Raw genomic sequence first — 60,948 nt, forward strand, 5'->3', positions numbered from 1 at the left:
CGAAGTTACTTCAAACTCAGCCATGAAGGCGGATGAAGGCTGCAACATATCTTATCAGCTCCAATCGTTTTGGGTTCCATGCCATGGGAATCAGTTGGTTGATTTGTGAAGTATCATGTGTTTTTTGTAGTGCAACATCAAGCACACATTAAACAAATACACGCACAGGTGTCTTTGCTCTGTGGGCTACTAAGAAAATGGAAAGAGGCAGCAACAACCAAAGCCTAATGTGCCATCTGGAACTACCTGTCCTGAATGCGGAAGAACTTTCAGAGCCAAGATTGGACTCATAAGCCACTTGAGAGCCCATAAATAGATCAATGGAATGAAGACCGTCATCCTCTACCTCGAGGGATAGCCACGACGATGACTGTGGTAGAGGACGGGGGTGGGGGGGGAGCTAGTGCCTGATTACCAACCTAACAACAACCCCATTAACTCCAAAGACAGAAGCTTGTCATTGTACAAGGTAAAGAGAACTGTGCACAGTTCATGTAGCACTCAAGCTTGATGGATTACACAGCACATACATGAAGCTTTACACTGCAAAAGGCTTACCTCACTATACACAGCACATGTAGGGTAGAGATAAAGGGGGGAAAAGAGTAGACAAATAGTATAAGGATAATGGGAACCTTGGATTGGGGATCATGGAATGAATGCACGACTCCCCTGTTGATCTCAGCTTGTAATAACACTCTTTATAAAGGCAAACCCTGGACTCTGAATTCCGTCCATCTACACTACTGGAATCTCCGCATACTTCAACTCCATCTTAACCCTACCCCCCCACATCTGGGACACCTTGAATGCTCTCCACCACGAATAACTTTCAATTCCCTAGCCCTCACTGCCTCATTCCACCATGGATGCCCAGTCCCCATACACCACCTTCCCCCATCAGGAAGGTCTTAGGGACTATTTCTTTCCTGAACAGACCCAACTGTCATGGTTCTGAGTGCTGTTCTCGATTCTGCCCCTTATCCCCATTGATGGTGCCTTCTCGTGCAGCACATGGTTTCCATGCACTACTATTTGCCTAATGACACACACCTGAGTTCCATCAGGAGACTAGTACAAGAACCCTGGTTTCACAAACACTGGTTGCCAGATTATTGGTCTCTGGGTATACTTCATCTTCTGGCCGCTTAGAGCCGTTAACTCTAGAGCAGTCCTGGTTGTGCAGTTTCTCCTAGAAAATCCTGTTTCTGTGTCAGGACTCAGTCTCAGAGTCCCGAGGCAAGATTCCTTATGTTCACTGTTCTGCATTCCGTACCAAGGAAGCATCCAGTCTCGTTCCGGTGTTCCGCATTTGGGTTCTCCTCGATCTCGCTCTGTGTGTGACATTTTGACAGAATAATCTGGCCACCACGAACCCAGCAGACATGAATCCCCTGCAAGAAGCCCTCACCAGCCAGGGTTCACTCTTGGGCCGACATGACCAGCAGCTCTGGGAGGTTATGGAAAACTTCTGTACCCTAGCAGTGAATGTTGGGCATATCAGTGAACAGGTCAGCTGAGTCTCCACCTCTTCTGCTCTGAGAACTCTGTCTGACCAGCCCGGATAATCCATGATAGCAACATCCTACAGTTCGATGACCTGACCGCCCAAGGAACTGCACGTACCTGACCCAGAACCCTACACTGGAGATCTGGGAAAGTGCCAGTCCTTCCTGCCACAATGCTCAGTGTTTGAGCAGCAGCCCTCCATGTACACCACCGATAGATCCAGGATAGCATTTATCATGGGGCTGTTGTGAGGAAGTGCATTAGAATGGGCCACCTCCATCTGGGAGAATCAGCCAGAGACCTGCTCTTCATTTCACACATTCATTGCAGAAATGAGAAAGGTCTTTGACCATCCCATCAGGGGTAAAGAGGCAGCCAAGCAACTACTCAACCACCGTCAGGGTTCCCGCAGTGTCGTGGAATACTCCGTGGATTTCCAGATGTTAGCAGCCAACTCGGGATGGAATGATGAGGCTCTCCAGGGGGATTTTCAGCAAGGTCTCGGTGACAGGATAAAGTACGAGTTGGCGGCAAGGGATGAGACAACCAACCTGGATGTTTTGATCTCCCTAGCCACCAGGTTGGACAACCGACTCTGGAAATGGCAGAGAGAGAGAGAGAGAGAGAGAGAAAAAAAAAAAAGAGGACGGTCCATCCAACATCCCTCCTTCCTAGCCCAAGCCTCTCTGCTCCTAGAGGCGCTCCTGACCTGGCCGATTAGTTGCTCCTCTGGGGTGGTGCAATGCAGCTGGGACGGAACATCCTTTCTCCCACTGAACAATGGAGGTTAAGAGCTGGGAATTGCATCTATTGTGGACAGCATGGCCACTTTCTTGCCACTTTTTCCCTTTGGCCAAAAGGAGGGCTCACCAGTAGAGTGGGGGGTCCTGGTGAGCCAGGCAACTTTCCCTTTTGTCCCCCAGAACTGGATGCTGATCCCAGCTACCATAAGGCACCTCCAACAGTCCCTGTCCCTTTCTGCCGTGGACTCTGGTGCCGAGGGAAATCTGTTGGACAAAGACGTAGCTTCCCAGGCCGGGATTCCTCAGGAGCCACTGAGTACCCCTCTAGAAGTTCGGGCATTAGATAGAAGACTGTTGACCTGAGTCACGCACCATACACCTCCGCTGTCTTTGCTTATCTCTGGAAGCCATTGGGAACAGGTCCAATTTCACCAAATAGCCCCTCCGCAGACTCATGATCCTTGGGTACTCCTGGTTGAGCCACCACAATCCCCACATCGATTGGTCCATGGGCGGGAACTTCACTTGTCTCCAGTTGGCCCTTTCCCCAGTAAAGGCTACTGCTAGTTTGGCAGCCTCCGAAACCCCAGACTTGTCCAGGATCCCAGCAGAGTATCATGACCTGGGGCAAGTAGTTAGCAAGCAACAGGCCCTTTCCTTGCCTCCATACTGGCCATATGATTGCATGATCGACATTCTCCCCAGAGCTCTGCTACCTACCATTCGGTTATAACTTGTCCCGACAGAGGGGGAAACAATGGAGTATATCAATGAATCTCTCTCAGTAGGCATTATTCATCCCTCATCCTCCCTGGTGGGTGCAGGGTTCTTCTTTGTGGGGAAGTAGGACAGTTCACTGCATCCATGCATGACTACCAGAGCCTAAATAACATAACAGTCAAGAATACCCACTGCCTCTCGACATTTCCGCTTTGAACTACTTCACAGGGCCACCAGATTCTCTAAATTGGATCTATGAAGCACTTACCACCTCGTCAGAATAAGGGAGGGAGACATGGAAAACAGCATTTAAAACCTCTCGGCCACTTCAAATACCTGGTAATGCCATTCGGCCTCACCAGCGCTCCCGCCGTTTTCCAAGCTCTGCGGTCTCATTCTGCGTGACATTGTGACACCAACTAATTTCCTCTGAAAACCCTCGTGTTTGGCAGACCCTTGTGCGGACCCTGAACTACTTCTGACTCTGCCCACTTTCTCCAAACCAAAGGTGTAGCCATAGGCACTCACATGGGCCCCAACTACACCTGCCTTTTCATTGGCTATGTGGAGCAGTCCGTGTTCCAAACCTACCCAGGCACTGCTCCCCAACTCTTTCTCTGCTGCATTGATGACTGCATTGCTGCTGCTTCCTGCATCCATGCAGAACTCCTCAATTTCATTAACTTTGCTACCAACTTCCACCCCACCCCTCCAAATTCACTTGGTCCATTTCCAACACCTCTCCCCCTCTCTTGATCAGGTGTTACCAGCAACAACAGAAACACAACGAGCCAAGTGTTAGAAACTATCCACTGGCAAACCCATCAAATCCAACAGCTACCTAGATTACACCTCCTCTCATCTGCAAGGATGCCATTCCTTTTTCCTCAGTCTCCACCACATCAGTTTGAGACAAAGACCTCCCAACTCCAGGGCATCCGAGAGTCCTCCTTTCAGAAAATGGGTTCCCCTCACTTATCTGCAGGGTCCTCACTCCACCTCTCCCCAGAGAGGGGGAGCTCTGGTCTTTGCCTCTGACCCCACCAGCACACGATTCTTCGACATTTCTGCCAGCTACAACATGACCCCACTACTGTCACATCTTCCCCTCACCACTCATTTCTGCAGGGACCCCTGACTGCCTGGTTCACTCCTCCCTGAAACTCTAGGTACACCTGCCCCCGCACCTCCTCCCTTACCACCACCCAGGGAGATAGAAGAGGCGGAGGTTCACATGCACCTCCTCCACTGCATTCGGTGCTCTTGAAGTAGCTTCCTCTACATCAGTGAGACCAAGCACAGACTGGGTGACACTTTCCTGAGCACCTACACTGGCCAACTCTAGCCCTTGGTTGCTTGCCATTTTAATTCCCCTTCCAATTCCCACACAGACCCATCTAACCTCAGCCCCCTCCACTGCCAGAGCGAGGAATGGCTAAACACAGACATGAACAGCTCTTATTTCACCAGGGTAGTCTACAACCCAACAGCATGAACATTGAGTTTTCCCAATTTCAGGTAAGCTTCTCCCCCTCTCTCATTCTAACTCAGGTCTCCTCTTCCATTCTCCCCTCCCCATTACCTAGTTTCTTTCCCTTTTCCCTCACCTATTCTATCTGCCCATCATCCACACACCACTTTCACTTGTCTCCTACCCTCAATCCACTGTTCCCACCAACACATTGGTGCCTGGTTACACCCTTCACCTCCAGATTCCATCTCCTCACCAGCTCCAACTGCCAATCAATCCCTCACCTGGATCCACCCACTCACTAGCACGTTGTCCTTCTCTCTCCCTCCCCACCCCAATACTGGTCATCTCCCCTCAGTCCAGAAGGATCTCAACCAAAATGTCAACTGTCCATTTCCTCTCCATAGATGCCACTTTACCTACCGAGTTCCTCCAGCAACTTGTTTTCTGGTTCAGAAGGGTGTTGCAATAGGATGACATTCCAAAGGTAAAGGCTGGGGAATTCCTGTGCCCTGTGAAACGTCAGTGTGTAGGAAGCATCTCCAGATGACAAGCTCAGTACGTCCCAGTTAGAAGGACAGCGTTCGGGCGGCTGAGCACTTGCTGGATCGGACAGTCTACTTCATGATCACCTTCAGCCAGAGTGGTGAATCGTTATGGGGTGCAAATGGTAACTAGTCAGCTTAGAGACCATTGAGCTGAGAAAACTTTAGTTACAAAAGAACCCAAACAGGCAAGACAGGGAAGATGTTGATGTTTCCACTAGTGGGAGAGGGTCAAATGGAGGGGAACAGTCACTTCAAAATAACGTGTAGAAATTTTGTCATGCAGAGGACAGCAAGTCTCTGGAATTGTCTGCCCCAGAGAGCTGTGGAAGATCATTACAGTTATTTAAAAGAGATAGATAAATTTTTTTGGAAGATCAGGGAATTGAGGGCTGTGGGGAACTGGCAAGGGACAGACAGGGCTCTTGGAAAAGAGAAAGGGAATAGGACTGACTGGATTGGTCTGGAAGGAGCTGGCATGGCTCCTGTGTCATACAACTCCAGGATTAAACTCAAGTGCCACGATATGTAATTAGTTGTAGTTAATGACAAGCAGATCTACAAATATCAAGGAGACTATTACTGGAGTATGAGAGAAGGCTCTTCAAGAGGGTATGGTTAAAGCTTAGAAATAAAAAGGGTGCAATCACCTCACTGGGAATATACTCCAGACCTCCCAACAATGAGACATTGGTTATACCGAGAGATTTCAACTTTCCCAATACTAACTGGGAATCACCTTAATGTGAAAGGATTGGACAGGGTGGATTTTATAAAGTGCATCCAGGAAAGCTGTGTGTCAGTCTGTTGACAGACCTACTGCATGGACAAAGCACTAAACCTGATCCTAGGGAATGAAGCCAGGCAAGGGAATGTGTCAGTGGGGGAGCACTTTGGGAAAAGCGATCACAACTTGGGTTTCAAAGCAGTTACAGTAAAGGATAAAGGATAGTCCAGAAATTATCTGAATGGGGGAGGTTAAGACAGATTCCAATATTAAACAGGACCTGGCAAATAGACTGAGCAGCTATTCACAGGTAAACTCTACAAGTGGGAAGTCTTGAAAGTGAATTCTGGATCAACCACTTGATTGTCGTAAAGTCCCATCTGGTTCACTAAAGCCTTGTACAATAGGGCATCTGCCATCCTTACCTGGTCTGGCCTATACGTGACTCCAGACCCACAACCATGTGGTTGACACTTAACTACCCTCTGAATTGGCCCAGCAATCCATTCAATTGTAATAAACTGCTAGAAAGCCACAAAAGAAACAAAACTTGTCATCACCCAGAATCAACCTGGACACCAGAAAATACAAAGGTAAAAACGGCTCTGTTGGCCCTGTGAAGTCCCCTTTACCAACATCGGGAGCTTGTGGCAAAACTGTGAGAGCCACCTCACAAGCAGTCAAGCAACAGCCTGATACCATCACTCATGGAATCAGGCCTTACATTCAATATCTTCAACACCATTTCCATCTCTAGGAGGTCCTGTCCCACCAGCAATGCAAACCCCCTGGTACAGAGTCAGAGGGAACTGCCCTGGATGTCTTTGACACAGACACTATATCCCATAGAATCTCACAGCAGCACATTAAACTTGGACAAGCAAACCTACCAATTACCATCTACTATCCCTGCTCAGCTGATGAAATCATTACTCCACATGGAACACCACTTGGGAGGAAGCACACAGTGGCACAGGGAGAGTGTGCTCTGGATGGGGATTTCAATGGACATCACCAAGAAAGCCCCAATACCACCACTAATGACAAAGGGCTAAGGGCTAAGGGACATCACTGCTAGATTGCGTCTGTGGCAGGTGGTGAGGGAACAGAGGGGAAACACACTTGATCTGGTCCTCAATCTACTCACCACAGATACATCTGTTCACAACAGTATCAGGAGTGACCACCAGTCCTTGTGGAGAGACAATCCCATCTTCAGGGAAAATACACTGCCATGTTGTGTGGCACTCTGTGCTTCATGGGGCAGACTGCAAACAGATGTAGCAACTCAGGAGTGGGCAACCACAGTCCACAACCTCATGGCCCGACATATCCCCTGCACTGCCATCACTAAACCAAGGGTTCAACCTGGGTTCACTGAAGAACACAGGTGGGCTTACTAGGAGCAACAGCAGGCATACCTCAGATACATCAGGATGGTGCCAGTGTTAAAGGTGAACTGTGCTGTAATAAAGCAGCTAACAGCAGAACCAAGGAGCATACAATAAGTTCTTTATTGTTTAATGCTAGTGGGAGTCAGGGTACATGGAGGAGCAAACAGTCAGTGCTACTCTTCCCTGCACATGGCTTGACTCAAGAAATATAGGGTGCTAACTTAAATACATTGTTCTCCAGTGGGTGTCCACCTACTGCACAGGCATACCCATATTTGGGTATGCTTGACCAGCTCACGCGACCATTGGTCAAGTCGAGGGTGCTGTGCGCAGCCTTACATCTTCAGACGAGCCTTACCCTGTTTCCTTGTGGCCTTGAAATTTCAAAGCTCAGTAACTCCTTCTCACACCAAGCAGAGACTACATGAGCAGATGGTTCAAGCTGTTTACCAGTCGAGAGAGTTACCCTTTGTTCACCAGAGCTCCCTCCCCATTGTCTTAGGTAATGAGAAGTTACAACCATTCAATGGAACTATTCAAGTAATTTTGATTTCCCTTCCACACAGCAGTGAGCAATTAAAAGGAAAAAGAGCCTGCTCGGGTAAGCAAGATGACAAGCTTGTTTAAAGGTGCAAAATCTGAGTGAAACCTTGAATACGGCTGACAGAAATGGAAAACCTGAAGACGGTACAGATGTCAACCAAAAAGGAAATAAATTTTTAGAACCTGCATTAAAAAAAGCAACAATCCTCTACCTCGCATTCAGTATTGGAGGAATCAGGCCAGAACTGAGTCCCATGACCACTCCAACTACACCAGGATGTGGTGAATCTTTGCAATCTGTCCTCAATAGAGAGTGGAGAACCACCTGACCCTGGGGAGGCATTTTTTTCCTCTCCCCATTTGCTTGGAGCTTCTTTATTCCCTCAGCAGAAGCCAGTGTGCAGACGCAGAAAGCGAATGGAAAGTCACCTGACCCAGTGAGTTTTCTCCCTCCCCTTGCTCAGGATTTAACCACTAAAGAGGTAGAGTCTAGCAGGGTGGCCATCATTGGAGCGTGCTAGAGTGGGAAATTAGAGGCTTTGACTCAAGAAACTTCGATGAGAAGAGGCCGAGGCAAAAAGGACACTTTTATTATTGCTGCTTTGGTCTTAGATTCTATTGGTACAGTATAGGCAGGATGGCAGATACGGCAATGGAATGCTGCTCCTGTGGGATGTGGGAATTCATGGAACTTGGTCTCCCTGATGAATACACCTGCGGGAAGTGCAGCCAACTTCAGCTCCTGAAAGACTGGATTAAGGACCTGGAGTTGGATGAACTAAGGATCATCTGGGACGCTGAGCGAATCAGACAGGACATTTGAGCAGGTGGTTACACCCAGAGGGCAGGATTCAGGTCGTGGATGGGTGAGCAGAGAGGTAGGGGGAAAATGTCAGTGCAGGGCCCCCCCGTGGCCATTACTCTCAGCAACAAGTATATCCCTTTGGTTACCGCTGAGGGGGTGACCAATCTGGGCAAGGCAGCAGCAGCCAGGCCAGTAGCACTGTGGTCGGATGCGAGGCTCAGAAGGGAAGGGTGAAGTCAGGCAGAGCAATGGTCACAGGGGACTCTATAGTTGGGGGACAGACAGGAGATTCTGTGACTGCAGGATAGATGCCAGGATGGTGTGTTGCCACCCAGGTCCTAGGGTCCTCCATGTCTTGGAGCAGTTACAGAATATTCTTGGGGGGGGGGGGGGGGGGGGGGGGGGGGGAGGGTGAGCAGCCAGAGGTCATGGTGCATATTGGTACCAATGACATAGGCAGGAGGGGGATTGAGGTCCTGTGGAATGAGCATAGGGAGGCTGAAGAGCAGGACCTCTAAAGGTAGTAATCTCTGGATTACTCCTGGGGTGCCACAGGCTAGTGAAGGAAAGAACAGGATGAGAGCACAGACAAATGAGTGGCTGGGGAGATTGCGGAGGGGGCAGGGTTTCAAGTTTTTGGATCATTGGACCTTTTCTGGGGAAGGGGTGACCTGTACAAGAGGGATGGGTTGTACCTGAACTGGAGGGGAACCAATATCCTGGCAGGGAGGCTTGCTAAATGCTACTGGGGAAGATTTAAACTAGCTTTGCAGGGGGACAGGACCTGAGCAACAGGTCATTAAGTGAGGGAACGGGTAGGAGGGCTGATATCAGGGAATGTAGTATTAGGCAGATCCCTAACAGACGATTCCTCATCCAGGTCGTTTTATAAACGACCTGGATGAGGAAGTGCAGGGGTGGGTTCGTAAATTTGCGGATGACACAAAGGTTGGGGGTGTTGTGGATAGTTTGGAGGGCTGTCAGAGGTTACAGCGGGACATAGATAGGATGCAAAGTTGAGCTGAGAAGTGGCAGATGCAGTTCAACCCAGATAAGTGTGAAGTGGTTCATTTTGGTAGGTCAAATATGATGGCAGAATATAGTCTTAATGGTAGGACTCTTGGCAGTGTGGAGGATCAGAGGGATCTTGGGGTCAGAGTCCATAGGACACTCAAAGCGGCTGTGCAGGTCGACTCTGGTTAAGGCAGCATATGGCATATTGTCCTTCAATCAGGGAATTGAATTTAGGAGCCGAGAGGTATTGTTGCAGCTATATAGGTCCCTGGTCAGACCCCACTTGGAGTACTGTGCTCAGTTCTGGTCGCCTCACTACAGGAAGGATGCGGAAGCCACAGAAAGGATGCAGAGGAGATTTACTAGGATGCTGCCTGGAAATGTGGAGCAGACCTTATGAAAGTAGGTTGAGGAAACTCGGCCTTTTCCCCTTGGGAGTGATGGAGGATGAGGGGGGACCTGTTAGAGGTATTCAAGATGAGAGGTATTGATTGGGTAGATAGTCAGAGGCTTTTCCCCCAGGGCTGAAATGGTGGCCACGAGAGGACACAGGTTTAAGGTGCTGGGGAGTAGGTATAGGGGAGATGTCAGGGGTAAGTTTTTTTTAAACTCAGAGTGGTGAGTGTGTGGAATGGGCTGCCGGCAACAGTAGTGGAGGCAGATACGATAGGGCCTTTCAAGAGACTGTTAGATAGGTACATGGAGCTGAGAAAAATAGAGGGCTATGGGTAAGCCTAGTAATTTCTAGTGTAGGGACATGTTCAGCACAGCTTTGTGGGCCAAAGGGCCTGAATTGTGCTGTAGTTTTTCCTGTGATGGTTTGAAGTGTTTGTACTTTAAGGCTCAGAGTATTATGGGCAAGAGTAGTGAACTTAGTTCCATGTACTGATCTATGCTCTATGTTGTGGCCATTACAAAAACTTGGTTGAGGGAGGGACAGGAATGGGTGATCGATGTACCAGGATTTCAACGTTTTAGGAAGAATGGGGGGGGGGGGTAAAAGAGGGGGAGGAGTTGCAATGCTCATTAGAGATAATATATCAGCTGCACTGGGGAGACACAGTGGAGGGCTTGGATACAGAGTCAGAGAGAGTAGAATTCAAGCATAGGAAGGGTGCAATTACTCTTGAGGGTGTACTATAGACCTCCCAATAGCCACCATAAACTGAGGAATGAATATGCAAACAGATTAGGGAAATGTGTAAATGACAGAGGAAGACCACAATGATTGGGACTCTACATTGTGTCAATCACTAGACAGGGGATTCTAGTCTAGTAATCCCCTAGAACTACTGCATTCCTCCCTGCCCCTGGTGCTGTGGCCCAGAGAGCAAGGAGGAATGCAGTAGTTCTAGGAGATTCCATGAGAGGAACAGAAGAGATCCTGAGAGCCTGATAAGGATACCCAGATGGTGTGTTGCCTCCCTGGTGCCAGGGTACAGGATGTCTCAGATCAGGTCAAGTATTCTGAGGGGAGAGGGCAAGCAGCCAGAAGTCCTGGTACACATTGGTACCAATGACATAGGTAGAAAAAGGGAGGTGGTCCTGATGGAAAATTACACAAGAACAAGAAACCTTTCTGGAAGATGGCACCAGAGCACAGTGACTCATTGCAAATGGCTCTCTATAGATCTACTCATTACCCTCACTGTAATTGTTCTACACTTAAATTTAAACCATCACTATCACTAATAATGTTCTTTTAAATCTTCTTATAGGGCTGGCGATCTTCCAACCTCCAGGAATGACCACAAAGTGGACCCGACTCCCAGACCCAGAGGGGAACGACTAGAGCAGCCTCAGACAGGCCATCCAGGTGGAAGCCTCTGCATGGTGAGAAGATGTCCCCAGGGACCCCCCATCACCGAGACCCGACTCCTGGACCCCAACAGAGCGCCTGACGCCGAGAACCGACCTGTCAACTCAACTCCAGGATTAAACCCAAATGCCATGATATGTAATTAGTTGTAATCATCAAGTACAAACCTGACAAGAAGTTCTACAAACAAATTCAAGGAAACAATGACTGCAGTATGAGAGAGAAGACTCTTGAAGAGGGTATGGGTAAAGCTTAGAAATAAGAAGGGTGCAATCACCTCACTGGGAATATACTCCAGACCTCCCAACAATGGGAGACATTGGTTATACCAAGAGATTAACTTTTCCAATACTAACTGGGAGTCACCTTAATGTGAAAGGATTAGATAGGGTGGATTTTATAAAGTGCATCCAGGAAAGCTGTGTGTCAGTCTGTAGACAGACCTACTGCATGGACAAAGCACTAAACCCAATCCTAGGGAATGAAGCCAGGCAAGGGAATGAAGTGTCAGTGGGGAGCACTTTGGGAAAAATGATCACAACTTGGGTTTCAAAGCAGTTTTGGTAAAGGATGAGGATCGTCTAGAAATTAAGTATCTGAATGGGAGAGGTGAAGGCAGATTCATTGTTATCAGCTACGACAGTAGGTGGTACTCAGTGTAGGCACAGGGAATTGTCTCGTCTTTGCTGGTGTCCTACATTTTCAAGGTAGGTGCTGTGTTTGGGGAATGTGTAATGAAGACTCGTGAATATGCCAAGTACAAACCAGCAAATGTGTGAAAATGAACAAATTGGGAATAAAGTGCCACTTGGAAATGTGTCAATGAAATACACTGGGTAATGTGTTAAAGAACAGGGAAATGTGTCAATAACACTTATGGACTGTTCATAAGAAACAAACTAGGAATTGTTTCAAAGAACTGCTGGGAAACGTGTAATGAAGTACTGTTTGGGATTGTGTAGTAGATGGTCAAATGTGCAAATGAACACTGATCAACTGGGGAAGCTCGTCATAAAAACCTTCAGTTCAGGGAATGTGTAAACATTAATACTGCTGTTTGTGGAACGTGATAGAAAAGCCCAACGTCTGGAGAATGGTAAGGTGCACAAGTTAGGCAAGGTTAGAAAAGTAGGCAGTGGTCCTGATGGTTAGTAAATGGAAAAAATCAATAGTAAGAAGGGATATAGGGTCAGGAGAGGTAGAATCCTTATGGTTTAAGAAATGGCAAGGGTAAAAGGACCCTAATAGCAGTTATATACAGGCCCCCTAACAGCAGCCGGGATATGGACTACAAGTTACAGTTGGAAATAGGAAAAGTGTGTCAGAGAGACAAATTCAAGATAATTATGGGGGATTTTAACATGAAAGTGGACTGGGAAAGCTAGGAAGGTACTGGATCTCAGGAGAGAGTGTTTCTGGAATGCCGACAGGACGGCTTTTTAGAGCAGCTCGATGAGCCCACGAGGGGATGGGCTGTTTTGGATTGGGTGCTGTGTTATGAACCTGAGATGAGTAGGGAACTAAATGTAAAGGAACACTTAGGAAGCAGTGATCACAGTATGACTGAGTTCAGTTTCGACAAGGAGAAGCTGATATCAGGTGTCAATATTTCAGTGGAACAAAGGAAATCACACTGGCATGAGAGGGGAACTGACCCAAATTGATTAAAAAGTAAGCTAGATGGAGGGACAGTAGAGCAGAAATGGATGAAATTTCTACAAGAGATGAGCAAAGTGCAGGATAGATGTATTCCAAGAAGAAAATTATGAATGGAAAAAATGCACAAATGTGGCTAATAAGAGGTTAAGGCTAAAATAAAAGCTAGAGGGAGGGTATACAAGCAAGCAAAAATTAGTGGGAAAACAGAAGACTGGGAAGCTTTTAAAAACTTACAGAAAGAAACTAAGAAAGTCATTAGGAAGAAAAAGATGAATCATAGAAGGAAGTTGGCAGATAACATACAAGAGGATACTAAGTGTTTTTTTTTAAAGATATGAAGAGTAAAAGAGACATAGGTAGATATAGGACCGATTGAAAATGATGCTGGAGAAGTTATAATGGGTAACAGAGATGGCAGAGGAATTAAATGAGTATTTTGCATCAGTCTTCACTGTGGAAGACATCAGCACCACACCTGATAGTCAGGGGTCTCGGGATAGAATTGAGTTCAGTCAAGATTACTAGAGAGAAGGTGCTCAGGAAGCTAAATGGACTAAGGACAGACAAGTCTCCCAGACCAGATGAAGTTCTGAAGGCAGCTTTAGAGACTGAAGGCATTGGAAATGATTTTCCAGGAATCAAGAGACTCTGGCATGGTTCTGGAGGACTGGAAGGTTGCCAATGTAGTTCTGCTGTTTAAGAAAGGAGGGAGGCAGCAAAAGGGAAATTACAGGCCTATTAGTCTGACATCAGTGGTTGGAAAGTTATTGGAGTCAATCCTCCAGGACGAGGTTATGGAATACCTGGAGGTGCATGACAAGATAGGTCCAAGTCAGCACGGTTTCCTTAAAGAATGATCCTGCCTGACCAACCTATTGGAATTTTGAGGTAATCTGAAGTAGGAGGACAAGGGAGAAGCTGTGGATGTTGTATATTTGGATATTCAAAAGGCCTTTGACAAGGTGCCGCGCAAGAGGCTGCTTAATAAAATGAGAGCCCATGGAATTACAGGAAAGGTATTAGAATGGGTGGAGCATTGACTGACAGGCAGAAAGCAAAGGGTGGGAATAAAGGGATCCTGTTCTGGTTGGCTGCCGGTTACCAGTGGTCTTCCACAAGGGTCGGCGTTGGGGCCGCTTCTTTTTACACTTTTATCGATGATTTAGATTATGGAATGGCTCTATGGGACACTAGTGAGACCTCATTTGGAGTACTGTGCAGTTTTGGGCCCCTTATCTTCAAAAGGATGTACTGATGTCGGAGAGGGTTCAGAGAAGATTTATTAAGATCATTCCCAAAATGAAAGGGCTTACATACGAGGAGCGTTTGTCGGCTCTTGGACTGTATTCATTGGAGTACAGAAGAATAAGAGGGGACCTCAAACATTGAATGTTGAAAGGACTGGACAGTAGATGTGGCTAAGTTGTTTCCCATGGTGGGTGAGTCCAGGACTAGAGGGCACAGTCTTAGAATTAGAGGGTACTCATTTAGAACAGATGTGGAAAAATTTCTTTAGCCAGAGGGTGGCGGATTTAGGGAATTTGCTGCCACATACAGTGACGGAAGCCCGATCATTGGGGGTGTTTAAGGCAGAGATTGATAGGTATCTAATTAGACAGGGTATCAAGGGATATGGGAAAAAAGACCAGGAATTGGGGCTAGATGGGGGAATAGTCTAGCTCATGAAGTGGCAGAGCAGCATCGATGGGCTGAATGGCCTACTTCTGCTCCTTTGTCTTGTGATCTTGTGAGTGGACAGTGTTAGAGTGGGGAGCTGAGGCTTTGGCTCAAGAGGCTTCAGTGAGAAGAGGCAAAGCTAACTCCAGTAAGTTTCTCTCTTTTCATTTGGTGTTCCCTGTAGTGCAAAGTAGTGAGAATGGCTCCAGGGTCAATGGCGTGTTCAGCTTGTGAGATGTGGGAGTTCTGGTAGACATCCAGTCTCCCTGATAACTACATCTGCATTGGCACAGTGGCATTCCAGGCACTCACCACTCCAAAAATACTTGTACCACACATTCATGTACTTACCACCACCACCCCTTAAATATGTGCCCTCTAGCATTAGAAGCTAGGGGCACGAGTACATAGTTCTGAAAGTGGCAACACAGGTAGACCAAGTGGAGAAGGCATGTGGCTTGCTTACTATCATCATTCAAAATATCAGACAGGAGTTGGGACATCATATTACAACTGTACAAGATGCCAATGAGATCACTCTTGAAGTACTGCGTGCAGTTCTGGTCGCCTAACTGTTCAAAGGACATTAAGTCAGAAAAGGGCAGAGAAAAAGATTTGCAAGGATGTTGCTGGGATTGGATGGCTTGAGTTACAAGGAGAGACTGGGGCCATTTTCAAAAGGCAGCAAAAGCACTGTCAGTAATTGGAGTACATCATGGGGAACATTGCTCACTTTAAATTATGAAACAGATTTAAGTGGATGAAGACTGCAGATCAAAAAGGGATTTGCAGTGCTTGTATATGAAACAAAACTAGCACAGGTACAGCAGTAAAATTCATGAAATGCCTTCCTTCCAAGAGGGCTGGAGGCTCAAAGTAGGAATGTCTTACTGCAACTGTGCAAGGTTTCATCTGAAGTACAGAGCAAGATGGCACCAGAGCATGGCAACTCATTGCAAGCTGCTCTCTATAGTAAGGGTAATGAGTAGATCTGTAATGGTTCTACACTACTAAATTTCAACTGTCACTAACTATCACTATTAATATTCTTTTAAATCTTCTTACAGGGCTGGCGATCTTCCGACCTCCAGGAATGACTACGAAGTGGACCCAACTCCCGGACACAGAGGGAAACAATCAGCACGGGCCATCCACGTGGAAGCCTCCGCAGGGTGAAATGTCCCTACGGAGCACCTGGGGCTGAGTCCCGACACAGAGGCCCTCCTAGACGACCCCACTTACCTGCTGAGGCAGTTCACTCCTCTTCAGGAAACAAACCTGCGTGGAAGCAACAACTTACCTCAAGACAGCAGCATCCACTCCATTTGGTTCAGTGTGTACAGGAAGGATTCCTGACACAATGTGGACAGGCCAACTGGAGGAGAGGCCATACTGGACTTGGTACTAGGCAATGAGCCTGATCAGGTTTCAGATCTCTCAGTGGGAGAGCATTATGGTCACTAACTCCCTGACCTTTACCTTGGAGATGGATAGAGTACTAATGGGGGGGGGGTGGTGAAGAGGGGGAATTATGCTGCTATTAGGCAAGAACTTGGGTGTAAGTTGGGAACAGATGTTCTTGGAAGTGCACAGCAGAAATGTGGAGGTTGTTTAAAGAACACTTGCTTAGGGCTCTGGATAGGTTTGTCCCGATAAGGCAGGAGAAGGATGGTAGAGCGAAGGAACTGTGGTTGACACGGAGATATCAAAAGGAAGAAAGAGGTTTACTTGATGTTTAGAAAGCATGGATCAGACAGGGCTCTGGAGAGTTACACGGTAGCCAGGATGGAGCTTATGAAGTGGATTTGGGAGATCTAGAAGGGGGTATGAGAAGTCCTTGGCGAGTAGGATTAAGGAAAACCCCCAAGGCATTCTACTCATATGTGAAGAATACAAGGATGACTAGAGGGTAGGACCAATTAGGGATAAGAGGAAACATGTGCCTGGAGTCTAAAGAGGTAGCAGGAGGTCCTTAATGAATAATTTGCTTCAGTATTCACCAGAGTGAGAGACCTTGATGTTTGAGAGAGTGGCATACATCAGACTGATATGCAAGGGCATAGTGACGTGAGGAAAGCAGATGTGCTGGAACTATTTGAAAACGTTAGGATAGATAAGTCACCAGGGCCAGACAGGATATATCCAAGGTTATTACGGGAAGCGAGGGAAGAGATTGCTGCACCTTTAGTGATGATCTTTGCATCCTCACTGGCCACAGGAGTAGTGCCAGATGATTGGAGGGTGGCAAATGTTGTTTAAGGGAGTAGGGATAACCCTGGGAATTACAGACCAGTGAGTCTTACTTCAGTGGTGGGCAAATTACTGGAGAAGATTCTTAGAGACAGGATTTATGGGCATTTGGAGAAGCATAGGCTGATTAGGGACAGTCAGCATAGCTTTGTGAGGGGCAGGTCGTGCCTCACGAGCCTGATTGAATTCTTTGAGGATGTGACAAAGCACATTGATGAAGGTAGAGCAGTGGATGTGGTGTACATGGATTTTTGTAAGGCATTTGATAAGGTTCCTCATGGAAGGCTCATTCAGAAAGTCAGGAGACATGGGATCCAGGGAAACTTGGCTGTGTGGATTCAGAACTGGCTCACCCATAGAAGACAGAGGGTGGTGGTAGATAGAGTGTATTCTGCCTGGAGGTCGGTGACCAGTAGTGTTCTGCAGGGATCTGTTCTGGGACCCCCACTGATTTTTATAAATGACTTGGATGAGGATGTTGGAAGGGTGGGTTAGTAAGTTTACTGATGATACAAAGGTTGTGGATAGTGTAGAAGGTTGCTGTAGATTACAACAGGATATTGATAGAATGCAGAGCTGGGCTGAGAAGTGGCAGATGGAGTTCAACCCTGAAAAGTATGAAGTGATACACTATGGGAGATTTTGAATTCAAAAGGCAAAAGGTTAATGGCAGGACTCTTAACAGTGTGGAGGAACAAAGGGATCTTGGGGTCCACGTCCATAGATCCCTCAAGGTTGCCACACAGGTCAATAGGGTTGTTAAGGCATATGGAGTGTTGGCCTTCATTAGTCGGGGTATTGAGTTCAAGAGCTATGAGGTGATGTTGCAGCTCTATAGAACTCTGGTCAGACCACACTTGGAGTATTATGTTCAGTTCTGGTCGCCTCACTAAATGGATGTGGAAGCTTCAGAGGGTGCAGAGGAGATTTACCAGGATGCTGCCTGGATTGGAGAGCTTGTCTTCTGAGGATAGGTTGAGCAAGCTAGGGCTCTTCTTTGGAGAAGAGGATGAGAGGGGACTTGATAGAGGTATACAAGATAAGAGGCATAGATCAAGTGGACATTGAGACTTTTTCCCCCAGTGTGACAATGGCTAACACCAAGGGATATAATTTTGAGGTGATTGGAGGAAGGTATAAGGGGGATATCAGGGGTAAGTTTTTTTTAAATTTGCACAGTGGTGGGTGTGTGGAACACACTGCCTGTAGAGGTTGTGGGGGCAGATACATTAGGGACATTTAAGAGACTCTTAGACAGACACATGAATGATAGAGAAATGGGGGGGGCTATGTGGGAGGTAAGGGTTAGATAGATCTTAGAGCAGGACAACATGTCAGCACAACACTGTGGGCCGAAGGGCCTGTACTGTGCTGTAGTGTTCTAATGTTCTATAAACTAGTCCCTTCTGTCTACACAATGTCCATACCCCTCCATTCTCTCTCCAAGAGCCTCAGCCCATCATATTTGCCTTCACCACCACTCCTGGAAGTGCATTCCAGGCACTCATGACTCCAAAAATACTTGTGCCACACTTTTAAGTACCTAACCCCTCCTCACTTTAAATACATGCCCTCTAGCATTAGAACCTAGGGGCACAAGCACATAGTTCTCTGAAAGTGGCAACACAGGTAGACCAAGTGGAGAAGGTATTTGGCTTGCTTGCGATCATCACTCAAGGCATCATGTGCCAGAGTTGGGATGTCATATTACAGCTGTACAAGATGCTAATGAGATCACTCGAAGTACTATGCACAGTTCTGGTTGCCCAACTATTGGAAGGACATTAAGTCAGAAAAGGGCAGAGAAAAAAAGATTTGCAAGGATTTGCTGGGATTGGATGGCTTGATTTACAAGGAGAGACTGGGGCCATTTTCTCTGGAACATAGGAGGCTGAGGGGAGACCTTATAGGATTTATATAAATCACAAGGGGCATAGACAAGGTGGATGGTCACAGCCATTTTCCAAGGTAGGGGGGTCTAAAACCAGAGGGCATAGGTTTAAGATGATAGATTTAAAGGGGACCTGAGGGGCAAGTTCCACCCCCCTCTCCCCCCCCCCCCCCCAAAGGGTGGTGGGTATACAGAACAAGCTGCCAGAGGAAGTGGTGGGTACAATTACAACATTTAAAATACTTGGACAGGTACATGGATCGGAAAGGTTGAGGGAGACAGGACAAACAGCCAAAACAGGGCTAGCTCAGGAAGGCACCTCGTTGGCATGGACGAGTTGGGCTGACAGACCTGTCTGTGCTGTACATCTCTGGCTCCAGGTGTGTGATGGAACACACTCCACTTGCCTGGAATACAACTTCAACACTCAAGCAGCTCAACACCATACAGGACATAGCAGTCCACTTGATAGGCACCCCATCCACTCACTTCACTGATGCACAGTAGCAGCAGTGTGTACCATCTGCAGGACACACTGCACAAACTCACCAAGACTCCTCAGACAGCATCTTCCAAACCCACCACCTCTACTGGCTGGAAAGGCAGCAAAAACAGTCAGCAAATGGAGTACGTCATGGGGAACATTGCTCACTTTGAACTGTAACACAGATTTAGATGGATAAAGATTGCAGATCAAAAAGGGATTTGTGGTGCTTGGACACGAAACAAAAACTAGCACAGGTACAGCAGGAAAACTCATGGAATGCCTTCCTTCCAAGAGGGCTGGAGGCTCAAAGTAGGAATGTCTTACTGCAACTGTGCAAGGTTACATCTGAAGTACAAAGCAAGATGGCACTGGAGCATGGAGACTCATCAGCTGCTCTCCACAGATCTACTCATTACCCTTACTGTAATCATTCTACACTTTTAAACTTAAACTAATGTCACTATCACTAATGATGTTCTTTTACATCTTACAGGGCTGGCGATCTTCCGACCTCCAGGAACGACTACGAAGGGGACCCGATTCACAGACCCAGAGGGAAACGACCAGCCTGGCCGAGGAGACGTCCCCATGGAGCATGCGAGGCCAGGGCCCGAACTTTGAGACTTCAACTCAGAGCGGTGAGAGCATGGCCTAGTGTTCGGAGAGCAGAGCGACCAGTGGAGCTGATTGGTTGAAAGAACGAGTGAAACTTACCTTCCTGCTGATTGGAGGGATCGAGAGCAGGAACTTTGAGACCAACTAGGAGCGGTGAGAATGCAGCCTAGTGTTCGGAGAGCATCGGAGTGACCCAACGAGATGATTGGAGGAAAGATCCACCTTCGCTATTTGAGAGGTGCGGTCAGAGTGGTCTGAGTCAGTGGTAAAGCTTTGGCTCAACAGGCTTTGGCGAGAACAGGTAAGAGGTGAGAATTATAGTCAGAGGTTAAGTTACTAATTTAGTAACATTAGACAGTGCCATAGCAGTATGCATCTAGGATTAATGTTTGGAGTGCCAGATGTGGGGACCCTGAGAGACTACCAGCCTCTGAGGACTACATCTGCGCAAAGTGCATTGCGACGTGGCTCCTCAGGGACCATGTTAGGAATCTGGACCTGCAGCTTGACGACCTTCGGTCAATTAGGCAGAGTGAGGAGATAGAAGCTATAAAGAATTTGTAGAGTACCTTGATGGCAGTTCCCCTCAAAAATCAGTAGATCATTTTAGATACCATTGGAGAGGATGACCTGACAGAGGAAGACCATGGCAAACAGGACTTTGGCGCCATGCCTGGTGCTGTGGTCCAGCAAGCAAGGAGAAATGAAGTAGTTATAGGGGATTCTGTAGTGAGGGGAACAGACAAGAGATTCTGCCAGCCAGATAATATCTGGATGGTGTGTTGCCTTCCTGGTGCCAGGGTAGGGGATGTCTCAGGTCAGGTCAAGAATTCTGAGGTGAGGGTGAGCAGCCAGAAGTCTGGGTACATGTTGGTACCAATGACATAGGTAGAACAAGGGAGGAGGTCCTGAAGGAAGATTACAGGGAATTGGGAAGAATGTTGAGAAGCAGGATCTCCAGCGTAGTAATCTCAGGATTACCACCTGTGCTGTGCTAATGAAGGCAAGGAGAGCAAGATCAGGCAGATGAACGTGTGGCTGAATAACTGGTGCAGGGCTTCAAATTCTTGGATGATTGGGATCTATTTTGGGGGAGGTATGACCTATGCAAAAAGGATGGGTTACACCTGAATTCAAAGGGTACCAATATCCTGGCAGGAATGTTTAATATAGGCATTAGGGAGGGTTTAAACTAATTTGACAAGGGGGGGGGGGGGGAAGGAAACCAGGATGTTAGGATAGAGGAAAATAGAAACAAGTCCAAGACAGTGTGCAGCAAAGATGGCAAGAGGAACAGGCAGGTGAAGACGCAGGATAATTTGCTGAGCAATAGAAATACAGCAAAATCGGTAGCAGATACTGAACTAAATGTACTGTATTTAAATGCATGTGGCATTAGAAATAAAGTGGATGACCTTGTAGTACAGATACAGATTAAAAAACATGACATTGTGGCAATCACCAAGTCATGATTAATGATGGATGTGATTGGGAGCTGAATGTCCAATGGTACATGGCGTATAGAAAGATAGGCTGGTAGGTAGAGGGGGTGGCGGGGCACTGATGGTAAGCAATGATATTAAAATCAATAGAAGGGATATAGGGTCAGAAGAGGTAGAAACCTTATGGGTTGAGTTACGAAATGGCAAGGGTAAAAGGACCCTAATAGCAGTTATATACAGGCCCCCTAACAGCTGGGATGTGGACTACAAGTTGCAGTTGGAAATAGGAAAAGCATGTCAGAGAGACAAAGATAATTATGGGGGATTTTAACATGAAAGTGGACTGGGAAAGCTAGGAAGGTACTGGATCTCGGGAGAGAGAGAGTTTCTGGAATGCCTACAGGATGGCTTTTTAGAGCAGCTTGATGAGCCCACCAGGGTGCTGCGTTATGAACCTGAGGTGATTAGGAGACTAAAAGTAGAGGAACCCTTAAGGAAGTAGTGATCACAATATGACTGAGTTCAGTTTCAGTTTCGACAAGGAGAAGCTGATTTCAGGTGTCAATATTTCAGTGGAACAAAGGAAGTCACACTGGCATGAGAGGGGAACTGACCCAAATTGATTAAAAAGTAAGCTAGATGGAGGGACAGTAGAGCAGAAATGGATGAAATTTCTACAAGAAGTGCAGGATAGATATATTCCAAGAAAGAAAGTTATGAATGGAAAACATGGCACAAATGTGGCTAATGAGTGAGGTTAAGGCTAAAATAAAAGCTAGAGGGAGGGTATACAAGGAAGCAAAAAATTAGTGGGAAAACAGAAGACTGGGAGGCTTTTAAAAACTTAGAAACTAAGAAAGTCATTAGGAAGGAAAAGCTGAATTATGGAAGGAAGTTGGCAAATAACATACAAAAGCATACTCTTCAGATATTTAAAAACTCGTAGTAAGAGACAGGTAGATATAGGACCAATAACGGGTAAGAGATGGCAGAGGAACTAAATGAGTATTTTGCATCAGTCTTCACTGATGAAGACATCAGCAGCACACCTGATAGTCAGGGGTCTCAGGGGATAGAATTGAGTTCAGTCAAGATTACTAGAGAGAAGGTGCTCAGGAAGCTAAATGGACTAAGGACAGACAAGTCTCCCAGACCAGATGAAATGCACCTGCAGGTTCTGAAAGTGGTGGCTTTAGAGATTGTGGAGGCATTGGAAATAATTTTCCATGCATCAATAAACCCTGGCATGGTTCCAGAGGACTGGAAGGTCAGAAATGTAGTTCTGCTGTATAAGGAGGGAGGCAGCACAAGGAAAATTACAGGCCTAATAGTCTGACATCAGTGGTTGGAAAGCCATTGGAGCTGATCTTCAAGGACAAGGTTACGGAATACCCAGAGGTGCATGACAAGATAGGTCCAAGCCAGTATGGTTTCATGAAGGGAAGATCCTGCCTGACCAACCTATTGAAGTTTTTTTTTTGACAATCTCAAGTAGGATGGATAAGAGAAGCTGTGGATGTTGTGTATTTGGATTTTCAAAAGACCTTTGACAAGGTGCTGCACAAGAGGCTGCTTAATAAGATGAGAGCCCATGGAATTACAGGAAAGGTATTAGAATGGGTAAAGCGTTGGCTGACAGGCAGAAAGCAAAGGGTGGGAATAAAGGATCCTGTTCTGGTTGGCTGCCAGTTACCAGTGTTCCACAGTGGTCAGTATTGGGGTCGCTTTTTACACTGGATATTGATGATTTAGATTATGGATTAAATGGTTTTGTGGCTAAGTTTGCAGACAACACCAAGAGTGGCAGAGAAACAAGGAAGGTGGCAGAGAAACAAGGAAGGTGGCAGAGAAACTTGGACAGTTTAGGAGAATGGGCAAGGAAATGGCAGATGAGAAAATGTTGAAAATGTAGTTGTACATTTTGAAAGAAAGAAAGAAATGGGCAGATCATCATCTAGATGGGGAGAAAATTCAAAATACAGAAGTGCAAGGGGACTTGGCAGTCCTCATGCAGGATACCCTAAAGGTTAACCACCAGGTTGGATCAGCAGTGAAGAAAGCAAATGCTATGTTGGCATTCATTCTGAGAGAAATAATGTACAAGTAAGGATGTGTTGATGAGGCTCTATGGGGCACTGGTGAGACCTCATTTGGAGTACTGTGCGCAGTTTTGGACCCCTTATCTTAGAAAGCATGTACTGATGTTGGAGTGGGTTCAGAGAAGATTTACGAGGATGATTCCCAGAATAAAGGGCTGACACGAGGAGCGTTTCTCGGCTCTAGAACTGTATTCATTGGAGTACAGAAGAACAAGAGGGGACCTCCTAGAAAGACTGCGCAGGCATGTGACAAGTGGGTAGCACATGAGCAGTTTAAAAAGATCGTCATATCCAGTAGGCAGCGGAGTGAGAGGGAGCAGAGTGATTGGGCTTTGGTTCAACGAGCTTAGGCAGTAACAGATGACTAGGTAGGTGATTTGAGGAAAGTAGAATGAGTGCGGTTTTCTGTGCTCAGTGTCAAATGTGGGAGGTCTCCCAGCCTCCAGGACAACCACATCTGCACCTGGTGTGTCAAGCTGCAGCTCCTGAGGGACTGCGTTAGGGAACTGGAGATGCAGCTTGATGACCTTTGTATGGTCAGAGAATGAGGTGATAGAAAGGAGTTACAGGCAGGTGGTCACACCAGGACTATGGGAGTCAAGCAAGTGGGTCAGTCAGGAGGGGGAAGGGGAAGAGTCAGGTACCAGAGAGTACCCCTGTGGCTGTACCCTCTGCCAATAAGTACTCCTGCTTGAGTACTGTTGGGGGAGACAGCCTACCTGGGGGAAGCAACAGTGGCAGTGTCCGGCCCTGTGGCTCAGAAGACTAGGGAAGGAGAGACGAGGGCACTAGTGATAGGGGACTCCATAGTTAGGGGGTCAGACAGGTGATTCTGTGGTGGCAGGAAGGAAACTTGGATGGTAGTTTGCCTCCCAGGTGCCAGGATGTTTCAGATTGTGTCCAAGATATCCTGCAGGAGGGAGGGAGAACAGCCAGAGGTCGTGGTACATATTGGTACCAACGACATAGGTAGGGAAAGGGATGAAGTCCTGAAAAAAAGACTATAGAGAGTTACAAAGAAAGTTGAGAAGCAGGACCACAAAGGTAGTAATTTCAGGATTACTGCCTGTGCCGAGTGAATAGAATGAGGTGGAAGTTAAATGTGTGGCTGAGGGGTTGGAGGGAAGGGAAGGGATTCAGATTTCTGGATCATTGGGGCCTCTTTTGGGGCAGGTATGACCTTTACAAAAAGGACAGGTTGCACTTGAATCCCAGGGGGACCAATATCCTGGTGGGGAGTTTTGCCAAGGCTACAGGGGGAGTTTAAACTAGAATTGTTGGGGGGGGGAGGGGAGCCAAACTGGAGAGACTAGGGAAAGATGTTTGGCTCTCAAATAGAGAAAGCTTGTAGTCTGTACAAGAGGGAGGATAGGCAGCTGATAGAGAAGGGACATGCTCAGACTAACTGTTTGAGATGTGTATTTTAAAAACGCAAGGAGTATAGTGAACAAAGTGGATGAGCTTAGCACAGATCAATACTTGGAGCTATGATGTGGTGGTCAGACTTGGATGGCTCAGGGACTGGAATGGTTACTTCAAGTACTGGGTTTTAGCTATTTCAGAAAGGACAGGGAGGTAAAAAAGGTGGGGGAGTGGACTGTCCACAGGGTCTCTGTGGGTGGAGGTTAGGAACAGGAAGGCGTCAATAACTTATTGGATGTTTTTTTTAAAAAGCTAGGCTGCCCAATAGTAACAGGAATATCAAGGAGCAGATAGGGAAGCAGATCCTAGAAAGGTGTGACAAAAACAGTTGTGATGGGAGATTTTATTTCCCAAACATCGATTGGCATCTCTGTACAGTGAGGGGTTTAGATGGGGTGGAGTTTGTTAAGTGTGTTCAGGAAGGATTTTTGGCACAATGTAGATAAGCCTACAAGAGGAGAGGCTGTGCTTGATTTGGTATTGGGAAATGAACCTGGTCAGGTGTCAGATCTCAGGAGGAGAGCATTTTGGTGATAGTGATCATAATTCTATCTCCTTTACGTTAGCACTGGAGAGAGATAGGAACAGAGACTAGAGAGGCATTTACTTGGAGTAAAGGGAATTATGAGGCTCTCAGGCAGGAAATTGGAAGATTAAATTGGGAACAGATATTCTCAGGGAAAAGTACAGAAGAAATGTGGCAAATATTCAGGGGACATTTGTGTGGAGTTCTGCATAGGCATGTTCCAACGAGACAAGGAAGTTACGATAAGATACAGGAACCATGGTGTACAAAGGCTATAAATCAGACAGGGCTCTGAAGTGTTACAAGGTAGGCAGGATGGAGCTTATGAAATGGACTTGGGAGAGCCAGAAGGGTGCACGAGAAGTCCTTGGAGAGTAGGATCAAGGACAACCCCAAGGTGTTTTACACATGTAAAGAATAAGGTGACTACTGAAGTGAGGGTGGGAATGATCAGGGATAAAAGGAAACATGTGCCTGGAGTTGGAGGTGGGGGAGGTCCTTAATGAATACTTTGATTCAGTGTTCAGAGAGAGACCTTGACTTTTGTGAGGATGGCTAATGAGATCACTCTGGAAGTTGTGTGCAGTTGTGGTCACCCAACTATTGGAAGGATGTTAAGTCAGAAAAGGGCAGAAGATTTGCCAGAATGTTGCTGGGATTGGATGGCTTGAGTTACAAGGAGAGACTGGGGCCATTTTCTCTGGAGCATAGGAGGCTGAGGGGAGACCTTATAGATTTATACAAGGGCATAGACAAGGTGGATGGTCAGACATTTCCCAAGGGCAGGGGAGTCTAAAACCAGAGGGCATAGGTTTAAGATGAGAGAGGAAAGATTTAAAGGGGCAATTTCACCCCCCCCCCCAACACTGTGGGTGGTGGTATACAGAATGAGCTGCCAGAGGAAGGGGTACAATTACAACATTTAAAATACACTTCAACAGGTACATTGATATGGGCCAAACATGGACAAAATGTCAGCACAACATTGTAGGCTGCAGGGGCTGTACAGTGCTCTAATGTTCTATTCCATGTTAAAATGGGGCTAGCTCAGGAAGGCACCCTCAGTTGGCATGGACTAGTCGGGCTGACAGACCTGTCTCTGTGCTGTACATCCCTGGCTCCAGGTGTGTGATGGAACACACTCCACTTGCCTGGAATACAACTTCAACACTCAAGCAGCTCAACACCATACAGGACATAGCAGCCCACTTGATAGGCACCCCATCCACTCACTTCACTGATGCACAGTAGCAGCAGTGTGTATCTACAGGACACACTGCACAAACTCACCAAGACTCCTCAGACAGCACCTTTCAAACCCACCACCTCTACTGGCTGGAAAGGCAGCAAAAACAGTCAGCAAATGGAGTACGTCATGGGGAACATTGTTCACTTTGAACTGTAACACAGATTTAGATGGATAAAGATTGCAGATCAAGAAGGGATTTGTGGTGCTTGGACATGAAATAAAACCAGCACAGGTACAGCTGGAAAACTCATGGAATGCTTTCTTTCCAAGAGGGCTGGAGGCTCAAAGTAGGAATGTTTTACTGCAACTGTGCAAGGTTACATCTGAAGTACAGAGCAAGATGTTGCCAGAGCATGGCGATCCGTTGCCAGCTACTCTCTACAGATCTACTCATTACCCTTATGAGCATCATTCTACACTTAAATTTAAACTGTCACAAACTAATACTAATGATATTCTTTTAAATCTTCTTACAGGGCTGGCGATCTTCTGACCTCCAGGAACGACTACAAAGGGGACACAACTCCCAGATCCAGTTGGAAATGATGTGTGGCCTAGGATGGGCTGTCCACGTGGAAGCCTCTGCAGGGCGAAGAGATGTCCCCAGGGAGCCCCCCATCGCAGAGACCCAACTCCCGGACCCCACTGGAGCGCCCGACACTGAGAACAGGCCTGTAGAGGACGAGTCCCGATACGAGGCTGAGGCCAGAGACCCGACACCCAACCAGCTAGGGCACGACAACAGGGCCTCTCCGGATTAAATCCCAGCCCTACGAAGCACCTGGGGCTGAGTCCCAACACTGAGGCCCCCTAGATGACCCCACTTACCTGCTGCGGCAGCTCACTCCTCGTCAGGACTCTTAAAACTGTGTGGAAGCAACAGCTTACCTCTCAAGACAGCAGAATCCACTCATTTGTTTGGTGTCTACAGGAAGGATTCCTGCCAGTGAGGCGCCATTCTGGACCTGATACTAGGCAATGAGCCTGAACAGGTTTCAGATCTCTGGAAGAGCATTTTGGAGATAGTGACCATAACTCCTTGACCTTTACCATAGGCTTGGAGAGGGATAGGAGCTGACAATATGGGAAAGTATTAATTGGGGGAGGGGGAATTATGATGCTATTAAGCAGGAACTTGGAGTGTAAATTGGGAACAGATGTTCTTGGGGAAGTGCACAGCAGAAATGTGGAGGTTGTTTAAAGAACACTTGCATGGGGCTCTGAATAGGTTTGTCCCATTGAGGCAGGGGAAGGATGGTAGAGTGAAGGAACCGTGGTTGACATGTCAAGAAGAAAGAAACTTACCTGACGTTTAGAAAGCATGGATCAGACAGGGCTCTGGAGAGTTACAAGGTAGCCAGGACAGAGCCTAAGAAATGGACTTAGAAGAGCCAGAAGGGGGCATGTTAAAATTGGACTAGCTCAGGGAGGCACCCTCGGTTGGCATGGACTAGTTGGGCTGACAGACCTGTTTCTGTGCTGTACAACTCTGGCTCCAGGTGTGTGTGATGGAAGTGAAGTGCCCAGAATACAACTTCAACACTCAAGCAGCTCAACACCATACAGGACAGCAGCCCACTTGATAGGCACCACATCCACTCAGGCACAGCAGCAGCAGTGTGTACCATCTACAGGACGCACTGCACAAACTCACCAAGACTCCTCAGACAGCACCTTCCAAACCCACCACCTCTACCGGCTGGAAAGGCAGCAAAAACACTGTCAGCAAATGGAGTACGTCATGGGGAACATTGCTCACTTTGAACTGTAACACAGATTTAGATGGATAAAGACTGCAGATCAAGAAGGGATTTGCGGTGCTTGGACATGAAACAAAGCCAGCACAGGTACAGCAGGAAAACTCATGGAATGCCTTCCTTCCAAGAGGGCTGGAGGCTTAAGGTAGGAATGTCTTACTGCAACTGTGCAAGGTTACATCCAAATTAGAGAGGAGATTTTTGGTTCACATGCGAAGTCCTCCTTCAGGCAGTTCAGCAGTGTGATCTCAGATATGATGGAATGGCTTAATAGTTCGGACATTCATTGGAGTCTTGGGGGTGGGGGGGGCATCTCATTAGAAACATTTTTGGGGCTTGAGTGGCTAATCACTGAGAGGACATTTCCCTTGTGTGTGGGGGTGGGAGAAGAGGATGACCCATGGCACGTGAGGCCATTGTAATTAAGGAGGGACCCATTTAAGAATTTCTTCTTCATCTCCAAGGATTCCAAACCCAAATACATTGAGGATTTGACCTTCGGTACCATCTGGGGCAAGGAATTCCAATACAGGATGGATTATCTTACTGATTTAAAAGAAGTAAACTTATGGAGATCGGCCAAGGATGTGGAATCACCTATGGTTTATTGAATGGTGGAACCGGTACTGTGGTCAAGTCTTGACAACCTGCTCTTGCTCCCACTTGTTGTCGGAGATGAGATGTGGGTTGGAAAATATTTGTGAACCTGGAGACACTAGTTCAATAAATGGGTTACCTTAAACTGTTTGAATTGAGGCAATATTAAATAATTGGATGAACTTTGATGGCCAAGTTTTAAATGCATTATTCCCAAGTTCCAGTACTTCTGATAAGTGTTGTGGCTCAATAATGAAACTTGCCAAATATCTGTTGGCTTATAAAACTCCAGAATGAGCAAGATGATAAACTAAAAGATATCCAATCACAATTGTTTCAAGACCAAAGACAGTACCTGGATTTTGCTCTTAAATGAGAGAGAGTTTTGTTGATGTGACACTTCAGTAAAGAGAATTATAACCCCAAACCATCAGGAAGGATCAGACCAAGGGAGAGTTCATTTAGAGCTACTAATGAAGACACCTGAGCTTATAATCAAATTCTTAGAATGCACTTGCAGTAGCTGGATTAAAAGCAATGGAAACTCAAGACCAAGGGATGTTTCACCACCCAAAACCTCACACTGCAGGTTGAAATTAATGGAACACGGCCTTAAAACAAGCAAAAGTTTAAAAACACACCTGGATGAGCACAAGTCACACCTACAGGCCAAGATTTGAAGTGGGAATAACTTTATAGCTGCTTTTTTGGTCCAACAGCCCCATTTTATGCCCCAACTCAATTTCTGCAGCAAGATGTACAAATGTTGAGGTTGAGAACAAGGTGTTGGACAGGACACTGAGTGAATAAACTTCTTGATCCTAAATTTACACACAAAAAAAACACCCATGAAAAAACACACCTGGCTCTTTTTAATCCATATTCTGATCTAGAAGATCTGTGTGGACCAGTTAGCAGAAATGCCTTTTCTGTTGGTGGCACCTCAGCTCACCAATAATACCAGACTGCAAAGCAAGACCACCCAGGGTAGCTAAACCAAATACAGCAGGGCTATGCTCACCCACAATGAATGCATGGCCACCCCTCACCCAGATCCTCTGCTGTAGGACTGACCAGCACCATGCTCAAATTCAGATGGCACAACAGCCCAATGCAAACCTGTGTTCATTTGCCCTTCTTCAGATGCTTGACCACAAACCCATTCACTTGCAGAGGGAAGTCACTGGATGACCAGGAGGGATCTTATTCTACTCTCACACCCTTCACTGCCCCATTGCAATGGAGGCAAACTGTAGCTAATTCAAGCGTATTGACCATTTGGTCCCAACTTGGTGGGTTGAGAACATTCTAAATCAGCCCAGTGGAACACCCAGATGAGTTAGGGCAAGGACCTTCAAGAGGGGACAATCTGAGGATTTAGAGACACACTTGGTGTAGAACCTCCAACCAGATGCCAAGAAAACCCATAGAATTCAAGGTCAAATGTCCCTGCTCTGGAATTCCAAACAGCAGCCCTTCCTAAGGGAACACTACTACATCCCTGGTCCCTTTAAATCACCCCAGTCTCAAGTTGCAGTAGAGTTGCCCTCATTTGCCACAGGGATTTCCAGTCTAAGAGCGATTGCCTACAGAACAGAATTTATACTGAACAGCGCATCAGAAATGACAACTGTTGCATCAGTCCGAGGAAACAAACATTGCATTTAAACCTTCCCAGATTGTCCGGGACTCTGCAGTTTGCCTGTGGTAGCAGTGCCCCAGATTTGTGCATTAGACACTGCTTTATATGGCCCTACAGTGTTTTGGTCCCTGCAAGGATCAGAGACTTGTTGCAACACTCCATTCCTCTTCCAGTCGTTATCTCAAAAGAATTTGTCGTCTATTCGGAAGTGGGGCCTGGTGACGTCGTCGGGGTTGATGAAGACTGAGATGGACTTGCCAGGGTTCTCTGTCACCAACTGCTGCAACTTCTTGGCCAGCCGGTCATCCTGCTGCCGGCCCTCTCCGCAGCCGTTGTCCGAGGACGGGGAAGGCGTGCCGGAGCCGCTGCCCCTCCGTGGGGTGTCATGCGTCAGGCGGTTGGCGGCCTTGACGTGCTCGATGGCCGTCCGCAGGTGCTCGGCAGGGTCCGATCGCACTGAGGAGAGCCTGCGGGCGTGGAGGAGGGCGGCCTCGTCAGAGAGGTGCTCGAACATGTTGCATTGGGGGATGAAGTAGTTGGGGCACAGCCGGTTGACCAGGCAGTGCTGAAGGTCATCGATCAGTCCCAGCAGGAATCCGGCCGCGCAGTCTTCCCGAGCCAGGAATGCTGACGGAAGACGATCACAAGCCCAGAGCATCATACTCCGCAGGTGATAAGGACTGATGGCTTTGGGTTTGAACAGGAGCTTCATTATCACAGCCTTGCACGCTTGGTAGGCCTGCATGAGGCTGCTGGATATGCATTTCTTCAACTGGACCTCACTGCGAGCAAAGGAAAGCCTCCACTCATTCTCCTTCCTTCCGTTAAGGGAAGCAGCTGGCACCAGGTAGAAGCCACTGATCACCTCCTCTTCTGTTATCTTGCCATCCCAGAAGTGGTTCTCCATCAGCCAGCTCTGGGCCACGGCAGGCCACCCCTTGAAGGAGACCACGGGAATGATGTCGTAGAGCGTGCGGCTGGACCCCACGGCCAGGATAACAGAGATCACCGTGTGGTTCTTCTCCACCTTCTCGACCTTGGGCATCCCGCGCTGGGGCTTCTTCAGGATCTCGGCGAGCACGACAGAAATGGCCTCGTAGAACCAGTCCGCCACCCGGGTGGGCGAGAAGAAGTAGTTGGCTCCCCCGCTCACATGGTCCACCACAGTGCAGCAGTCCTTCCACTTGTTGATGGTGCCTTCGTCGAAGAGCCGCAGGCTGAGCCAGGAGTGGCAGAGGGCAGAGTGACGCATGTCCAGGGTGACTGGCTGGTTCCGATCGTGTAGTTTGAGGGCTGGCACCAGGAGAGTGAAGTCCATGTCGTAATCTGTTCCCCGAACGTAGAGGCCAAGTTCCTCGAGGTTTATGTCCACTACACCTTCACGCACACCACCAGAGAGGAGGAGATACTCATTGGCAACAGGGAGCTTTTGGTCCAGTTTCTGTACCATGCCTAAAGCAGACAAAAGGGAAAAAAGTCAGTTTGGTTAAACAATTAGCCCCTTCTAACCTGCAAGGAGAAGGATGTTATTCCTTGCTGCTGCATTAAGCATTGCAAATCAAGATCTGCTCTGCATTCCAGAGCCTCAATTTTTGCCTCCACATTGGTAGTGACATCTCTCAGGTGCCTGGGTACCCCCCCCCCAACCCCAGCTCTAGAATTCCCTCCAAGATGCTCCTTGAAATCACCTCCAACCATGTTTCGGTCACTTAATATTCTACAGGAGTGTCAGACTTCCAAGCACTATCCTAATGTTTTGGTCACCATGCTACAAGGACATCATCAAGCCAGAGAGGGTGCAACAATTTACAAGGATGTTGCCAGGACTCGAGAGACTGAATTTAGGAAGAGGTTGGGCAGGCTGGGACTTTATTCCTTTGGAGCGCAAGAGATTGAAGGATGACCTTATAGAGATGTACAAAATCATGAGGGGCATAGATTGTGCATTCATCCCAGGAAAGGGAAAGAAACACTAGAGGACATAGGTTTAAGGAGAGAGGGGAAAATATTAAAAAAGGGACCCAGAGGGTAGCCTTTTCACCCAGAAACTGGTGAGTATATGGAATGAGCTGCTAGAGGAAGTAGTTGAGGTAGGTACATTAGCACTTCAGATATTTGGACAAGTACAAGAGCTGGTCATTGACTTCAGGAAGCAGGACAAAGAGTACACATCCCTGTATGTATCAATGGTACAGAGGTGGAGATGGTTGAGAGCTTCAAGTTCCTAGGTCTAAATACCACCAATAGCTTGTCCTGGTCCAATCACATAGATGCTATGGCTAAGGAAAGCACACCAGTGCCTCTACTTCCCCAGAAGGCCAAGGAAATTCAATATATCCCCATTGAACCTCATTAACTGTTACAGATGCAACCACAGAAAGTATCCTATCTCAATGCATCATAATTGATATGGCAACTGCTCTGCCAAAGGCTGCAAGAAATTGCAGAGTTGGGAACACAGCCCAGCATGAAAACCAGTCTCCCCTCCATGGAGTCCTTCTACACTTCCTACTGCCTCCAGAAAGCAGCCAATGTAATCAGCGACGCCTCCCACCCCAGTCAATCTCTCCTCTCACCCTGCCCATCGAGCAGATACAATAGCTTGAAAACATGTACCACCAGGTCCAGGGCTGCTTCTATCCTACTGTTACAAGACACTTGAACAGACCTCTCATACACCAAGGATGAACTCAATCTCCCAATCTCTCTCATCATCGCCCTTGCACCTTATCGTCTACCTAAACTGCACTCTGCAACTGACTAACACTTTATTCTGTGTTCCATTATTGCTTTTTCTTCTGTACTAGCACAATTATGCACATCATGCTGACAGATCATGCTATACAAACAGTTTTTCCAATGCATCTTGGTATATGTAACAGTAATAATCCAAGTACATGGATCAGAAGGGTTTAGAGCGATATGGGCTGGATACATATCCATCTTAATTGACATGGATGAGTTGGGCCAAAGGGCCCATTTCTACGTTGTAAGACTCTGACTAATAACCACAATAGTAACTTTACGCCATTTAAAAATTATTCTAGTAATAGTAGGGATGTACAGGCCAGGAGTGTGTGTGTGCCAGTGGAGGATCCTCTATTTGGAACCAAGCACATTTCAGTCCTCAACCTGTTAGTACCTCTTGCATCAAGACCTCTTTCTCCAGTACCTTTCAGAACAAGTCGTTAAACTTGTGATCAGCGCATGACCCTCACACCTTCCCGAGCACTATTTTAAAATCACACTACAATTAGTGCTGCAGTCTGAGCCAGTAGGTCTTGAACATAGAACAGTACAGCACAGAACAGGCCCTTCTGCCCATAATGTTGTGCCGACATAGCTAATCCCTCCTACCTACAGGATGCACAAATCCCTCTATTTCCTCATTCATGTGCCCAACCAAGCCCCTCTTAAAAGCCCCCAATGAAATTGTCTCCACCACCCTATCAGGCAATGCATTTTAATTAACACAACACAACTTAAGTGCTGTACTACTCCCAGAGGGGGCCTATTAACTGTAGTTGTATTATCCCCTCTACCATCCCTGCATCCTTGCTTTGAAATCTTGGGTTCAAATCCCACTTGGAATTAAGTACAACATCCAGGACGATACTTGTGGTGGTATCACAGGAAACAGCAATTGGGGCTGGAGCATAGCACAGCGCCGCAAGGGCAGATGGGCCCTCTACTCCGTAGAATGTCAAAGAGCAAGAAGTTCTGTATCATGAGTTAATTTGTCCCCTCGATTATCTGGTCTCCTGTAACAGCTCACACAGCCAAAGTGATAAGTAGTGCAGAGATTTTCATGCCTTCTACAAAACACCTCATCACTATGGTATCCAAAATCAACTGAATAACTAACCTGCTCCATGAAATCACAGCACAAATTTTATATCAAGGGTTTGCAAGCCAGAGGAAATCTTTCCCTGGTTACTGATCTGCAATATGTTGCTGGAATAGTTGAGCAAGGATCAACTGGTGACAGATACATTTAAGGTTGTGGGTATTTGGAGAGGTTTGAAGTCAAATCATGATGTAGTCAGGTGGGTCAAATAGTGGTCTACAATTCACCATCTCTCAGGCCGAGTTGTCTTTGCTCTGGTGTCTCCCTCCTGTTCCTAGTCATATGGCTGTACAGCACAGAAAGAGGCCCAACAGCCCATCACATCCATACCAACTTCTTTACCCATCTCCATTAGTCCCATTTGCCCACATTAGGACCATATCCTTCTATGCATTGCCTATTTAGTGTCTAAATGTCTCAAACATAATGACTGTATCCTATTCCATCACCTAGGCACTTGCCAGACTAGAGTTTGACAGAATTGGTTTTAGAGTCTATGCAAAAAAAAAAGGACCACCAAAAAGGTGGTAAAGGCTGAAAAGGTTAAACAGGCTGCATAGATGGATGGTTTTCCCTAGAGCAGGCAAGAATAGAAGCACGTGCACATTAATAGAGAATCATGATCAAAGTAGGGGGTGGGTTTGAGAATGGGGGGGGGGGGGGCAAGAGGTTAGAGGCAGGTGCTTGTGGTGGGATCAGAGCATTTCCTCAGTTGTAGAATTCTCACTAAGCCCCATCCCTCCTAAAATCTGGAGCCAAGGGGCAGATCATTCAGGAGTTGCTATAGTTAATGGCTCTAAATGGGTGGGGGCTTTCAATTTGCAAATCAATTAAACACCAAGACATCAAAATGTATTGTATAAAATGGAGATGTCACAAAAGTAATTAAGCTTCATAATTAAAGTCAAGTAGTTAAATAGAATTAGCAATTTAATTAAATGCTGCTCTACTTCCAGAGGGTGTCTACTAACTGTAGTTGTATTATTCCCCCCCCCTACCATCCTTGCTTTGAAATATTGTAGTAGAATTCTTCATAGGGTTTGGAACTAGACATACAACTGTACACCAACTTGCATTTTGGAAGCAAAAAAGCAAGAAGGAACAGCTAAGCAAGTGAGGATGTAACAATGACAGTGGGGTCACTGCAGTTCACTGACTCTACTGCTGTCAACAGCACAAGCCAAGAGAAAGTTATGCTGCTTTTTGCCCCCACTGATGAGCAAGTGGACTATCTAAACCACTAGTCTTTTCCCAGGACTGGAGCCTATTGTGGTGAGATCCTATTGGGGCAGAACCTCTCCTGGAAGAGGATGAAGATTTCATTTCTCTTCCCATCCCTCCAGTCATCCCTCAGTTACTGGCTTGATACAGATTACGTTAAGGCCTTGCTAAAACTATTGGGCAAGCTTTTTGAAAACTAAATATGCACTAGAAGTCAACAGGCAGGTTTCTAGAAGAAACAACTTTGTGCTTTGTATTCAATGTCTTAAATTTCCCCACCCCCAAATACATCTTCCTTGATGTGTTGTTTAAATGCTCTAATCCAGACATTACTCTTTCTGTTCATAGGGACTGCTGCAGAAATATTCTCAGGTTTCTGAATGGATGGGCAGATAGCGAGCCCTGGGGTTTTGGTTATTGGGAGACCAGAGATGCTGGCCCATTGTGGTAGAGGCCTGGTGATGTGCAAGCTGCAATAGAGATGGTACTTTGCATCACTTGAACACCCTGGGTTGTGGCAGAGCAGGACAGAAAGTTAGGCAGCACCATTATGGCAACTTAGAACTGAAGAAAATGAAAAGCATCCATGTAGTGATGGGACTTAGTTTCACTGAGCAGCTCCAGCATATCCAAAAGATTTTGCAGCCTACAAAATCCTTTTGAATTGTACTGAATACACAAATTTATATAAAGCAAATTCCCACTAATGCAAGAATGGCCAGGCACATCCAACTGCGTGTTAACAAGTTGTCTCATTACAATGAGTAATTGGAATGGCCACAGGTTTATGACAACAGGCAAAGTGGCACCACCCAAAATAGTCACAGCAGGATATTAATCAGTTGGTAATATGGGCGGAGAAATGGCAGATGCAATTAAACCCACTAAAGTGCAAATTGTTGCACATTTTGAGTACCAAGGGTAGGACGTGGTGAATGACAGGGCCCCGGGGAACAGAGGCACCAAGGATCCCAGAAGGTAGTCATTCTACACCTTGGCTAATGGAGAATGGGGAGGTCATGGTACAACACTGGTTAGACCACAGCTGGAGTATTGTGCAGGGTTCTGGTCACCACACTGACTACATTGGAGAGGGTTCAGAGAAGATTCATCTAGATGTTTAAAGAGTTAAGGGGATCCCAGGAATGACATTGTTACTAAGATAAAACAACAGTATAAGCACAGGAACAGGCTCTCCTGCCCACATCTATGCCAAACATGATGCTAAATTAAACCAAATCCTAAAATTAAAAAAGCATGCATTTGAGGGAGGGGGTAGGTTCAGAACAGATGTGAGGGGTACAGTTTTTACTGAGAGCGGTGGATGCCCGGAATGCATTGCCTGATAGTGTGGGAGGCAAATTCATTGGGGGAATTTTGAGGGGCTTGGATGGGCACACGAGGAAGAGGGATAAGGGCATTCTGTAGGCAGGAGGGAATAGCTATGCCAGCACAACATTGTGGGCCAAAGGGCCTGTTCTGTACTGTACTGTTCTGTGTTCTATGTAAATCCCTTCTGCCTATAGATGATCCATATCCCTCCTGCCTATCGATGATCCATATCCCTCCTTATTCATGTTTAGCCAAAAGCCTCTTAAACACCTTTATCATCTGCTATAGAAAATGGTTGGAATCTGAACACTGCAGTGGAGGCAGAGACACATCCAAGTACTTATACAAGCACTTGGATTGCCAAGGCATAGAAGCCTACAGACCAAGTGGTGGGATGTGGTATTTGGGCTATGGGCTGAATGGTCCATTTCTGTTCAAAGATCACCTCTAGTCCAGTTTCCACAGGACAGCACAGACTCAGTTAGGGCACAATGCTGACAAGCTGTGGTCCTTCTGAGAGTTGGCATCTTCCCACTGCCTGCTCACTGAAAGTTCACCTTGGAATTTACAATCAAGCAGCTCCCACAGTGAGAGACTGCATTACTATGCCCTTCTAATGATAGAAGCAATTCCCTTAAGTCAGCAGTTACATCACCAAGGAGATACTAATCCAGATCACACCACCCTATACGTCACTGTGACGTCAGGCACCTTTCACCTTCTGACAACGGAAAGTAAGACTGCAGATGCCAGAAATCTGAAAAGATGCTGCCTGACCCGAGTGCCTCCAGCATTGACTGAAGAGAACCTGTTAGTGTTCCAGGTCCACGCCTTTTCATTAGATCTTTCAGCTCTCTAGTCTCTAACACATCGAACTAATGACAGGCTGCCTCAGAACCAGACAATATTCACCAATCCCAAGATAATCGATGCCATCTCTCCCTACTGTTATAACCAAGTAGGAAAACAATACATTGTCAATTATAATTGATTAATGATACAGAAGATGCAACTATTCTCCTTCAAGGACTGAAGGGGTGGGGAAAGAATGCAGTTTAGAATCAAATATCCAAAGAGATCTTATCTTAGGGGATAATTAAGAGGGTCTGTAATCAGAACAGATGAAGCATTAAGGAAAATGAAAAATCTCCAGTTACAAAGCTGCACAGGTGTTGCCTCAAGTAGCTTTCAAAAACATGGAACTTCAGGGCAGTGAAAGTATATTTAATTGAGGAGCTTTCAGAGCCCATTGGCTCATCTGCATATTCTGTTCACAGTCCAATTCCCAACCTTCAAACAAAGTGTAAACTGGGGTCCTGGTGTATTAATCAACCATGTGACAGATGGAGGGTTTAAAATCCTGCTGATCCCAGCTCATTTAGACATTCAGCCAAGTATCAAGCCAGCTTATAGTGAACAGGTGCCCAAACTGGACAGACAGCTAAGGGAGAAACTGAAGGAAGACCGAGTGCCTGTCCTCTGGATACTCGACAGAAGAACTTAAAACTCAGCCCAAATTGAAAGTTAACAAACAGGTGCCCATGGTGCTCAAATCTAGTGCCAAAGAGGGGGTCAAACAATTCAGTTTTATGCACAGCTACAGTTCAAGACAGCAAATGCCTCCATCTTCAAGCTGAACTATGGAGGGTGGTACATGCAAATGTTGCCTACATGACAGCACCACAGTTGTTAGTCTGCAGAAGTCCAGAATTGCTTGGCATCTCCTGGATGTAACAGATCCCATCAACACATGAAGCAGCAGTGACAATAGTCCAGGCAGCTAATGCATATTGGTTTTGTGGAACCAAGAAGCCTGAAGCAGCTGTTGAGCAATACGATTGACTGCACTGCCAAGTGCAAAGACAGCAATGAGAGGAGAACATGGCTCAAGATACTTCTGGTCTCCAAGTCTGTAAACCTGCGGTATTAAACAAGTAGCAGTCTGCAGTACCAAGACCCTGACCCAAGCCACAAAGTTACCTAGAGAATGCACATGACTGCCAGTTCCCTTTCAATTCACATAGCATCCCAACTTGGAAGTACACCTGTCACCGGGAGTTGCAGGATTTGGGCCTCCGTGAACCTTTTGAAACACTGATTCAGCACAACGCCACAATAAAAAGGTGCAAGGGTGAAGGAGTTTATGAAAATGATTACAGGGAGGGAGGTTTTTTTTAAGTGAATAGGCTGGAATAGATTTCTTTGCAACAAGGATGTTGCAACAGGACCTGATGGGAAACATCCATAACCATGAGAAGGCAGAGTAGAGAAACCCATTTGAGAGTCAGGAACCATAAGACAGATTGAAAGTTGTAGAACGAGAATTGTTCTTATTTTTGTCTCAAGAGGTTAGGGTTTGGAATGCACCATTAGAAGTAGGACAGAGGGGGGATTCAATCATTATGCTCAAAAGGGAACTGAAGTCCACCAGAAAAAGCACAGCTGAGGAGGATTAGGGTGGGAAAGTTTGAGGAGCTGGTATGGCCTCACAGAAAGAATGGGTTCCCTTCCATGATGTAACCATTAATTCAGAACAGTAGAGCACCTTCATATACCCTGCAGTGCTTAAACACTCACTGCCATGGATAACAACTTTCATCATAATATTGTTGGTTACAAATGTTTAATTACATTTGTGAATCCTCAGCAAATAGTTCATTCGACAAGCTAAAGAACTACAGTTGGCAACAGAGTCAAATGGCAGCCAGATACAAATATGGAGTGTTTATGTGCGCAGTTTTATCATACAGTAGTATCAAGGTTGCAGCGACCATCACCAAGGACCCTCACCATCCAGGACATGCCCTCTTCATGTTACTACCATTGGGGAGGTGGTACAGGAGCTGGAAGACCCACACTCAACATTCCAGGAACAGCTTCTTCCCCTCTGCCATCAGATTTTTGAATGGTTCATGAACACTACTTCATTATTCCTCTTTTGCACTATTTTTGTAACTTAGTAATTTTTAAGTCTTGCACTGTACTGCTGCCACAGAACAAATTCATGACAGTGATAATAAACCTGATTCTGATAAATGTTCTTTACTGCAGAATGTTCTGATGTTACTTGGAAAATGGAGCAACAAAACGTGCCCATTGTATTGGCGAAGTCTGGCTCAGACCTGAAATATACAGGATCTACCTGCATTTGGAAAGGCGAGGACCAACTGTGGAAACTGTCTCAAATTTGATTTTTTGTTAGATTGGTTTATCACCATGTATACTGAGGTACAGTGATGCATACTGTTCATACAGATCAATTCATTACAGCAGTGCATTGAGGTAGTACAGGGGAAAATAATAACAAAGAATAAAGTGCAACAGGTACAGAGAAAGTGCAGACAGACAGACAATAAGGTGCAGTCATAAGAGTCCATCTGATTGTACTGGGGAACCATTCAATAGTCTTATAACAGTGGGATAGAAGCTGTCCTTGAGCCTGGTGGTACGTGCTTTCAGGCTTTTGTATCTTCTGCCTGATAGGAGGGGAGAAGGGAGAACTGTCCAGGGTGGGTGGGGTTTTTGATTACGCTGGCTGCTTTACCGAGGCAATGAGAAGTGTAGATAGCGCCCATGGAGGGGAGGCTGGTTACCGTGATGTGCCAAGCCATGTCCACAACTCTGCAGTTTCTTGTAGTCCCAGGCAGAGCAGTTGCCGTACCAAACAGTGATGCATCCAGATAGGATGCTTTCTATGGTGTATCAATAAAAATTGGTGAGGGTCAACAGGGACATGCCAAAATTTCTTTAGCCTCATGAGGGAGTAGAGGCACTGGTGAGCTTTCTTGGTTGTGGCATCAAGATGGTGATGTTCACTCCTGGGAACTTGAAGTTCTCAACCCTCTTGACCTCAGCACCATTGATGTAGACAAGAGCATGTGCACTGCCCCCTTTCCTGAAGGGAATGACCAGCTCCTTGGTTTTGCTGACATTGAGGGAAAGGTTGTTGTCATGACACCATGTCACTAGGCTCTATCTTCCTTCCTGTACTCACTCATTATTTGAGATACAGCCCACTACGGTGGTATCATCTGCAAACTTGTGGATGGAGTTAGAGCAGAATCTGGCCACACAGTCAGGAGTATAGAGTAGAGCAGGGGGCTGAGGTGACAGGTTGAAGTGACTAAGAGGATAAGGGCAGGGTGGTAGATGTTATCTATGTGGACCTTAAGCAGGGTTCTTGACAAGGTCGAGGCTGATCCAGAAAGTTACAATACATGGGATCTAGGGCAAGATAACAAATTGGTCAAAATTGGCTTGATGGAAAGGAGATGTGGGTGGTAGCAGAGGATTATTTTTCCAGACTGGAGACCTGAGACTCATGGTGGGCCACAGGGATTGGTGCTGGGTCCTGTTGGTTGTTATCGATACCAGTCATTTGGATGGGTACCTCGTCTGCATGGTTAGCAAGTCTGCAGATGACACCAATAATTGGTGTGGTGGACAGTGAAGGTTAGCCAAGATTACAACAGGATCTTGATCAACTGGGAAAGTGGGTCAAGGCACGGCAGATGGAATTTAACTCAGGCAGGTGTGGAGAGTTGCAGTTTAAAAGGTTAAACCTGGGCAGGACATGAATGGCTCCCTGGGAAGTGCCTGAAAGCAATGACCCAGGTAGGCAAGGTGTACAGGGAGGGGCATGAGGGCCATAGACAACGTAAACTGTCTCTCCCCCCCCCCCCCATGGTAGGGGTGTCCAAAACTAGAGGGCATAGATTTAAAACAATGGGGGAAAAATATTTAAAAGGGGACTCAAGAGGCAAGTATTCCTTCCACAGTGGTGGGTATATGGAATGAGCTGCCAGAGGAAGTGCTAGAAGTGGGTACAGGTGTTTAAAAGACACTTGGACAGGTACATGGATAGGAAAGGTGCAGAGGAATAAGGGCAAAATGCAGGCAAATGGGACAAGCTCAGGAAGGTACCTTCAACCCAACTCTTCCGTGCTGAAGGGACCATTTCCATGTACAACTATGACTAATCTGGGAAGCTCACTTGCTCCCTTAAGTAGAGCAACGATTTGATTACAGTCCAGCCATTTGAAGTACTGGAACAATTGGTGCATGAAGCAAAATGGGAGAAACTTAGGCAACATTGAAGGATTTATACAGTCATTGATACTTCAGTATATTCCCAAACCACAGAGCTCAGATTAATCAGAATGTAAGTTGTTATACATTGAACCTCAATGGAAACAGTAATGAAAGTGTCAATGAATTTCATCCATTGCCAGAACATGGTGGCTTCCAGTCAACAGTAGAAGCTCCATTCCTGAAATGTGGTCAGAACCAGCAGTGACAGTCAGCCCTCTTACTACAGACCAATACAGCCATTCACTGTACACTTCAACTGAGCAAAGTACACATCAGGAGATAGCATCAGCTGCCAATTTCCAAACCAGAATATCAAGCCACCTTCAGAATGGGAGGGTGTTGGAAAATGAAGTGTGCCTCAGCAAGAGTAGCACCATAAACTTGTATTAAGTCTATAAGCAGACCAAAATAGTCATTAGAAGTGAATACTATTAGAGATAATGAGGGCAGGAAATTCAGTCCCAACCATCATCTCAGCTGACTGTTTTGTATACAAAAGTCACTAGGGCCAATATGATACCTTGCATTTATAGCAAACAGTTAACCTGCCAATCATCCTGCCAAGATTGACCAAAACTAGAGATCTGTTGGGCCAAGGAGTTCGCTGGTCATGCAAAGATCTTCATCCAGACTATCCCACAGACATTCTGATGTGGGTTACTAGAGCACCATCTTACAAATTGACCTCCAAGTCAAAGCTGCAGAAATCAAATGTGCTTGGAAGGTTTTAAATCAATTTGATATCCAAACAGCACAACTATTTTACAATAGATTCAAGTTGTCCACTGCCCAAAGAGATCTGACAAGGGAGATAGTCAACCCAGTGTCATAAACTGAATACTATTGAAAGAAACTGTATAGTTATCCAGATGTACACACATTGTGCTGAATGAAAGATACTTAGAAAGCCCACCCACATCTATCAGAAATATTAATCCATTGAAGGTCCATCCAGAATGATTTGTCTGAAGCTAGAGCCATATTAACTAAATCCAGCAACAAGCTCTTTGCCAACATTCAGTGCATAAAAATACTTGGGATAAACATTTCCCATCTGTCCCCTTCTCATTGACTGCACATCAGGATATGCCAAAACTACTTATAATTTATGGCTCAATGTGGCAGCCACTTAGAGACACTGACACCCAGGAGTGAACATCAATAGCCTGTCCTAGTCCAACCATACAGATACCACAGCCAAGAAAGCCCACTAGTGCCTCTACTTCCTCAGGAGTCTGAAGAATTTGGCAAGTCCCCTTCGACACTTACCAACTTTAATCAACGCACCATAGAAAGCATCCTATCTGGATGCATCACAGCTTGGTATGGCAACTGCTTTGCTCAGGACTGCAAGAAACTGCAGGGACTTGGGGACACAGCCCAGTGCATCATGGAAACCAGCCTCCCTTCTATGGACTGTCTATACCTCTCGCTGCCTTGGTGAAGCAACCAGCATAATCTAAGACCCCACCCACCCAGGTCATTCTCTCCATCAGACGGGAGCCTGAGGGCACATACCATCAGGCTCTAGAACAGCTTCAATCCCACGGTGATAAAACTATTGAACTGTTCCCTTATACGATGAAGTGGACTCTTGACCTCAATCTACCTTGTTTGACTTTGCACCTTATTGTCTACCTGCAATGCACTTCCCTGTAACTGTGACACTTTATTCTGCATTGTTATTGTTTTACCCTGTAATACCTCAATGCACTGTGTAATGAATTGATCTATAGGATCAGTATGCAAGACACGTTTTTCCACTGTACCTTGGTACAAGTGACAATAATAAACCAATACCTCATCTATAAATCAATAGTCACAAACAAAACATTTTTCCAAAAAGTTCCATGGATTCCCAATTCACTTGAGCACACGGATCTCATCCAAAAGGTAGCACACAACAGCTGGCTACATAACCCACATGTGAAGGCAAAAGAATTGTCAATGTTATTGGGTCAAAACCCTATATCTGGGGAGTGGAGAGACAGTGGCCAGTAGGTGATAGCTGGATGGAAGAGGGGGTGAGGAGTGAGGGGCAGATAAAGCCAGGTGGGGGCCAAATTTATGCTAAGCATAACAGGGCACAATGACTCCCAGACTCAAGAATTAGCTCCTATTTCATGACAGGCAACTTATGGTGACTACCAAAAAAGTCAACCAGCTGGTAGCCAAACAAAACAGCTGCCTGCCCTCCCTGGCTTATGGACATACAAATGAGCATCTGGGAGACTGGCAGGATGGATTTGCTGGCTCTTGCAGGGCTGCAGGCATTTTATCCCAGGTGGGGACAGACATGTGTGTTTAAATGAACCATTTGTACACCAAGTCATTGCAGTTACCAAGTCCAACTGAGATCTGATTATCAAGTCTGAAGTCCACATTCCTGTTCAACTGAAAAACATGTTCATTCTGGTGGTTTCCATCACACTACTGCACACCAAGGTTTTGTGCATCTGGTCAGAAGGTTCTCCCTGAGAGATTGTCAATAAAAGATTCTGTCCCCACGAGAGGTGGTCTGGGTTGTTTTTAAACATCTGGGAAGCAACATTTGCCAGTACTGGTAACCAAAACCTTAAGGTCTGTGATGACAACTTGTGATTCAGCCAAACACCCAGATATTTGGAAATGAGAACATTCACCCACACTGTTGTATAATATTGAATACGAGCTGAGGAGTGACCCAATAGGGAAACTGCTTCTTGTTCAAGTACCTCAGTTTTATACATCTCCTCAGCTTCTTCCACCCTAGGGAAAACAATCCCAGCCCATCTACATTCCTCAGCCAAACTACTAGTCCTAGTAACATCCTCAAATCATGTCTGCACCCTCTGCAGTGCAATCACATTCCTCCTGTTATGTGGTGATCAAAACCATATGCAGTATTCAAGCCTGGCTATCTTCACATACAGTTCAACAGCTTTACTGCTTACTTTGTACATCTAATGAGGTTCAGCATCATTGTGACCTGTCCTGCTACTGGAAGAGTTGCAGAGGGTGGAGAGTGTATGGAACGAGCTGCCAGAGGAAGTGGGTGAGGCAGATACAACACTATCATTTAAGAAGCACTTGGATAGGTACAAGGAGGGGTGGGGCTTGGAGGGACACGGGCCAAACACAGGAAATTGGGACTAGCTGGATGGTCACCATGGTGGGCATGGACTGGTTGGGCTGAAGGGCCTGTATTGCTCTATGACTATCCATGGACACACCAAGGTTATTCCACACTGCTACGCTCAAATCCCATACGGACTGACTAATTTGAGCCTTCCTGAAGGAAGGTTTATTCTCAGGTCCACTTATGATAATTTACCCACCCCTGAAAGATAAACCACCTTGCTTGTAATTACTCAATTTATCCCATTCCTTTATAAAAGTTGTACTACATTAACAGTGCTGATTTTTGGCACCACTTCTGTAGCCAGGGAGGATTGGATGGTGGCCGGAAACTTCACTAATTCCTTGTTGCTTTCAGCAGCTTTGAAAACATCTTATCCAAGCCAGGTGATTTATCCAAAGCAACTGAATCACACAATACAGCCTCACAGTTATTCCATCTTACATTTTAAACTTCAACTACCATCTTCAAAGTGTTAAGAACTGCTTCCATCTTCCACTTGTGTGGCAGGGATAGATTCAAATGAAGGGTGCAGAGAGATCTCATTGAATATACCACCATTGACAGGTTTGAGGTTTATCTTTTGTGACTGCTGGTAGCATCAAATAATCAACACTCAAGCCCATAATCCAGGCAGACATTTGGAAGGCAATTTAATGGGTCATCTAAGTAGATCCTGCCACATTCAGCAGAATGTTAGTCACATGTACATCAAAACACAGTGGAAATGCTTCTTTTGCAGAGTGTTCTGGGGGCAGCCCACGAGTGTTGCCAAGCTTCTGGTGCCAACATAGCATGCCCACAACTTCCTAACCCATACGTCTTTTGGAATGTGGGAGGAAACCAGAGCACCCGGAGGAAACCCATGGAGAAAGAACGTACAAACTCCTTATAGACAGTGGCCGGAATTGAACCCGGGTCACTGGTGCTGCAATAGCGTTACGCTAACCACTACACTACCATGTGTGCCTGTAGTTCTGGGAACTAGAGTGTCAAAGCCATGTGGCACAGGAGGGAGCCAAAGTCCAGGCTCTTAGTACAGCAATCCTGTTACATTCTTTCCCTAACCTGCAAATCCAGCTCAAGTTTATTATCAGAGGCATACATACCCGGGGTATAAATGCCATGAAAATTCCCACAAGGCCCATTTTCTCAAATTCCCTTTTCTATCTTCTGGCCAAAAGGTATACCCTAGCAATTGATCCACCTACTAAACGATGGAAACTGTTCCCACACCTGAACCAGTCACCTTGACAGATCTCCAGTCTTTGACAATCAACCCAGCTTCTCCAGGTTTCAGTGTAGGCAAAAATCTATCCTGGAAATGCTAGTAAAATCTCTCCTACACTTCTAGGTTCTTCACATCCTTCCTAAAGTGCCCCCAAAACCAGATAAAATACTCCAGGGTTTTATCCAGTTAAACACCGTGAATGGGCCATTCACTGCCTCCTGGCAGTCCAGAGCATACACAGGACTAGTTCCTGAGAGGTTGTCCCATCACAAGCAATTAAAGAATTTAGATCTATAGCCCTGAGAATGCAAGGTTTGGTATTGGTATATTATTGTCACTTGTACTGAGGTACAGTGAAAAATGTGTCTTGCATACCATTTGTACAGATCAATTCATTACAGTGCATTGAGGTAGTACAGGGTAAAACAATAACAGAATACAGAGTAAAGTGTCACAGCTATAGGGAAGTGCAGTGCAGGTAGATAAGGTGCAAGGTCAAACAAGGTAGATTGAGAGTCCATCTCATTGTATAAGGGAACCATTCAATGGTCTTATTACAGTGGGATAGAAGCTGTCCTTGAGCCTGGTGGTATGTGCCCTCAGGCTCCTGAATCTTCTGCCTGATAGGAGAGAATAACCTGGGTGGGTGGGGTCTTTGATTATGCTGGTTGCTTCACCAAGAGAGCAAGAGGTACAGACAGTCCATGGAGGGGAGGCTGGTTTCTGTGATGTGCTGGGCTGTGTCCTATTGAATCATGCAAGATTGAGACATGACAAGATTGATATCAAAACATTTCCAGATAGAAAATTTGGATTGAGGGAACACAGATACAAGTCACCTCATTATAGGAAGGATGTGGAAGCTTTAGAGAGGGTGCAGAGGAGATTTACCAGGATGTTGCCTGGATTGGAGAGCAAGTCTTATGAGGATAGGTTGAGCGAGCTCAGGCTTTTCTATTGAGAGGATGAAAGGTGACTTGACAGTGTACAAGGTGATAAGAGGCATAGATCGAGTGGACAGTCAGACTCTTTTCCACCTTCCCCCCCCCCCCCCCCACCAGTGTGACAATGGCTAACATGAGGGGACAATTTTTTTTTAAAAAGGTAATTGGAGGAAGGTATAAGGGGGATGTCAGAGGTAAGTTTTTTTTTGTTGGGTGCATGGAATGCACTGCCAGCAGAGGTGGTGGGGGCAGATACATTAGGGACATTTAAGAGACTCTTAGATAGACACATGAATGATAGAGAAATGGGGGGCTAGGTGGGAGGGAAGGGTTAGATAGATCTTAGACCAGGATCAAATGTCAGCACAAGATTGTGGGCTGAAGGGCCTGTACTGTGCTGTAATGTTCTATGTTCTAAAATTACTGGTGGTCACACAAAGCAGAGGTGGGGAATTTTCTTGGAGTGACAAATCTAACTCTGGATTCACAAGCTGCACAGCTGGTAGAGCCACTGTCTTGCAGCATCAGAGACCTGGGTTCAATCCCAACCTCCGATCTTGTGTTGAGTTTTAATGTTCTCCCTGTGACCATGTGGGCTTCCCCCCCAGGGGCTCAGGTTTCCTCCCACAACCCAAGACATGTGGGTTGGAAGGTTAATTAGCTGCTGTAACTTGCCCCATGTGAAGAATCTGGGGAGAATAAAATAATGGGACTAATTCGGATTAGTCCAAGTGAGTGCTTGGCAGTCAGTGCAGACAACAGCCATCAGGAGGAAATCTGGTCATCATTTCCAGCTGGGTGCCGCAGGCAAAAGTGGATGTGTGCAAATAAATGCAGCGTTGCTGTCAATAATTCACCATCACTCAGGGATCACTGCAGCAGCTTCTGATACAGTGAATTGAACAGCTTTTCAAATTTTGACTGAAGTCAACATCTTTTCAATAGTTTTTTTTAAAAAAGATGTCCTCTGCTGTTAAGCTTTCCGTCTAACAATAGAGTTTTTATTGCATTAAAATACAAACCACAGAACTGAGTGGTATTTTAACCAGGATTAAAATTGGTGCTGATCCAAGCAATGTTGCTTTTCCTCTTATCCTGTGGACTATAAAACTCAATGAAATCCACGGACTGAACAGCAACTCCCCCTACTAATCAGAAGTCAGGTTCCTGAAGTCTTACACATGATCGATCATTTCACCTTAGAGCCTTGTACAGACCTACCTCACCCATTTCACATTCATACATCAAGAGGTGAAAGCTGGTTCTGACTGATTCACTTGTGCAGCAGAGTCTTCAATTGTCCTCACTGAGGGGTCAGCGGTGGAAAGGGTGAGCAGCTTCAAGTTCCTGGGTGAAAACATCTCAGAGGATCTATCCTGGGACCAACATGTTGATGCAATCACGAAAGTGGCAGCTGTACTTTGTTAGGAGTTTGAGGAGATTTGGTACATCACCAAAGACTCCTGCAAGTTTCTATAGATGTAGAGCATTCTGACTGGTTGCATCACCACCTGGTGCACAGAATCACAAGAGGCTGCAGAGAGTTGTAGACTCAGCCAGCTCCATCACGGGCACAACCCTCCCCACCATCGAGGACATCAAGAGGTGGTACCTCAAGAATGCAGTATCTATCATTTTAAGGACCCTCACCATCCGGGACATGCCCTCCTCTTGTTACTACGATCAGGGAGGAGGTACAGGAACCTGAAGACCCACACTTAACATTTCAGGAACAGCTTCCTTCCCCTCCGCCATCAGATTTCTGAATGGTCCATGAACACTACATTATTCCTTTTGTTAATATTTATTTAACTAATATTTGTATTTATTTTGTAATTTATGGTAATGTCTTTGCACTGTACAGCTGCCACAAATGTCATACAGGTCAGTGATAGTAAACCCAATTCTGAAATGCCAGCCTTGCCATCAGCATTTCCCCTACACAAGGGGTGATACCCACACAAACACAAAGGAGTTGAGCCATGGCAATTGTTTGCCTGGAATCAGACCCCAATGGAGGAACTCCAAGTAGTCAGTGTTAGAGTGCCATTCCCAACTCTGGTGCTTGGAATTTGCTTAATCCACTTATTGGAAGAACAGCTGCAAGGGTTTTAACATGTACTATTTTGCTTCAAGGTGATTAACCTGCATTTAGAAGCTTAACATTTTCAAATGTTGTTTTGCAAGCCAGATAAACTCAGCCTTGGCTTAACCAGAAATTTTCAATGCTTGTGATTCTCCTGGTCCCAGGATTCACAAAGGGTATGTGCAGAGCAGGTTGCTGCTGTAGGGGAACTTGCCTTCATCCAGCAAGCTGGATCCTCCTTTGTATTCAGTGCCAAGTTTGCATTGGCAGGAGTCTGTGTTGGTCCTGGTCCAAATTATACAGCGTCACACTTCAACTCCAGCTGCCCTAATTTTACCCCTTCACTCAATCCAGGCTCATCTGCAGTTACCATGCCCAACCGAGATACAAGGGTCTGCGGACAAAGGTCTTGAATAGTGAGGTTCTGGTGTAGCTACAGTAGGACATCATTTGCTTCCAATTCAATCCCACCCCCATTATACTGGCTCTTGGCTCACTATTCCACCAGGGAGGTAAATAATCTTTAGTACCACAAGCTTTTAATTCAATCTAGGCTTAATTGTCTTTTCAAAATCCATATCCATACACAAACTGGCTGGCCAGAAATGCTTTCTGATCAAAGACCATTGACAGAAGCTCTTCTCTCCACTGCTAGTGCTGTCTGTCCTTCAGTCAATAAACATTTCCCTCAGTGTTCAGTACTTCAATGTTCAATCAATTCCATCAGATGTGACCCCACCCTTTAAAAATCCACGATGCTCTGAATCTACTCAAATTATTTTGAAGTGGGCATTGTCCCGTTAGTGAAAAGCACGATGATGCTGGAGGAATTCAGCAGGCCAGGCAGCATCTGTGGAGAAAAGCAGGCAGTCAACATTTTGGGTCAGGACCCTTCTTCAGTATTAAAATGGATTGAGATCACATTCCTGTCAGTCACAATGGGAACAAAGCTGGCCATTGAGTTATTGAAGAGTGTTTATTGTGCTTGTAGGGAACAGGTTAAGCTGAGTTTAATACCTTCTCCTCTAAGAAGGGTCCAGACCCAAAATGTTGACCACCTGCTTTTCTCCATGGACGCTGCCTGGCCTGTTGAGTTCCTCCAGTATCGTTGTGTTTTTCATCTAGATTCCAGCATCTGCAGTCCTTTGTTTCTCATTGTCCTGCTAGTCTTTGATAACTTGCCTAGTATAGTTCAGAAATCTCAGAAGCAATTTTGCTATTGGAAGCAGAACTCGTGCTGTTAAACAATCTGCTGGAGGAACTCAGGTCAATCAGCATCTGAGGGGGAGGAATTGTCAACATTTCAGGTTTAAACCCTGCATCAGGCTGTTAAAGCTTTGTAGATCCAGTCCAAAGAGACTGGAATCAAATGATAAATGCAGTCTAGAGGCAGGAACATCACCAAATTGTTCCCTTCCAATCTTCTTAAACACTGCCTTCTGCACCATTGTTACTCCTACCAGAACCTCAGCTTTTCCTACCCACAGTACAATGGCTCAGCACTCGTGTGTTCATCAGAAGCATCTCTTACATTGCTAGTCGTGCTTCAAAGGCAGCATGCAATGCTGACCACTTCAGACTCGAACTGGGAGGATTGCTCAGCGTCCAAGTGATGGGTTAACGATAGCAACACAGTCAAAAGTGTCCAAGGGGAGTGATGAGACTGGGTCACAGAAAGCTCACTCCACAACATGGAGTAGAGGGCAACAGTCGTACTTCAACTTGACATCTGTGGGACAAGGATTCAGCAAGTAGAGAAGCTATTAAATGAATCTTAACCCATCCCCTACAAGCACAATAAACACTCTGCAATAACTCAATGGCCAGCTTTGTTCCCATTGTGACCGGCAGGAATGTGACCCCAATCCACTTTAATCTTTTCATAGAACCAGCCCTGACTGGTTTACCAGTCCAGAACATCAGTATCTAGGTTCCGAGAAAGACTGGACTCCTTTCTCACATTACATTACTGTTCTGCAATGTAGAACTGATCTGCATCTTAGGACATGCCCAAAGATGCCTCACAATGAATTACTTACTGTGCATTCAAACAGGAGTAAAGTATAGTGGCTTTAATATGGCAAACTTCCCAGCTGTTCTACAAGAGTCTTAATGTACACTAATGGGAGACATTAGGTTTAAGCAAAAGGCAGATTTCAGGAGGAACAGGCCTTATCTGTTGAAGGAATAATTAGATTTCAAAAGTGATCAAAAGCCACAATTGGACTGCATCACACATTACAGTATCCTGCGGGAATGAGGACAAGATCATGGAATGGATTTAAAAAGTTTTAAATTTCAGTCGTCAGCTTTTTAAAAGACAAACTCAGTTCTGTAACACCTGTTGCCAACACACCCCGTGACACTTTACAGCTAATGAAGCCTTGAAGTATAGTCACTACTGCAAAGGAAATATAAAATGCAATTTGTACACACACAAACTCAGGACACAAGGAGATACAGAGTTTAGTAGCATGGTGTCATGACAACCTTTTCCTCAATGTCAGCAAAACAAAGGAGCTGGTCATTGACTTCAGGAAGGGGGCTGGTGCACATACAATGGTGCTGAGGTAAAGGTGGTTGAGTGCTTCAAGTTCTAGGAGTAAACACCACCAATAGCTCATCCTAGTCCAGCCACACCGATGCAATGGCCAAGCAAGCACACCAGTACCTTGACACCCTCAGGAGGCCAAGGATATTTGGCACATCCCCATCAACCCTCATCAATTTTTAAAATCAATGCACCATAGAAAGCAGCCTATCCCTGCTTGGTATGGCAACTGCTCTGCCCGAGACTGCAGAGAGTTGTGGAGGGGTGATCTTGTATGCATCTAAAATTGAGGGGCATAGATAGGGCGAATGCATGGAGTCTTTCTCCTCCCTCCCCCCCCCCAACTGGGGAATCAAGAACCAGAGGGCACAGGTTTAAGGTGGGGGGGGGGGGGGAAGAATAGGAACTTGGGCAACTTTTTCACCCATAGGGTGGTCCCATTGTTTGTAGGTGGACAAGCAATATCTCCCCCCCCATTATTGAGCAATCCAATACTAGAGGGAATGCATTTAAGGAGAGAGGGGGTAGGTTCAGAACAGACATGAGAGGTACGTTTTTTTTTACTGAGAGTGCTGGATGCCTGGAATGTGTTGCCTGATAGGGTGGAGGCAAATTCATTGGGGGCTTTTAAGAGGGGCTTGGATGGGCACATGAATGAGAGGAAAATGGAGGGAGATGGGCATTCTGTAGGTAGGAGGGATTAGCAACGTCAGCACAACATTGTGGGCCGAAGAGCCTGTTCTGTATCTGGAATGAGCTTCCAGAGGAAGTGGTTGAGGCAGGTACATTAACAACATTTAAAAGACACTAAGGATATAAAGATACATGGAAAGGTTTAGAGGGACATAGTCCAAATGAGACTAGCTTAGATGGGAATCTTGGTCAGGATGGATGAGTTGGGCAGAAGCACATGTTTGTGCTGTACGACTGACTCAAAACCCAACCGAGTCTGTGGAGCAAATGCAGTCCCGGGGTTGATTGAAAGAAACCTGATAGGCAACCAGTCAGCTGGGGCCACTCTACCAGGAACATGTTGACCCAACCTTTGCTTCAAGATCACTTTTCCCCATACCCCAACTCATTTAGTTTAAATGTCTCCACCTTAAACATATTCAGCAACTCCACTGCCACAGTTCTCTGGAAAATACCAAGGAGACACAAGCCCAAGAAATTCAACCCCCACCTGCCATTTGAAATTGGCAGCTCCTTATTCCAAAGCCCTGCCCCCAGCTTGAGATACCTTGACAAGAAACATCTCCTCAGCACCCACCACCAATCACCCCCTCAATCTACAACATTTCAAGATAACCCTTCATGCTTCTATACTCTACAGGTACAGTCCACTCAACTTCATTCCAAGAGTCAAACTAATGAACCTCCTCTACACTGCCCCCAATGCAAGTACATCCTTAAATATGGAGATCAGATCTAAACAGTTCTCAGGGTGCAGTCTCACCAGCATCATGTAAAGCTACAAAAACCTTGTATTCTATCTGCCTTGCAATAGAAAATGTAATTGGGCCAAAAAAAACTCCTGCAGTTTAGCAAGTGGGATGAACACTGATGTGCTAATTGAATACTCCTCAGACATTCAGCCCAAGCTTGTTCCACCATTTAGATCTACAGCCAAAGGACATTCATACATCTTTCCTGCATAATTCCTTTGCAAAATTTACACAGTTAAATAAATTTGACAATACCAGAGTTCACATACACTTCTGATAGAAACAATCAATTTCCTGCACAGTCAGAGCTTGCTGAGGTTTGTACCCCAACATAGCCTTAACAAGATAAGATTTCTCTAGGAGTCACATGTACATCGAAACACGCAGTGAAATGCATCTTGCGTAGAGTGTTCTGGGGTCAGCCTGCAAGTGTTGCCACACTTCCAGTGCCAACACAGCATGCCAACTTCCTAACCCGTACAACTTTGGAATGTGGGAGGAAACCGGAGCACCCAGAGGAAAGCCACGCAGACACGGGGAGAATGTACAAACTCCTTACAGACAGCAGCCAGAATTGAACCCGGGTTGCTGGTGCTGTAATAGCATTACGCTAACCACTACACTACTGTGCCTGCCCAGAAACCAAGGGGTTTCACTTTCTGGTGCTCTGCTGGAGAAGCAGCTCAATCCCCTTTGCTCAGTGAAGCTTTAACTTGCATCCATTTTGAACAGTCTGCCCTAGTCTTCCAGACACTTTGCAGGGTTTAATCTTTACCAGCTGACTATAAACACTAATGTCCAAATTTAAAAAAAACCCTCACCCTTCGATCCCACTTCACTCTCAAAAAGGATTTTAGTTTGATCAATGTCCCCTCTTGCCCCATTCTCTACAGGAATCAAGATTTTCTATTAGAGGAAAACATCAAGGCTTTATTAATTGCAAGCTATTAAAACTGAAGTGGACAGACAATCCCAGACAGGAGAATTATATTTCCCTGTAATACAATGGATGGGGGGGAAGAGGAATTAAATTAATATCTGCCAACCATACAAAATTTAAGTAGCCATATCAGCACAGCAAATCATTAAGAACCATCATAAACAGAGTTGGGCTGCTCCCAAGGCAGCTTAGTGTTGAGAACATGAAACGTGAAGTCAAGTACATCTTTCTTCAAATACCAATGAGATATTTCCACCATTAAATTTTCCTTCAAAATTTTTACACCAACTTCCCTTCATTGGGACCAAGTACCCATGACACTCAACCCAGACATTCTCCCATTGGGCAGAAGATACAAACGCCTGAAAGCACGTACCACCAGGCTCAAGGACAGCTTCTATCCCACTGTTTTGACTATTGAATGGTCCCCAGTACAATAAGATGGACTATCACACAATCTACCTTGCACCTTAGTGTCTGCCTTTACTGCACTTTCTCCGCAAACTAGCACTTTATTCTGCATTCTGTTATTGTTTTCCCTTGTATTAGGTCAATGTCCAGATGTAATGAAGCAATCTGTATGGATCTCATGCAAAACAAAGTTTATCACTGTACCTCAGTACATGACAATAACACTGCTGAGGATGGTGGTAGGGGCCAATACAATAGGATCATACAAGAGACTCTTAGGCACATGGACAAAGGAAAAAAAGAGGGTTATGGGAGGTGAAGTAGAGAGGGGGCGAGTAAATGTGGACAAGGTTAATATCGGTCAGCACAATACCCTGGGCTGAAGTTCCATGTTCTATGTCAATTTGCATCTTTTCACCTGTAAGATCATGGTAGCATAGCAGTTAGCGCGACGCTATTACAGTGCCAGCAATCAGGGTTCGATTCCCGTCACTGTAAGGAGATTCTACATTCTCCCGTGTCTGCATGGGTTTCCTCCGGGGGCTCCGGTTTCCTCCCACATTCCAAAGACGTACGGGGTAGGTTAATTTGGGTTTAAAATGGATGGTGCGGACTCATTGGGCCAGAAGGGCCCGTTACCACACTAAGTAAAATTTAATTTAAAGTTGGAAAAACTGCAGATGCTGGGAATCTGAAGCAAATGGTAGAAACACTGCAGGTCAGGCAGCATTTGTGGAGAGAACAGGGTTAATATTTCAGATCAAGGCCCTTCACCAGTACTGCAGTGAAGTTCACACTCTACCCCCGACCTGCTGAGTAGTTCCAGGTTCTGGATTTGATTTTCACCCCTTTTGATCTCATTAGATCACCCAACACGAATCACCATGGAGCACAGGTACTACCTGTTCAATTCTTTACAATGCCAACTTCTTGTCCCCAGGAGAGAATTCAGTGACCCTTAAGTACCTCGTCCAATCATTCCCCAGATAGGGAGACCAAAACTGCACATTTCTCCATGTGCGATCCCACCAGTGCCTTCAGAGGCTGCATAAGGACTTTAATACTCCATACTTTTTTTCCAATAATGCCCAACATTTCATCAGCCTTCCTAATTATTTGTTGTGCTTGCAAGCCATGTACTAGCAAAGGAAGTTCAGCGCGTCCCCAATGACTCATACCAATTTTTTTTTTTATCATCTTGTCTGGATGCATCACAGCTTTGTATGGTAACTGCTCTGCCCAGTACTGCAAGGAACTGCAGAGAGTTGTAGACAGTCCAGCACATCATGGAAATCAGCCTCCCCTCCACAGATTCAGTCTACACTTCTCACTGCCTCGGGAAAGCAGCCAACATAGTCAAGGACCCCTCCCACCCTGGGCATTTTCTCTTCTGCCCTCTCCCATTGGGCAGCAGGTACAAAAATCTCAGCACAGACCACCAGATTCAAGGACAGCTTCTATCCTGCTGTTACATTGTTATCCCGCTTATACAATGAGATGGACTATGACCTCACGTCACTTGTTGTGACCTTGTACCTTATTGCATTGCAATTCCTCTGTAGATGTGACACTTTACTCTGTACTGTTATTGTTTTTACCTGTACTACATCAGTGCACTCTGTACTAACTCAATGTAACTGCACTGTGTAGTGAATTGACCTGTACGATCTGTATGCAAGACAAGCTTTTCACTGTACCTTGGTACAAGTGACAATAATAAACCTGTTTTTACCTGTACTACATCAAAGCACTCTGCACTAACTCAATGTAACTGCACTGTGTAATGAATTGACCTGTACGATCGGTATGCAAGACAAGCTTTTCACTGTACCTTGGTACAAGTGACAATAATAAACCAATACCAATGAGACTCTCGAATGGACCCCTCGTATGCTGAAGATGAACTCGATCTCCTAGTCCACCTCACCGTGGCCCTTGCACTTTTTGACCACCTTCACTCTAATTGCAACACTACATTGTTTTCCTTTCAGTACCTTAATGTAATTATGGACAGCATGATCTGTCTGGATCCAGCACAGAAGTTCTTCCATTGTACCTTGGTACACATGACAATAAACCAATAATATTCCCTTGCTGGTTCACTCCTTTAAGTTTGTTTTTTCCATTCTTCCTTCAAAACTGGATAATCTTGCATCTTCCCACATTACATTCCATCTGTGGTCACCATGCCCACCCACTTATCTATATCCGTTTAAAGGTTCGACACGGTCAACATGCTAACCTTCCTATACATTTAATTTCCTGAACAATGCCATGTTCCCTCAATACAACACTGGAAACAGGGTCATATCCAATCCATGGAGTTAACCCAATAATTGTCTCCCTGAAGAGACAATTAATCGCTAAACCACAGCCAAATGTATATAAGTTTTTATTTCTAGTAAATCAACTTGTCACTTACAACTCTGGCACTGGTGTTAACCAATTGCCTTGCCTGTGAATAAAGAGGACTTGAGACCAAATTAGGATGTGCTTAATTAATAGAAAATTAGGTTTTAAAAACCTGGAGATTGGAGGACAGGGAATTAAGGGATTCCACAGTTGTAAAGCCCTGGCAAAGGTGACATTGAGGTGGACCCTTAGGTCAAGAGACTGCGGTTGCAAGGTCAGACAAGATCCCACGAGGTTGAATATTTGCCCAGAATAAGTTATGTGGAATAGAACATCCAGAGACTGGATATTTGGGACACAGGAAATAGGAGCAGGAAGCAGCCATCCAGCCCATTGAGCCTGCTCTGCCATTCAGTAAAATCATGGATGATCTGGCCATGGACTCAGATCCACCTGCCTGCCTTTTCCCCATAACCCTCAATTCCCCCTACTGTGCAAAAATCCATCTATCTTAAATATATTTAATGAGGTAGCCTCCACTGCTTCCCTGGGCAGAGAATGCCACAGATTCCCTCTCTGGGAAGAGCAGTTCCTCCTCATCCGTCAATGGCCCAACACCTGCTCAAATACCATGGAGTATGCAAGTCACAGCTCAGGTTAATAACCTTCTGCCATCACTACTCTTAACAGCTTAACCATTTCTCAGGTCATGCCCAATCAGACTCATACAGCACAGAAACAGGCCCTTCAGCCCAACTGGTCCATACAAGCAAGATTCTCATCTCAGCTAGGCCCATTTGTCTGCATTTGGCCCATGCCCCTCAATCTTTCCTATCCATGTACCTACCCAAATTCATTTTAAATGTTGTTAATGTATCTGCCTCAACCACTTCCTCAGCTCGTTCCATATACTGATCACCCTCTGGTGAGGAAATTGTCCCTCGGATTCCTACTAAATCTCCCCCCTCTAACCTTAAACCTCTGCCCTCTAGTTCTCAATTCCCCAACCCTGGGCAAAAGACTGAGTGCATTCACCTTATCTATGCCCCTCATGATTTTATACACCTCAATAAGATCACCCCTCATTATCCTACTCTACAATGAAAAAAAACTCCCAGCCTGCTCAACCTCTCTCCGTCGAGTCCTGACAACACCCTCAAATCTTTTTTGCCCTTTTTCCAGCTTAATGGCATCTTTCCTATAGCAGGGTGACCACAACTGAACTCAATATTCCACGTGGCTGCATAACTGCAACACAACCTCTCGAGTTCTATACTGTGCCTTGACTGAAGGCCAGCATGCCAAACCCTTCTTCCCCACCCTGTCCACCTGCAGTGCCACTTTCAGGGAACCACGTACCTGTACTCCTAGGTCCCTCTGTTCCACAACACTCCCCAGAACCCTACTGTTCACTTGATCTGCGGAGTATCTCCAGCATTCTGTTTCAGATTTGCAAGGTCTGCAGCATTTTATTTCAGGTCACCGCTCGTTTCTCACCCCCACCCTCCAGTTGAGTTTTTGACAAGGTGACGAGAGAGAGATTGATGAAGGTAGAATTATGAATGTCATCTCTCTGGACTTCAGCAAGGCATTTCACAAGGTCTCACATAATAAGTTAATCAAGAAAGTTCCGACGCATGGGGTTGGTGGACAATTGGCTGTGTGGATACAGAACTGGCTTGCCTGTAAAAGACAGAGGGTGGTGGTTGAAGGGACTTATTCAGGCTGGAGGTCTGTGGGTAGTGGTGTTCTGCAGGGATCTGTACTGGGACCTCTGCTGTTTGTGATATACATAAATGACCTGGATGAGTATGTTGATTTTGGGGGGGGGGGGGGGGGGGGGGGTGGTTGGTTAGTAAGTTTGCAGACGATACCAAGATTGGTGGAGTTGTGAATAGTGTAGAAGACTGGCGACGGATACAGTGTGATATAGATCAGCTGCAGATGTGGGCAGAGAAATGGCAGATGGAGTTTAACCCAGATAAATGTGAGATGTTGCACCTTGGTGGGACTAATGTCAAGAGGCAGTACACTGTTAAGGACAGGACCCTTAACAGTGTTGAAGAGCAGAGAGACCTTGGGGTACAAGTCCATGACTCATTGAAAGTGGCTACACAGGTAGACAGGGTGGTTAGGGCGGCTTATGGAATGCTTGCTTTCATTAATCAAGGTATTGAGTACAGGAGTCAAGTTATGATGCATCTCTATAGAGCTCTGGTTAGGCCACATTCAGAGTATTGCATGCAATCCTGGTCACCTCACTATAGGAAGGATGTTGAGGCTTTAGAGGGTGCAGAGGAGGTTTATTAGGATGCTGCCTGGATTAGAGGGCATGTGCTATCGGGAGAGGCTGGACAAACTTGGGCTCTTTTCTCTGGAGCAGCAGAGGCTGAGGAGTGATCTGTTGGAAGTGTATAAAATGATGAGGGGCATAGATAGGGGGGACAAGCAATATCTTTTTCCCCCACTACTGAGCGATCCAATGCCAAAGGGCATGCATTTAAGGTGAGAGGGGGTAGGTTCAGAACAGATGTGAGGGGTACGTTTTTTTTTACTGAGAGTAGTGGATGCCTCGGAATGTGTTGCCTTATAGGGTGGTGCAGGCAAATTCATTGGGGGCTTTTAAGAGGGGCTTGGATGGGCACATGAGTGAGGGGAAAATGGGAGGCATTTGGGCATTTGTCCGTAGAGGGATTAGCTATGTCGGCACAACATTGTGGGCCGAAGTGCCTGTTCTGTAATATTCTATGTTCTAACCACGTATTCCAATTCTGACATTCCTAGAGTGGACACTTGAACAGGCACCAGATCGAGACCATTCCTCAGATGCACAGCTGGCGGACAACTGGGTTTAATGATTATCCCGAACTAAACAATGATTTTAGCTTTCAAACAAGGTAAACTTTGGAAACAATTTCAGCAAAAACCTTTGGGGAAAAAAAAAATCGACGAAATTGGAAATTTCCCAACATCTTTAACATTTAAACTTTACAGACCGCAAAAAAAAAATACATTAAGTTGCAAACTCAGCACTGCCCTCATTTGAACCCTCAACACCCGGGCGTGTGAAGGAAAAGACACGCTGAAAAATCACTCACACACAAAAGGAATTTGAGGGCAAAAGGGTGACCTTTGAACATTCAGAGCGCTCTCCTCAGTAGCCGTCGGTACCACGCTATGGAGAGCGCTGATACCAGACTCACCCAGCATGGAGAAGATAAAATCCTTGGCTGTGTGGATTTCAAGGGCTCGGTGATCGTCGTATTCCCGCTGATCTTGTCTGCTGAATTCCTGGATCAGTTTGTTCAACTCCTCGATCTTAGCGCCAGACCTAAAATCCAGCTCCAGCGGTGTTTTGGACACACTGGGGCTTGGTTTATTGCCTGCACCGTTCGTAGCCGCCATCTTCGACCAGATTGTATGGGGAAAAAAGAGAGAGAGAGAGAGAGAGAGAGACCGGGCTGGGGATTTAAAACAAAATCCAGCGAGCTTTGCAGGGCTGTTTACCCCCACCCCGCCCTCTCTCACGTTCTTCCCTTCTCCTCCTCCTCCCAACCCCAACCCCGCCTTTAATAATGTTGTAGATGAGCAGTTTGCAGGTAACAAATTCTGCGAATGGACCAATCAGCTTCCGCAGGTCCCTATCGGAAACATGTGAATGAAATTAACACGGGAATTGTCAATTGGAACTGACCTCGAATCAACAAGCGTGTTCCAATGCAGCACTTGCCCATCGCTGCTCTTAAAGACACCGCTGCCCCAAACCACCCCCCCCC

At 45.9% G+C, this 60,948-nt stretch overlaps 1 protein-coding gene across 1 annotated transcript; it reads right to left on the bottom strand.

Annotated features, from left to right (window-relative positions):
- Nucleotides 1-28,946: 28,946 nt before the first annotated feature.
- On the bottom strand, nucleotides 28,947-60,725 carry LOC127571992 (nucleotidyltransferase MB21D2-like). The gene is made up of 2 exons (XM_052018793.1): nucleotides 60,376-60,725; nucleotides 28,947-32,055 (listed from the first exon to the last, which is right to left on the bottom strand). Exons 1-2 carry the CDS (start codon nucleotides 60,575-60,577, stop codon nucleotides 30,785-30,787), a joined length of 1,473 nt encoding a protein of 490 aa, XP_051874753.1. The 5' UTR covers nucleotides 60,578-60,725; the 3' UTR covers nucleotides 28,947-30,784.
- Nucleotides 60,726-60,948: the final 223 nt, after the last annotated feature.

Source organism: Pristis pectinata, chromosome 6 (assembly GCF_009764475.1).
Source record: "Pristis pectinata isolate sPriPec2 chromosome 6, sPriPec2.1.pri, whole genome shotgun sequence".
Classification (NCBI taxonomy): Eukaryota; Metazoa; Chordata; class Chondrichthyes; order Rhinopristiformes; family Pristidae; genus Pristis; species Pristis pectinata.

Bases quoted from the DNA above. Each gene is read 5' to 3' on its own strand.
- LOC127571992 (XM_052018793.1), bottom strand. From the start codon at position 60,577: ATGGCGGCTACGAACGGTGCAGGCAATAAACCAAGCCCCAGTGTGTCC. The intron at 32,056-60,375 runs GTGAGTCTGGTA...TGTCTGCTTTAG, and splicing joins TTTTATCTTCTCCATGCTGG to GCATGGTACAGAAACTGGAC.